Source organism: Nycticebus coucang, chromosome X, assembly GCF_027406575.1.
Source record: "Nycticebus coucang isolate mNycCou1 chromosome X, mNycCou1.pri, whole genome shotgun sequence".
In the NCBI taxonomy this organism is placed as follows: Eukaryota; Metazoa; Chordata; class Mammalia; order Primates; family Lorisidae; genus Nycticebus; species Nycticebus coucang.
In genome coordinates, this window is record NC_069804.1 from 173,810,455 (window position 1) to 173,882,543 (window position 72,089).

General features: G+C 36.9%; 1 protein-coding gene across 2 annotated transcripts; it reads right to left on the reverse strand.

Moving 5' to 3' along the window:
* Positions 1–37,240: 37,240 nt before the first annotated feature.
* SLITRK4 (SLIT and NTRK like family member 4) lies at positions 37,241–45,096 on the reverse strand. Of its 2 annotated transcripts, none has more exons than XM_053581134.1 (2): positions 44,727–45,096; positions 37,241–40,279 (listed from the first exon to the last, which is right to left on the reverse strand). In XM_053581134.1, exon 2 carries the CDS (start codon positions 40,227–40,229, stop codon positions 37,716–37,718), a length of 2,514 nt encoding a protein of 837 aa, XP_053437109.1. In that variant the 5' UTR covers positions 40,230–40,279; positions 44,727–45,096; the 3' UTR covers positions 37,241–37,715. The 2 variants fall into 2 exon arrangements, with proteins under 2 accessions (XP_053437109.1, XP_053437110.1); XM_053581135.1 differs by lacking the exon at positions 44,727–45,096 and adding an exon at positions 43,904–43,992.
* Between the last annotated feature and the right edge of the window lie 26,993 nt (positions 45,097–72,089).

Here is a 72,089-nt window from a genome sequence, read left to right on the forward strand (position 1 = left end):
TTAACTGCATAACTACATTCTTGAGCACACACATACTCTGATGACCCTTAATTAGATTGAAAAGCACTCTGATTTCTCTATTTGATTAAGAGATAATCTGTTTCTTCGTGGTAGAGATGTAGGCTGTAGCCTTTTCTTGATAGTACCAAATTTACATGACAATCATCATGGTAGATTATTCTGAAGACATCTGATCTTGTTCAATAGATATTTGCTCAGTTTTAGACCGATGGTTGTTCTAGGGAGAAGTGTTTGTTTGTAGGCATTCCGTGTTCTATGCACTGACAACCATCTTCAATGGTGCCAACAATAATGTGTTATATAATTTTGTGGTGTCTGTTAATTTTTTATTGTAAAGCTTATTTGAATAAAATCCTTTCATTTCTTTCAGAAGTGTCTTTGCCATTGAAAGAGTTACATCAATAGTAGCTAATATAAGAAGTCACACTTTTAGGGGGCAAGGCACGATTATAAGGGGGACTTTACCTAACAAATGCAATCAGTATAACTTGGTTTCTTGTACCCTCAATGAATCCCAAACAATAAAATAAATAAATAAATAAATAAATAAATAAAATAAAGAAGTTATCCTACCTTGGCTCTAATGAAGACACTTCTAAGACCTTATCTCCATCAGTGATTACATGAAAGTGATGATATTGATGGCCAAATGTCAATCTAGAAATTATTGTATGTCTGCATTATGACATAAAAATGAAAAATAATATTTTGAGATAGCATTAAACTTTGCAAAACTGCAGGAAGATACATACCCAAAATTATAAATAAATCTAAGAATGTATTATTCTCCAGGAAAGAATTAGCTGAATTGCAAATGCTGTTTTTCCTCAGGAAAGTCATTAGGAATAAAAGGTCAGTGTATCTTACTGCCAAATTTCATGGCTGCTAAAGATGTAATAATAGTCAAGAGTTGAATGTAGCCCCTTCTACCTCCCTGAAATGAAATAATGAAAGCAGAAACTCAATTTTCTTAAAAAAAAAAAAAAACAATGATCAACTGAGATGGTCTGGGAAAAGCCCATATAAAGTTGATATAGCTTAGGTTTAGAAAAGAGGAAAAGGATGAGTACACACACACACACACACACACACACCAATTTTGCACTTGAGTTCTATCAGGAAATCATAGAATATCAAAGTCAGAAGATACTATTCATTTATAGGATTTATCAGTACCATCTGCAATAACTCCAGCAGATTTTTCTCACATATTTCCATGAATGAACAAAGATACCCTTCCATTGCTATAGAGTTTACTTTGGTCAGCCAGGACACCTTGTGTTATAATGAAAAGAGCACAGATTTGGGGAGCAGAAGGGGCTACATTCAACTCTTGACTCTTGTATCTTTAGCAGCCAGAATAGGATGACTTATCATATAGTAACAAATAACTCTAAAATCCCTATAAGAAATAGGAATTTACACAAAACAACACTTAACACCTTAGATAAAGAACACAGAAAATGGTATATATATAAACAACAGGCTTTTCTTGGGTCTTCATGGCCAGTGAAAAAGGCTTCTCACATATGCTCTATATCCAATCCATATTGTCAGGGGATCTCTGATTCATCTTGGCATATGTTTTCATTTTCATCACTGCAGGGAGAAGGGGCTATGGAGAATCATGTAATGGCTTTCAAAAATTCTACATGCCAACTGTTAGATTCAAAGAAGATAGGAAGTATAATCTTACCATGTTTAGAGGAGAAATGGAGTATTTGTGAACAGGCTTTATGACAATCTTACTATCTATATAACTTTGAAATAATTTACCCTTTCTGGGCCTATGTTCTTATTTGTAAAATTGGCCAACAGTATTGTTTTGCAAAATTGTTATGAGTACTAGATAAAATAACATGCATAAAATATGTAGAATTTCCACTGGCCTAGGAGATATTCAAGCTTTGTATTTTTCCCATTTGTCTATTAGATGATTCTTCAATACTCTCATCATCTTGGTCCCTTCCTTCTGGCCTTGTTTCAGTTTTTATCTGATAATCATGTCTTAGTGCAGGATCCCAGTTCTAGTCTCAGGAGTCTAGGTTACAGTTGGGAGTATAAACAGCCTCATCCTGAACATAATATTTCTTTTCACATAGTAAGGAGATTTTGAGAAGTCATGTCACACTCATGAAATCAAATAATATATGGCTTGAAGGGATTAGATGTCATATAAGACAGAGGTTCCTAAATATAAATCTTTGACACAGTGATATCAGATTCATGTACAGAGTTTTTTTTCTGGCATCCACAGGCTGTACTTACATAGTTTATAGGGTGGTGGGTAGAACTCCAAGAACTGGTGAATGGTTTTAGACGACCTCTAGCACCACTGTGGGCTTTTTTTTTTTTTTTTTTTTTTTTTTGTAGAGACAGAGTCTCACTTTATGGTCCTCGGTAGAGTGCCGTGGCCTCACACAGCTCACGGCAACCTCCAACTCCTGGGCTTAAGCGATTCTCTTGCCTCAGCCTCCCGAGTAGCTGGGACTACAGGCGCCCGCCACAACGCCCAGCTATTTTTCGGTTGCAGTTTGGCCGGGGCCGGGTTTGAACCCGCCACCCTCCGTATATGGGGCCGACGCCTTACCGACTGAGCCACAGGTGCCGCCCCCACTACTGTGGGCTTTCTTGACTTTGTGTCTTAATCTCTTTCAAATATCCACATATAGACAATATTGACGAAATACATGCTTCATAACACCTAGAAAACTTCTTAAAAGTTTTTCTACAGCTTTTCCAAAAATATAAAATCAGAATTCCTGGGAGTTTTTCCCAGGAATCTGTATTTATAACACACACCCTGCTTGGATATGTTGTGCAGTTAGATTTGAGAATGTCTGGTCCAGGTCAACCTTGTGTATAATGTTTGGAGCTATCAACAATCTTGCCAAGAAGTTTTATAGCAAATATCATCTTGATCTCAATTAGAAACTTATGAAGAACACTTCCAGATTAGGTCAAGTGCATAAGGTAAGAATGTATATACATAGCAGTTTTTCTCTAGGTCTTTGTGGCCAGAAACAGAATAGTGGAATCGTAAAAACTAAGACTTAGACATTATTCTTAGTAGAGCATAACAAGAATGGAGAAGCATGAATCCTATGTACTCAATTTTGATATGAGGACAATTAATGACAATTAAGGTTATGGGGGGAAGCAGAAAGAGGGACGGAGGGAGGGGGGTGGGGCCTTGGTGTGTGTCACACTTTATGGGGGCAAGACATGATTGCAAGAGGGACTTTACCTAACAATTGCAATCAGTGTAACCTGGCTTATTGTACCCTCAATGAATCCCCAACAATAAAAACAAACAAACAAAAAAAAAAAAAACAAACTAAGAATTAGAAAGGACTTTAGATTCCAGTTAGTCAGCATTTCCCACAGTATAGCATACGACACACAGGACTTTATAAATGGAAATTACAGAGTTAAGTTATACTGGGAAGTGTGGAACACTCCATCGGGCGTCTTGGTTTGTTAACGTGCACATTGGAACAATAACCACACTCAGAAGTCCTGCAATAAATAAACCTCTTTAAATTTACTAAAATAAATATTTTCCAAAATGATTTAAGCATAGAAACTTTCAAAAATATCACCCATTAGCCTAAAGGATCATGTTTCCATGAAATAATTCTGAGAAACTGTGGTCTAGGGTATTATTTATGTAGTGCATGAATAACTTATCCTACGCTTTAGAAGTAACTCACTATAATTGGAGGATAATAACTCCATTTTTGCCATTTCTGTTCACACATGCATTACCATATTGTCTTATGTCTCTTGTATAACCTACGTTCAAACCAGATATATATGTTATATCCAGAGGAGAAAAGTTGTGAAATTTGCTGTTAGAAGCCTTGGTTTTGAATCTCAGAATCTCAGCTCTACCAAATACCAATTATTATGAGCTTGGGCATTACGTAGTCTTCCTGAAAACCATATTTTACACATGAAAGTGAGGATAATAATACTCATCTCACAACTTGTTTTGAGAATTAAATAAATCAATGCATTTAAAAAAGTTAACACAGTGCCTGGAACAGAGTAAGCATTAAAATAACCACAGTGTTATTTATTTATTTTTTATTTATTTTATTTTAGTTTTTTTTTTTTGTGTGTGTGTGTGTGCAGTTTTTGGTCGGGGCTAGGTTTGAACCCGCCACCTCCAGCATAAGGGGCTGGCGCCCTACTCCTTTGAGCCACAGGCGCCGTCCTATAGTGTTATTTAATTTGCAGATGAGAATTCAAAGTTTTTAGTTTCAGTACAAAATGAAGGACATCTTTTATTATTCTCAATCCTGTGCACTCCATCCCCATATACAAATCTCTTCCTTTCCTTGGTGCTCTCCCTCCAGATTTATGACTGGCTTATATATATCCATATGAGACTGAAATTAACATCTTGATAAGTTTAATTTTAATGAAAAAGAAAACACTGACCCTATTATTCTTCAATATGTTATTTTCAGAACATTAACTTATAAAGTTGAATGTAAATTTATGAATCTCCGAGAAGAAAAGAGAGGGAACAGTGATACAAAATATCTTTGTGGGACTCACCAAGACTCACCTCACAGGAGGTGTTGAAGATGTTTTAAGAACCTGTATACTGTATGAAAAGTCATTCCTTGTGAAATGGTGACTATTTTCCAAGAGAAAATATTTAGCTATGATTCTAGTGAGTAGAAACTGCTAGTGAGATTAGTTATTCACTAGCACTTTACACATTTATGCAAAAGCCAAGTTCCACATACTAAAGCATATGGTTGCTATACAGCAAAACAAAGAATGTGCTAGGGAGGTGATTATAGTTATATCTATATACTAGCAAAGCAAAGATAAAATGTGGTATTGTCTAAAACACAGTGCAGCTGTTCCCATAAAACAAATTAAGAAAAATAAAAGGAGATCTTAAAATACCAGTTCTATCACTACTTAGCTCTAAACCTTACATGAGTCATTTAAATTCTTTAAGACTTGGTTTTCTTTGTAAAGTGGCTAATATAAGGGAGATATTTGTTGTTTTATTTTGTTTTTTGTTTGTTTGTTTCTGGAGGCTTACAAATGGTTTGATTAATTTTAGATGATTTTCTAATGATCATTAATTTTTAAAGCCACATAATTGTCAAAGAACATGAATAAGCCATTAATATAAAAATGAGTATGAATAGTTTATACACATAAGAAAAGATGCTTAGCTTTAATCATAATTTAAAATATGCAAATTTAAGCAGTGATGAGATACTATTTTCCACACTTTGGAATGGTAAAAATATAAAACAAAATTAATAGTACACAGAGTTGGTGTATGGGTGTGGGGAAACGGCACTCCCGTATCATGTTGATGGGAGAATAAAATGCACTTATTGGAGATCAGTTTGACAATACATATCAACATTTTAAGTATTTACCTCTTTTCACACAGAAATTCTTCTTCTCTAAAATTATCCTACCAGTCTGATCACAAGTGTGTGCAAGTGTAGGATGAGCAAGGATTTTCTTTGCAGTATTATTTTTAATAGCAAAAGAGTGTAACTTAAGTACTTTTCAGTAGGGGCTGGTTACACAAATTTTGGTTCATTGTAACAAAGGCATTAAAAAGAATGGAGGTAGAGAAACTGCTCAAGGGGGCAAGATCCTCTATATACTTTACATGAAAGGAAATAAAGAAGGTGGAGACTAACTCACATTTAATGATCACTTACTGACTGAATGTGCCAGCACATTATTTATTAATTAACTGAATCTTTATATCAAACCCTATGAGGTAGAACCTATTATCATCCCCATATTGCAGAGGAGGAAATGGATATGAACAAAAGTTTAAGTGACACAACCGAGCTCAATGACAAAACTAATATATAAACCCAGGTATTCTGGCTTCTAAGATTGCACTGTATTAACTACTGTGTTTTGTTGCTTCTTCGTAAATACAGCTCTGTGAGTTCTTCCATTAGAGGAAAACACAAAAGAAAAAACATATGTATATATGTCTGGATGTGACTGTCTAAATCTAGAAAGATATCCAGGAAACAGCACTGGCTGCCAGTTGCCAGTAGTTAGAGGAGCTAAGTCTATGGATGAGAGAAAGATTTGCATATATATGTACATTTATATATATATATACACCTTCATTCTTGTTTCTTTTAATTGTTTATCTTTTGTAGGTACTACTTTTCATTTGGCAATTACAAATACAACTAGCTTTTTAGAGGAAAAATAAACTAATACCCACATTTAACAGATTGGGATGGTGAGGCCTAAAGAGGTGAAGGAACCCACTGAATTCAAGGAGCTAGTTAATAGCTGAATAAATACAACAACTCTTTCTTGTTGTTGAGTTTACTTGCAGCATTCTTATTCCTCTCAGCCCCTACCCTCAGGGACTCTGCAAGTCAGAAATAAGAGGGAGATTTTAGTTTCACTGTTAATACATTTTTTTAACTTTTTAAAGCAAATTATATATTTTTATTTAAAGAAATATTTGAACCTTCCATTACGATACCAGCAAGTCAAGTTCAAAACCACATTAAAAGATAATACACCATGACTAAAGGAGGATTTACATCTGGTATGCAAGAATGGTTCAACACATGCAAATCTACAAATGTGATATACCATTTTAACACAATGAAGGACAAACAACAGATGTAATTAAAACATCTGACAATTCAACATCTATTCAGGAGAAAAACTCTAAACAAATTAGATACAGAAGTAATGTATTTCAGTACAGTAAAGGTCACACATGAAAAAGCCACAGCTAACCCTATACTCAATGGTGAAAAGTTCAAAGGTTTTCTGCTAAGATCAGGAACAAGACAAGAATGTCCACTCTTGCCACTTCTATTCAACATAGTTGCTATGGTTTGAATGTGTTCTCCAAAGATCACGTGTTGGAAACTTAGTCCTAAATGAAACAATATTGAGAGGTGGGACCTTTAATGTTGATTAGGTCATGAGGGCTCTGTCCTCAAAATTATGTCAATAGCATTATCACAGGAGTGGGCTCCTAATAAAAGGGATAAATTCTGCCCCCATTTTCTCTTGCTGTCCCCTCTCTCCTTCTATTAACCTTCTGTCTGCTGCCATGGGATGATATGGAATGAAAGTCATCACCATAGGTTTTCCCAGACTTCCAAATGTTAGCCAAATAAACTTCTGTTCATTATAAATTACCCAGTCTTGTTATTCTGTTTTAGCAACACAAAATGGAATAAGACAACAGTACCAGACATTTGAGCCAGAGCAATTAGATAAGAGATAAAAATCAGAAACGAAGAAGTGATATTATCCCCATTTGCAGATGTCATGATCTTATATGTAGAAACTCTAAAGACTCCACCAAAAACCTGTCAAAATTAATTAAAAAATTCATTAAAGTTGTAGGATTAAAAAAATCAACATTCAAAAACCCGATTTTTTCTATACACTAATAACAAAATTTTTGAAAAGAAAATTAGGGTGACAATTCCATTTACTATAGCATCAAGCAGACAAAAATACTCAGAAATAAACTTAACTAAGAAGGTAAAAGAATTGCAAATGGAAAGCTATAAAATGTTGATAGATTAAATGGAAGAAGACATAGCAAATGGAAAAACATTCTGCTTTCATGATTTGGAAGACTTAATATTTTCAAAATTACCATCCCATCCAAGTGATCTTCAGAGTCAATAAAATCCCTACTGAAATCTTAATTGCAATTTTTACAGAAATAGGAAAAAGTGTGAAAATTTATGTGCAAGTACAAAGAATCCTGAGAAACCTGAATAGCTAAAATAGTTTTGCAAAAGAACAAAGCTGGAGTTAACACACTTCCTGATTTCAAAACATATTACAAAGCTACAGTAATCAAAATATTATGGTCCTGGCATAAAGACAGACAGAAGACCAACAGCAGAACAGAATAAAACCTGGGAATAAATCCATGCAATTAGAATCAAATGCTCTTTTGCAAAGGTGCAAAGAATAAACAATGATCTTGGAAAAAAAAAAAAACTGAATAGCCACAAGGAAATGAATAAAATCACACCCTTAGAGCATGCACAGAAACTAACTTAAAATGGAATAAAGACTTAAATGTAAGACTCAAAATTCTAAATCCCTTAGAAGAAGACATAGGGACAAAGCTTTATGACATTGTCTTGGAGATGATTTCATATACATGACACCGAAAGGATAGGCAACAAAAGAAAATATAGACAAGTGGAACTACATCAAATTAAGAAAGCTTTTGCAGAGTGCCATTTGTTGTGCGTGTTTGTGAATCTAATCTAACCCTGCAAGACAAAGGAAATAATCAAGCGTTAAAAAGCCAATCTATGGAATGGAAGAAAATATTTGCAAACTTTACAAGGTGGACATAAAGTTCCTGTGAAATTTAAATAATAAAATAATTTAAATTGCACAGGAACTTTATGTTCACCCTGTATATCTGATAAAAGGCTAATATGCCATCTGTATTAGGAACATTTACAACTCAATAGCCAAAAAAAAAAAACCCTAATAACCCAATCTTTTTAAGATTTCAGATTAATATACGGGTGCAAATTATTAGATTAGGAAAAGCAAGAATCTAATAACCCAATGTTTTAAATGGCCTAAACTCTTGAGGGAGTATTTCTCCAAAGACATACAAGCAGTCAACGAGCATACATAGTATAAAAGGATGCTTTGAGTCATTAATCTTCAGGAACATCTAAATCAAAACTATGAAAAGATACTACCTCACACCTGTTAGGATGACTATTATCAAAAACACACAAGACAACCAGTATTGGTGAGGATGTGAAGAAATCAGTATTCTTGTATACTATTGGTGGCAATGGAAAACAGTCTGGAGGTTATTCAAATATTAAAAATAAAACATATAATCTTGCACTCCCACTTCTATGTATTTCTTCAGAAGAATTAAAATCAGGATCTCAAAGAGATTTTTGCACTTCCATGCTCACTGCAGAATTTTTCACAGTAGACAAGATGTGGAAACAGGTGCTCATCAACAGGTCAATGGATAATGAAATTGTGATATTTGCATACACAGGAATATTTTTCAACTTTAAAAATATGGAAATCCTGCCATATGTATGTAACAACATAGAGGAAACGAGAGGACATTATGTTAAGTAAAATAAACCAGTCACAGATGGAAAAATACTGCATGATCACCCTTATATCAGGAATCCAAATAGTCAGACTTATAGAAGCAGAGAGAATGGTGATAGCCAGGGGATAAAGGTAGAGGGAAATGGGATATTGCTTACCAAGTGGTTTCAGTTATGCTAAATGATTAAGTTCCAGTGATCTGATGTACAGTGCTGTTCCTGTATATTAAAGTCTGCTTATAAAAAATTTTGAGTGGAAGGATTTATACAGATGAAAAACATGACAATCCAGGATGGTACAATGTTGTACACACACAAACAGACACACTCAACCTGAACATATTTCGTGTGTTTAGGAAGCAATGCTTTGTCATGTAAAAAATGACATTCAGTACGAGATCAAGTTGGGAAATTAGGAGAAAACAAGATCATAGATTTTCATTCTCTCTCTCTCTAAACATATGGCAAAATAATTCAAACAATGCAATAGAGTTAATAATGAAAAATAAATCTTCCTTTTATCCTTATTTAAAAAAAATCTGTATAGATTTCATGTTAAGTGTATTTACTATAATAAAATAAATTATTTCACCATAATAACTGAATTTTTTTTTCTGAAAGTAAATGGAAGTTGTGATCTCACAGTATACAAATATCACAGGCAGCCCACTCCTTACAACTGAGACCTGATCAGGAGTATTGTAACAAGTAGTCCCAGTGGCAATCATTGTCCGGTAGGAACACATGAGCTTTGATACTACTTTGTACATTTATTTACTTTTTTAGGTATGTAAAAAGTGAAGTGAAATTTCCCATATCATCATACTCACAATATGAGGATGCAAACTCTAAAAAAACTCGGTCTTAAAATTTTAGGTACAATGTCTAAATGTAGTGCCCACCTCCTATAAGCTTGTTATGAAAATTGAGCGAAATTATGCTAATGAATTTACCTCATCCAGGAATTGGCTGATAGTAGAACTCACTAAGTGCTAACTTGTACCATTATTGGGTAGTAACTATATAGTAGGCCAGGAAGAAGCCAGCCTAATCAATTAGTTATTTTGTCTGAAGAAAACTAAATACCCAAATTGGCTACTAAGTGTCACTGCATATATAGAAGCCTTAATGCCACAGTTATATACTTCTGCAAAGTACCCCAGTAGATGACACTGTTACAAAGTTGCTGACATTTTTTCTATCCCAAACTATCAGAACTACCAGATAAAATAGTTCATTTTGCCCAGACATGAGAATTTGCCAGAAAATTACTAGGTGCTTTGATATGCTGGAGTTTCCTTGAGTCAGACAATTTAGTGTATTTAATTGCTCTTGGTTTTTTTGTCAGCACTCTTATGGACAGACAGCAAAAAGGAAGAAAAAGATCCACCATCAGTTAGAGAAAGACATTAGCTACTGTTGAACTTTCAAAAGTTGTATTATTATCTTTTAGACCCACATAGGGTATGTCTTTGTTGGGAAGACAATAGAGCTCAAGGTGTAGCCAGACTGCATACAATGTGCCCCAAAGTTAAAGCTTGAAGAAAATCCAAATAAACAAGCTACAGTCTCTGAACATAATATATTACAGAAAAAAAAAAATCTGAAGTGTTTCCAGTGAATTTACATAAATGTTGAGGGCAGAGGTGAGGGGAGTTAAAGGAGAAAAAATCCAGCTTCATTTTTTAATAAAAAGATAATCAGAAATGTTCTTTTCAATTTTGTCTAGTATTTGATTCTTCCATAATGATGAGTCACTTGACTTTGTTTATTCAAGTAATTTATAGTCAGTTTCTTTCCAAATTAATTTTGTTCCTTTTTTCTGACCTTTCCCCTGTCAGGAAAATGTAAATTCATTGCTCTACGAAATTTCTTAATTTTTGCTGTATGGAGTGAGTAATGATGTTTAATGCTGGAAAATAATATTAACACTTACCTTTCTTTCTGCTCCCCAAATGTGGCTGCCCTATTTTGGGCCGCTACATAGACGATCATAGCTATAAAGTAATTTTAATTCTGCCACTAGTGACAGGCAAATTTGCGTATACGAGGAAGTAAGAAGGCAGAACAATCATTGCTGACCATAACAAGGCAAATGATGGAGTACTTCCAATTTTTTTCCACTAAAAATTCAGCAACTCTTTTAAATTTCACACAGAAAGAGCATGGAAAGTATTTCTGCCCTTCCATTCCAAAATAGAGAAAGAAAACAGGGAACTTCAAAGGAGTAAAACAGTAAGGATGGGTGACACTAAATAGCTTCAACAAATGTATTCAGAACCCTCTCCTCACTTGTCATTTTAGGCTCAGATCCTAAATCAGTCTGATCCTAAATCAGTCTGAAATCACTATTTCGCAGCGAAGGCTGGAATTTCTGCCTTTTTCTGTGGTCATCTCATGCAAGGGTGTCTAGAGCCTTTTGGTGTCTAGAGCCTTTTGTACCGCATTGGAAGAAGAGGTCCCCGGCCACACATTAAATACACAAATGATGAAAGCTGATGAGCAAAAGAAGGTCGGTACATAATTTCTGTGATGTCTGCCACCACAGATAGTACATAATCTTCATGTGGCTCATGGGCCACAGGTTGGAAACCCCTGGTTGTGCATCATTTATAGGGGCCTCTATTCCCCAATCCACTTTCCACAGATAGAGTTGACTTGACCTGGGTTAACAGAAGCCATAGGAGAAGAAGGATGGGGTAGATGGTGAGTCTTTCATAGTGAGGATGGCTTTTTTTTTTTTTTATTAAATCATAACTGTATACAATGATATGATTATGGGGCATCATACGCCGGAAAGGCTATGTTAACCACTGTGATAAAAATGTGTCAAATGGCTTATGAAGTGAGTGTATGATGCTTTTTTTTTTTTTTAACCAGTTTTATTTTGGACCCAGTGAAAATAGAAGCATAGTCTCAAGTTACACAGAATGGGCTCATTCTCTTCACTCTGCTGATATTTGACTTTTAAGGTTCCACTTTTTGAAACCTGACCACAACTGAGAAGATCCTCTAGCCTGCTGGTTTATTTCTAAGAGATACAATGCACTACAAATGTAAGCTCTGTTCACAGAAAAGTGGCAACTCAATGAGATCCTCCATCCCCAAACAGAGCAGACACCCACAGAAAAGAAAAGGAAAACCAACTATTCCTAACAGAGAAAGAGAAAAAAACAGGAATGAGAGGCAAAGAAAGATATGAAAAGATACTTCCTATCACCTGACACCTGGGACTAGGGTAAACTGGAAAAAATAAAGGCGCTATGTATAAATCACTAGGAGAGTCCAAGAACTTTGCATTGAATGGAATTGTTGAGAGATGTTAAAAAAAACGTGCAATACTCAAATCCTTCATCTGTGAGATGCCTGCAAAGAATTAGAACAACATAAATCCCTGCAACAGAAGTTTCACTTGAGTTTAGTGGAATACCAATACAAGTAGGAATAAGTACCACCAGCCCAGCTTTCAAGGTTTCAAAAACAATGACCCCAAACTCCTCAAGGGTCTTTCAGAGCTAGAAGGAAACAGAAACTCCTGTACCTGATTGAGAGGTGAGGGTAGGATTTTTAAAAATTATATAGGTGATTATCCCTTCTCTAAAATTTTTTTTCACCTTCCAAGGATTGTCATGCATCTTTATTGTCCAATTGAAAACCACTGCTCTGGACTCTGTCAATAACATTTATTGGAGATTAGATTATAGTTCAGCAAATACTCATCCCCTCCCCCTTTAACTTCCATGGAAGGAATGTTTTCCCTGCCCCACTAATATTGGGCTTGCTTATGCACCTGCTTTGGTAAGTGACAAGATGTAAGCGGAAACTTGGTATGTACAGGCATGATTGAGTTTGCTTTTTCATGCTTCTGACATTTCCAGAAGAGTTTCCCCGGGATGGCCAGCTGATCTTCAGAGAATGAAAAACACTTAAAGAAGACAGAACTAAACACAAAGTTCGGAGACAAGCCAGCCTAGATCAGCTGAGCCACATACCCTCAGTCCAAAGCAGGACCTCTATAATTGACCCACATATTCATAGCCTGAAGCACCTAACCTGTGATGTATGCTTCTGAGATTGAAGGCAGTATTTTAAGCAGCAAAATTTAATGACATTATCATTTTCTAATTATCTAAATAAGATTCCAACTGTCTTTGTGACTTCAATATTCTCTCCAATCTTGACAGAGTAACCTCATCCTCCCAAAATAAAAGGTTCAGAGCATGTCTCCCCCTACTCAAAAGTATTCAATGGCTCCCCATTGTCTATAGAAAACAAATCAAAACATTTTAGCATGGCGTCCAAAGTCTTTAATAACTTGACTCCAGATTATCTTTCGTAGACTTCATCAGCTGTCACACTCATTAATATATTTATTGATTCAATAAATATATGCTTATTATGTAACAGGTACCAGGGACTACGTTAGCCACTGAGGATATAAGATAAACAGAATATATAAACTGTGCTCCAGAAGCTCTTATTTTGGTTGGAGAGACAGATAAGAAAACATACAAGTTTGATTCAAGGTGCCAAAAGCTGAAACAGGTTAGTAAAGGGTACTGTGTGGATATATAGAGGGGCTTCTTTTTGGAGGTGGTCAGTAGGTTGAGATCTAAGACAAGAGTAAGATTAAAATTATTCTGTACTCACCCTTATTATGAAACTAATGTAGGACCTTCTCATGAAAGCTATAACCCAGTTATAACCTAAGAATAGGGAGAAAGGGGAAAGGGAGGGGAGGGAGGGGGAAGGAGGGGGATTAATGGGATTACACCTGCGGTGCATCTTACAAGGGTATATGTGAATCCTAGTAAATGTGGAATGTAAAGGTCTTAGCAAAATAACTAAGAAAATGCTACAAAAGCTATGTTAACTAATGTGATGAAAATGTGTCAAACGATCTATGAACCAAGTGTATGGTGCCCCATGATCATACTAATGTACACAGCTATGGTTTAATAAAAATAAATAAAAATAAAAATAAAAATAAAAAAAAATAAAATTATTCAACTTGGTGAAGGCAGAAACAAGGAGCATTTTAGGCAAAGAGATAAAGCTGCCTTGCCCAAAAACCTGAGGAGAAGAGAACATAAAACATGTGTGTAATTGCAACTATTTAGTTCATTGTGCTACACTGAATATTAAAAACTGGCCAGGTGTGATGGCTCATGCCTGTAATGCTAGCACTTTGGGAGACTGAGACAGGAGTATCACTTGAATTCAGGAGTTTGAGACCAGACTGAGCAAGAATGAGACCCGGACTCTACTAGACATACAAAATCTAGCAGGGCCTTTTAGTGGGTGTGCCCCTGTAGTCTGAGCTACTTGGGAAACTGAGGTGGGAGGATTGCTTGAGCCCAGGAGTTTGAGGTTGCTGTGAGATAGGCTGACTCAGTGGCACTCTAGCCTGGGCAAAAGAGTGATGGTGTCAAAAAAAAAAAAAAAAAAAAGGAGGGAGGGAAGGAAGGAAGGAAGGAAAGAAAGAAATTAAAAACAATCACAAACCAAGGGGGATTCGGGCTAGGGGCATGTGAAAACAAACTATCCCTGACCACTGTCCTCCCCCTCATTGATTAAGGGAGAGAGGGAAACAATGACACAAGTTAAAGCTGGAGAGAACTGCAAAGGCCCAGCCATGTGAGTTATTTAGACCATGTTAAAGAGTTTCTATTTTGAAGGAGCCATGTCACATAGTAGAAAAGTCTGAGATCTATAGCCAAAATGCCTGAGTTTCTTTAATCACTACTGAGTAACTGAGAAATTTTTCTAAATCTCCCTTTTCTTTCTTTCTTTTTTCTTTCTTTCTTTCTGTATCTCTCTTTCTTTCTCTCTTTCTCTCTCTCTTTCTCTCTTTCTTGAGACAGAGTTTCTATTTTGAAGGAGCCATGTCACATAGTAGAAAAGTCTGAGATCTATAGCTAAAATGCCTGAGTTTCTTTAATAACTACTGAGTAACTGTGAGAAATTTTTCTAAATCACCCTTTTCTTTCTTTCTTTCTTTCTTTCTTTCTTTCTTTCTTTCTTTCTTTCTTTCTTTCTTTCTTTCTTTCTTTCTTTCTTTCTTTCTTTCTCTCTCTGTCTCTCTCTCTCTCTTTCTTTCTTTCTCTGTTTCTCTCTCTCTTTCTCTTTTTTTTTATTTATTTTTATTAAACCATAGCTGTGTACATTAGTTGAGACAGAGTTTCACCATGTTGCCCTTGGTAGAGTACTGGGGTGTCACAGGTCACAACAACCTCAAACTCTTGGGCTTAAGCGATTCCCTTGCCTCAGCCTCACAGGTAGCTGGGACTACAGGCGCCCCCCCATGCCTGGCTATTTTTTGTTGCAGTTGTCAGTGTTGTTTAGCTGCCCCCCACGGTGGGGTTAGAACTCGCCAACCTTGTTGTATGTGGCTGGCACTGCAACCACTGTGCTACGGGCGCCGAGCCTGCACCCATTTCTTAATCCATAAATTAGGGATGATTGTAGTGCCTACAACATAAAATTGCCAGAAGTAAACATTGGGGAAAAGTTCTTTGATATTGACTTTGGCAACAATTGTTTGGATATTTACACTAAAAGTTCAGTCAACAAAAATGATAATAAACATGCAGGAGTACGCGAAACTAAAAGCTTCTAGATACCAAAGGAAACACTTCACTACATATCTGACAAGGGGTTGATACTCAAAATATATTAGAACTCATGTAATTCAATAGTGAAAATAACCAAAACATATTAAAAATGGAAGTATAACTTGGATAGACTTTCTTCCCCAAAGAAGACATAAAATTAGCCCATCACTTTTCCTTAAAAGTGATTCAACATCATTAATCATTAGTAAATATAAATCAGAACAACAGGAGGAGACGGAGGAAGATGGTGGCCGAGTAACAGCTTCCTTGCATCTGGGCACCGTGAGTCTGGGGAAATAGGACTCTAGGCATCTTTGGCTGGTGGGATCTGCCTATCATCACCCCTGCGAGGATACAGGGAGTCAGCGAGAGACTTCTGGACCCCAAGAGGAGGACTAAAACAGTGGAAAAACGGCAAGTGGTCGCATGTGTTCAATCCGTCTAAACCCGCCCACAACTGTAAGTTCAGTAGCAGCGAGACTGCAAACCAGAAAGGCCTTACCTGTGAACTGTTTTGGTGTCTTTGGACTTGACACTCAGTTGAACTGCCTAGGGGAGAGCCTGAGAGGGAGTGCGGAGAACTTTGGCCGTTGTCTAGGGCCCCAGTCTAAGCCGCTGAGCCAGACGGAGCTAATAGTGTTTGGCTGTGGGTCACAGGGAGCCATTGTGAGCGATCTGCCCCGGCAAGCTCCGCCCTCAGGGTCTCAGAGCTAGAATTGGGTGGGAGCTGGTAACCCAGTGACCAAGTAGCCTAAGGGTGGGGTCTGAGCCGCCTTGCAGCCCTAACCCTCGGGGGCAGAGGGAGACCAGTTTCGGCACACTGGGTAAGTGGATAGCCACTTCAGCAGTGATTCCAGCGACAAGCACTTTCCTGGGAAAGCTTCTGCTCAGCAAGTGAACAAGTTCAAAGTTCCTTTTAAGTGGGCTGAAGAGAGATTTAGGGTGTCTACCTGCTGGGGTTTGAGAAATCAGCAGCCTCCAGTCGTATCAGAACTGTGATTAACATCTCATACCCCAGAAGACCATGTGTTGCCCAGACAATATGCAATAACATATACATACTGCTTTGTTTTTGGTTGTTTTTTTTTTTTTTTGGTATGGTTGTTTTTTTTACTTATTTTGATGTTGTTGATGTTGTTTTGTTTTTTAAGTTCAACCTTTTCCATACAGATCTTTTTTCTTTCTCAATTTTTCTAGTTTAATTATAATGTCCCATTGCTGCCTTTTTCAATAATTAGAACTTCATTTTTGCTAGTGTTTCTACCACTATTATTTAGTTTTCCACCCAATTTTATCCCGTAAAGTTTTCTGTTTGCTTGTTTTGGTTTGATTTATAGCATTTTTGTCTTTCCTCTCTACTTGGTGGAGGTGGGGTACTGTGTCTGATCAGGTTAGCAAAGAGCTGCTGACCTCAAGGGAACCACCCAACTTGGCACCCCGAGAAGGTGGGGTTTTTTTAAGGTTGTGTCAAAGTACCCTACTGTACACCTATATTGCCCTGTCTCCCTCTTTCTTTGCCTCTCTTCTTTTTGTCAATATTCCTTTTACCGACCTCCTCTCCTTTCTCTATTTTTCTTTTTTTTTTCTTATCACTCGGTCCTCCTTTCTTTCATCCCTTTTTTGCTCTCAAACCTTCTCACCCTTCAGATCCTGTAACCCTTAGTCCACAGGCATAAGAACTCAAAGAGCAAGAGGAAGTGAAAGGAAAATTAGGGCAAGGAAACAGATAAAAGAAATCACTCATGAGGAAGAATCAGCAGAAAACTCCAGGCAACATGAAGAACCAGTCCAGAACAACCCTGCCAAGGGACCATGAGGTAGCTACTGCAGAGGATTCCACCTGTAAAGAAATGTTAGGAATGACAGAAAGGGAATTTAGAATACACATGTTGAAAACAATGAAAGAAATGATGGAAACAATGAAGGAAACTGCTAATAAAGTGGAAAATAACCAAAAGGAAATCCAAAAACAGAATCAAATAAGAGATGAACGATATGAAGAATATTAAAAGGATATAGCAGAGCTGAAGGAAATGAAACAGTCAATTAGGGAACTTAAAGATGCAATGGAAAGTATCAGCAACAGGTTAGACCATGCAGAAGAAAGAATTTCAGAGGTAGAAGACAAAGTTCTTGAAATAACTCAGATAGTAAAAGAGGCAGAAAAGAAGAGAGAGAAAGCAGAACGTTCACTGTCAGAATTATGAGATTTTATGAAGCGTTCCAACATACGAGTTATAGGAATTCCAGAAGGGGAAGAAGAATGCCCCAGAGGAATGGAAGCCATACTAGAGAATATTATAAAAGAAAATTTCCCAAATATCACCAAAGATTCTGACACACTGCTTTCAGAGAGATATTGGACCCCAGGTTGCCTCAACTCTAACCGAGCTCCTCCAAGACACATTGTTAAGAACCTGTCCAAAGTCAAGACAAAAGAAAAGATTCTGCAAGCTGCCAGGAGTAAGCGCCAGTTGACCTACAGGGGCAATCCATCAGAGTGACTGCAGACTTCTCTAATGAAACTTTCCAAGCAAGAAGACAATGGTCATCTACCTTTAATCTACTTAAACAGAACAATTTCCAGCCCAGAATTCTGTACCCTGCTAAGCTAAGCTTCAAAATTGACGGAGAAATCAAATCATTTACGGATATACAAACATTGAGGAAATTTGCCACAACAAGACCAGCTCTACAGGAAATACTTCAACCTGTTCTGCACACTGACCACCACAATGGATCAGCAGCAAAGTAAGAACTCAGAAATTAAAGGACAGAACCTGACCTCCACACTGATGCAAAAGATAAAAGTAAGCAATGGACTCTCACCAAATAAGATGAATAGAATACTACCACACTTATCAATTATCTCAATAAATGTTAATGGCTTGAATTCCCCACTGAAGAGACATAGATTGGTTGACTGGATTAAAAAACACAAGCCATCCATTTGCTGTCTGCAAGAAACACACCTGGCTTCAAAAGACAAATTAAAGCTCCAAGTCAAGGGTTGGAAGACAATTTTTCAGGCAAATGGAATTCAGAAGAAAAGAGGACTTGCAATCTTATTTTCAGATACATGTGGACTTAAAGCAACTAAAATCAAAAAAGACAAAGATGGTCACTTTATATTGGTCAAGGGAAAAATACAACAAGAAGACATTTCAATTCTAAATATTTATGCACCCAATTTAAATGCTTCCAGATTCTTGCAACAGACCTTACTCAGTCTGAGCAATATGATATCTGATAATACCATCATAACAGGGGACTTTAACGCTCCTCTTACAGAGCTGGACAGATCCTCTAAACAGAAATTAAACAAAGATATAAGAGATTTAAATGAGACCCTAGAACAACCGTGCTTGATAGATGCATATAGAACACTCTACCCCAAATATAAAGAATATACATTCTTCTCATCACCCCATGGAACATTCTCCAAAATTGATCATATCCTGGGACACAAAACAAATACCAACAGAATCAAAAGAATTGAAATTTTACCTTGTATCTTCTCAGACCATAAGGCACTAAAGGTGGAACTCAGCTCTAACAAAATTGCTCGACCCCATCCAAAGGCATGGAAATTAAACAATCTTCTGTTGAATAACAGATGAGTGCAGGAAGAAATAAAACAGGAAATCATTAACTTCCTTGAGCATAACAACAATGAAGACACAAGCTACCAAAACATGTGGGATACTGCAAAAGCAGTTTTGAGAGGAAAATTCATCGCTTTTGATGACTACATTCAAAAAACAGAAAGAGGGCAAATCAACAATCTCACAAGCCATTTTATGGAATTGGAAAAAGAAGAACAATCTAAGCCTAAACTCAGTAGAAGAAAAGAAATATCCAAAATCAAATCAGAGATCAATGAAATTGAAAACAAAGAATCATTCAGAAAATTAATGAAACAAGGAGTTGTTTTTTTGAAAAAACAAATAAAATAGATGAACCATTGGCCAGACTAACGAGGAAGAGAAAAGTAAAATCTCTAGTAACCTCAATCAGAAATGATAAAGGGGAAATAACAACTGATCCCACAGAGATACAAGAGATCATCTCTGAATACCACCAGAAACTCTATGCCCAGAAATTTGACAATGTGAAGGAAATGGATCAATATTTGGAATCACACCCTCTCCCTAGACTCAGCCAGGAAGAAATAGAGCTCCTGAACAGACCAATTTCAAGCACTGAGATCAAAGAAACAATAAAAAATCTTCCAACCAAAAAATGCCCTGGTCCAGATGGCTTCACTCCAGAATTCTATCAAACCTTCAAGGAAGAGCTTATTCCTGTACTGCAGAAATTATTCCAAAAAATTGAGGAAGAAGGAATCTTCCCCAACACATTCTATGAAGCAAACATCACCCTGATACCAAAACCAGGAAAAGACCCAAACAAAAAGGAGAATTTCAGACCAATCTCACTCATGAATATACATGCAAAAATTCTCAACAAAATCCTAGCCAATAGATTACAGCTTATCATCAAAAAAGTCATTCATCATGATCAAGTAGGCTTCATCCCAGGGATGCAAGGCTGGTTTAACATACACAAGTCCATAAACGTTATCCACCATATTAACAGAGGCAAAAATAAAGATCACATGATCCTCTCAATAGATGCAGAAAAAGCATTTGATAAAATCCAGCATCCTTTTCTAATTAGAACACTGAAGAGTATAGGCATAGGAGGCACATTTCTAAAACTGATTGAAGCTATCTATGACAAACCCACAGCCAATATTTTACTGAATGGAGTAAAACTGAAAGCTTTTCCTCTTAGAACTGGAACCAGACAAGGTTGTCCTCTGTCACCTTTACTATTCAACGTAGTGCTGGAAGTTCTAGCCAATACAATTAGGCAAGACAAGGAAATAAAGGAAATCCAAATGGGAGCAGAGGAGGTCAAACTCTCCCTTTTTGCTGACGACATGATCTTGTACTTAGAGAACCCCAAAGACTCAACCACAAGACTCCTAGAAGTCATCAAAAAATACAGTAATATTTCAGGATATAAAATCAATGTCCACAAGTCAGTAGCCTTTGTATACACCAATAACAGTCAAGATGAGAAGGTAATTAAGGACACAACTCCCTTCACCATAGTTTCAAAGAAAATGAAATACCTAGGAATATACCTAACGAAGGAGGTGAAGGACCTCTATAAAGAAAACTATGAAATCCTCAGAAGGGAAATAGCAGAGGATATTAACAAATGGAAGAACATACCATGCTCATGGACGGGAAGAATCAACATTGTTAAAATGTCTATACTTCCCAAAGCAATTTACCTATTCAATGCCATTCCTACCAAAATACCAACATCGTACTTTCAAGACTTGGAAAAAATGATTCTGCGTTTTGTATGGAACCGGAAAAAACCCCGTATAGCTAAGGGAGTTCTTTGTAACAAAAATAAAGCTGGGGGCATCAGCATACCAGATTTTAGTCTGTACTACAAAGCCATAGTGCTCAAGACAGCATGGTACTGGCACAAAAACAGAGACATAGACACTTGGAATCGAATTGAAAACCAAGAAATGAAACTAACATCTTACAACCACCTAATCTTTGATAAACCAAACAAGAACATACCTTGGGGGAAAGACTCCCTATTCAATAAATGGTGTTGAGAGAACTGGATGTCTACATGTAGAAGACCGAAACTGGACCCACACCTTTCCCCACTCACAAAAATTGATTCAAGATGGATAAAGGACTTAAATTTAAGGCATGAAACAATAAAAATCCTCCAAGAAAGCATAGGAAAAACACTGGATGATATTGGCCTGAGGAAAGACTTCATGAAGAAGACTGCCATGGCAATTGCAACAACAACAACAAAAATAAACAAATGGGACTTCATTAAACTGAAAAGCTTCTGTACAGCTAAGGAGACAATAACCAAAGCAAAGAGACAACCTGCACAATGGGAAAGGATAGTTGCATATTTTCAATCAGACAAAAGCTTGATAACTAGGATCTATAGAGAACTCAAATTTATCCACATGAAAAAAGCGAACAATCCCATATATCAATGGGCAAGAGACATGAATAGAACTTTCTCTAAAGATGACAGACGAATGGCTAACAAACACATGAAAAAATGTTCATCATCTCTATATATTAGAGAAATGCAAATCAAAACAACCCTGAGATATCATCTAACCCCAGTGAGAATAGCCCACATCACAAAATCTCAAAACTGCAGATGCTGGCGTGGATGTGGAGAGAAGGGAACACTTTTACACTGCTGGTGGGACTGCAAACTAGTACAAGCTTTCTGGAAGGAAGTATGGAGAAACCTCAAAGCACTCAAGCTAGACCTCCCATTTGATCCTGCAATCCCATTACTGGGCATCTACCCAGAAGGAAAAAAATCCTTTCATCATAAGGACACTTGTACTATACTGTTTATTGCAGCTCAATTTACAATCGCCAAAATGTGGAAACAGCCTAAATGCCCACCAACCCAGGAATGGATTAACAAGCTGTGATATATTTATACCATGGAATACTATTCAGCCATTAAAAAAATGGAGACTTTACATCCTTCGTATTAACCTGGATGGACGTGGAAGACATTATTCTTAGTAAAGCATCACAAGAATGGAGAAGCATGAATCCTATGTACTCAATTTTGATATGAGGACAATTAATGACAATTAAGGTTATGGGGGGGGAGTAGAAAGGGAGACGGAGGGAGGGGTGTGGGGCCTTGGTGTGTGTCGCACTTTATGGGGGCAAGACATGATTGCAAGAGGGACTTTACCTAACAATTGCAATCAGTGTAACCTGGCTTATTGTACCCTCAATGAATCCCCAACAATAAAAAAAAAAAAAGAAAAAATAAATAAATCAGAACAACAAGGTATCACTTTGCACATATTAAGACAGCTATTATCATAAAGGCAAGAAATAGCACATGTTGGTAAGGATGTGGAGATAAGGTAAACCTATACACTGTTAGTGTGAATGAAAATTATATTCAGATATCATGTAAATATGTGCATTTGCCATTTGTGCATGTATTATGGAAATAGTATGCAGTGTCTTCCAAAAATTAAAACTGAAACTACCATATGATCCAGCAATCCTTCTGCTGGGTAGACTCCAAAAGAAAATAAAATCAGCACATGTAGAGTTATCTGCATCCCTGTGTTCATTGAAACATTAATCACAACATCCAAGGCACAGAAACAATCCAAGTATTTGTGGATGTGTAAATGGATAAAAAAATTGTGGTATATATATACAATGAAATATCATTCAGCCTTAGCAAAGGGAATACTGCCAATCACAACACCATGAATGACCTGGAAAACATTATGCTAAATGAAATAAGCCAAACACAGAAAAAATATACATGATTTCACTTATAGGTGGAATCTAAGAATAGTCAAATACATAGAAATAGGAACTCTGGTTATCAGGAATGGGAACAGGGAAGAAATAGGGAGAAGTAAGTCAGAGGTTACAAACTTATAGTTATGTAAGATGAATTATTCTAGAGATCTAATGCATGAGAACTGTAGTTAATAATAGTGGATTGTACACTGAACATTTGCTAAGAGAGTACATTTCCAGTGCCCTTACCATGCACACACACATATACACAAGACAACTGTGGAAAGTGATGGATAGGTTGATTTTCTTGACTATGGTACTGCTTCATTATGAATTCACATATTAAAACATCACATTCTACACTTTTTTACATTTAAGGATATATAATAAAAATCAACAATATTAGGTTCAATTAACAGTGGGAAATAGCAATAAAATAATTTTCATAGCTCATGCTAAGAATAATGATTGGCAGAATAATGATTGGCAGGTAAGAAGCACTCAGAATCCCAGCCTTTGGTGATGTCGGCTGAAGGACAAGGAAGGAGCTCAGTATTCTGTATGTCCAGGTAGCTGAGGGGTTGGCCACAAGGATGGTAAAAACTGGAAGCATATTCTATTCAGGGAGAATGAGTTAGTCTGGAACATATTGAATTTGAGGTCCCTGTGAGTCATTCAGATGAACACAGCAGTGGGAGACAGCCCTCAGGAGGTACATGTTCCAGCCACATTAAACCACTTAAGTGTCCTGAGAGCACAATGCTCTCCCACCCCTCTCTGCTTTTACAAACTATCCTCTCAGCTGGAACTTCCCTCACCCATCAACATCTAATCCACCCTTCAAAAGTTAGGTCACGTTGTGCCTCCCCCATGAAGCGTTCCTTGCCCCCCAGAGCTGAACACCTGTTTGTGTAGCACATTGCTCTAATATTACAACCTTGAAGATGTGATGTTTCCAAGTTATTTAGTTCTTTTCAAAACTGCTTCCTCTAGTAGATGGTGAGCTCCATGGAGGCCTGGACATGCTTCAACCCCTCTGCCTCTTCCAGCTCCCAGGCCAGAGAAAACATACAGTAGGCATTCCGTTAGTGAATGTGCATTAACATGAATTTAAAGAACATGTTCTATTGAGGAAATACTGCTATAACATACGATGGGTTCGGATGGGATTGGGGGTTTCCTTGCAGAATTTTTTTTCCTTTTTTTGTGAGGAGTAGGAAATTTATTTTATTGTTCTCTGTCTGGGTTTTTTTCCTTTGTCCTCATGGTTCCTGCATGGGGGCAAGTACACCCCCCAAGTTAAAATCTTGTGGTCCATTTTGGATTGTTTGACAGGCTCAAAGTGCACTGAGAAAGCTTCACAGTTTTAGTATTTCTAGACTAGAAGCTCAACTGAGGCAAAGTGACAGAATGGCTCTCCTACCCTGCTCACAAAAAAACATTAAACCTTAAATCCCCAGCTGCTGCTGCTGCTGCTGCAGCTATATGAAAAAATAATTAAAACTCTTCTTTAAAAGTTGATTACACAGAAAGAACCAAAGTGGGTGTTATGAGGAGGGGAAGGGAGCTTTGGGAGAGGCTGGAAAGGGCTGAACAGCAGCCCCATCTCCCACTTTGGGTCTTTTTCATTTCCTTATCAAAGCCACTTTCCTGGCAGAATTTGCTCCAATGCAAAAACTAAAACAATAGCTGAAGCTCCCAGATTCCTCTGTTCTTCATCCCAACAGGGAGGACCCCTGGATATAAAGCCTCTCAAACCATGGTAAAGTTTGGTGAGCGCCCACCATCGCCCACCCCTGTGGACCTGTGCTAACTCTAGGTGCTCACTTTAACTTCCTACTCTGGGGTACAACCCTGTTGCTGGCTTAGCTGTTTCTATGCTTCCTCTCTGGAAGCCCAAAGTCTGTCTTGCATTGATCTTCTGGTTCTGCTTTGTTCGGTATTCTTGCTCTGATTCTTGTTTTTTATTTCTCAGACCATTCCTTTCCCTGTAGAGTTTCTATCTCCTTTCAGGGCACAAAGACTCACAATTGTTTTGACATCTGTCTTGCATATAATCCAAGTGAGGCCAGTAATAGAAAAGCCTGGAATGATTATAGCGCTGTCCCTCAGCAATGTGGCATGTGATTGGTCACTGTGTACTACTTGGAACGCTCTGTGCTCCTAGAGCCCTATAACATCTTGGTTTTCCCTCTTGCTATCTAATTGTCACTTTTTTTTCTGCAGGTGGCTTTTGCTTCCAAGTTCCCTCAACAGCAGGGATTCTCACAATTTAAGGTAAATAAGAATAACCTGGGAAGCTTGAAAATGCACATTCCTTGGGTCCTGCCAACGTAGATTATGATTCGGAAGGTCTGGGAGGGGGCCTGAGATTCTGAATTTTAACAAGTCCATGTGGGTATTCTGATGAAAAATGTGCACACATAGAGAACACTGAAAAGCAAAGCTCTAAAGTCCCCACACTGGTTGCTAGACCTTGTTTTCACATGATGTGACCTCCGCCCATAACCTTCTGTGTCAATGTTGATGATTCTCAATTCTGTCTTTGGCCTCAGCTGCTCCTCAGAGTTTCTGTTGGACTAAGTCAGTCATCAACCTGACAACTTGAAGACTCCCAGCCATTTCAAACTTTAACATATCCACAAATGGAACTTTTACTCTCATGCTACCTAGCTCCACAGCCACCTCTCTGCTAGAGTTCTTCATCTGAGTGAATGGTACCTTCAGCTGCCCAGGTGCTCACAGTACAGAACTTAGAGTCCTCCTTGACTCCACTGTCATGCTGGAGCCTTATATTCAGTTATTGCCAAGTCCTGAAGAGTCCACATTGAAAATACAGCTCATAACCATATACTTCTTTTATCGTAGCTTAGAATACCTTCACATTTTGTCAGTATTTTTGCCAGAGCTTACTAATTGGGCTCTCTACTTATACTCTGCTCCTCACCTCCTATAGTCCAGACTCCAAAAACAGATAAAAGTATGTCTGAAATAAACCTAACCATGTCACCTTAATGCTTTTTAAAACATTTATTAACTTCACAAAACACTTGAAATACAGACACCTATGAGGCCCTTCATAATCTAGACTAGGGATAAGCACCTGTGGCATGTTTTTGTCAACAAAGTTTTATTGGAACATAGCCATAGCCATTTATTTACTTATTGTCTGTGGCTGCTTTTATGCTACAGCAGCTGAGTTGACTAGTTGTAGCACAGATCACATGGCCTGTAGAACCTCATATTTGCTATCTAGCCCTTTGCAGAAATTGTTGCCAACTCCTGATCTAGCCCCTACTCACCTGACCAGTACCACTAATTGCCACAACAAAACCATGTTGTTCCCTCAACCTCATATCCCCTTTTTAACCCAACTGTTCAACAACTAATTTGAACTCAACATTCAAGACTTTAATTTAAATGTCATGTGCATAAGCGAGCCTCACCTGACTGGCCCCCTCTCCTACTACTCCAATATGAATAAGGTTGAATGAATGAAAACCACTAAGAGTACATAACATTGGACTTCATGGGAATAGGTTTAAGTTAGTTTCACTCCTCAGTTATGTGACCTGTATCAGCTTTACACATGGTAAGACTGAAAGATATTAGGGGAGGCCTCCCAATCCACTGCTTGTCCCAGGCCTGAAATATTTTTTTTTAAATTTTCCATTAAATGAGCATTTTTTTTTCTTTTTTTTTAAATCATAGCTGTGTACATTGATATGATCATGGGGCATCATTCACTAGCTTCACAGACCGTTTACCAAGTTTCACTTATACCCTTGTAAGATGCACCGCTGGTGTAATCCCACCAATTCCCTTCCCTCTACCCACCTCCCCCCTCCCTCCCCTCCCTTTCCCCCTTCCCCCTATTCTTAGGCTATAACTGGGTTATAGCTTTCATGTGAAATCCCTAAATTAGTCTCATAGTAGGGCTTGAAATATTATTTGTCCTCCTAATCTGGTCTCCTCCCCTACCCCTTGAAGTTCTCTCTTAAAAATGCAAATACCTTTGAGAGTACTGACATATTTGATATTCAAGTGAATTAGCTGCTTGCGAATCGTTATCTGAATGTGAATTAGGTAGAAATAAAGCCATTAACTAGAAACAGGGTTTTGTGGGAGCATATGATTGCTGCCACAAGAGATGTTTGAGTGAGGAGCTATGGCAGCAGGAAGGGTGAAGTGGTGGCATATATGAGCACATGAGATGAAGACAGAGGGAAGGCTGCAGCGTCAACTTGCCTTGCTCTGATAAACATCTTAACATGTCAGTGGCAAATAAAACTCAATATTTTTATTCCCTTCTATCTTTTCTATTTAGACATAAAATTAATTAGGCAGAGGTTATTTATACATTTAGCACTGTGACTGTTTAAAAGCAAGGTATGATTCCAAGTGTAAAACTGCTGATTTTGAGTAAGCTACTAGTACCTGAAGGGATACTCTGTGATTAAATGGGGCAGAGGAATGCATAATGACCACATTTGATTGAGTGCTAGTTAATGGTATTGAATAAAGAAAAGCTCAGAATTTCATTTCAGGCATTTGGGATGCATTCAGGATCTTTGAAAAACTAACAAACTTGAAATATTTTCATCAAACTGGTTAACATAGCCTTCATGGCATTTTCTTAGTTATTGTGTTAAGACATTTATATTCTACATTTAGTAAATATTTCAAATTGTATACAAAACCAGAACTTTGTACCCCACGACTGCATTAATGTACACAGCTATAGCTATGATTTAATAAAAAAAGTAAATAAAAACTAACAAACACCCCAAACAAACAAAACCCCCCAAAGTCTGAAGAGGTTTTTTATTATTATTATTAAATTTAATTTCTATTTAAAAAAAACAACTGTCTCTGTGAAATAAAATTCAATTAATATATCTGAGATTATCCTTTTTATAGTTCAATTGATAGTTGCAATTCTGATTACAGTCTCCTGAGCTGCAACCTAAACTATAATTCTTTGTAATAAAGTTAAATTTTATCTTATCAGGAGTAATTAAAAAAATCCAGCTCCAATTAGAGAAGAAGGAATTACAATAAACTAACCTTTGTGTCTATTTGCCATGCTTAAGAAATAACTTCAAAATTAAAATTTAGAATTAAAGTAACAAATACCATCAGGTCTTAGCATTTCCATTGTGAATTGTTACTAGAGTGCCATCTTCAGTGCAATGTATAAAGAAAGTTGTTTTGTCCTTTGTAAAAAATTAAACATTACAGACTATGCTTTTTGGAATGTTGACACATAAAATGAAAATATTAAATAAAGTAGGGAAGATTTTACTCTATGTCTTATCTAACATAATGCCTAATATCTAACAGGTGTCTGGGGGATTTGAATTTGTTATTCTAGAAATTAAGCCACGAAGATCAAGTATTTAAATGTTCAAGATGAAACATGTTTGGTAGTTTTGCCTTGCTTGGCAAGTGATTTTAGTGTATACACCACAGAATCCTTAGAATCTTAAAATCCTCCAAGATCATATAATCCAAGCTTGCATTTAAATAATTTTGGTTGAATAAAATCCATCCCCCTTGTTAGAACCATTCTCACCTCTAACATTTCCAGGGATAAAGAGCTCTTTATTTTGTATCTAGTTCATTCCAGTTATAGGCTGCTCTAAACCTTATGGAAAACATCCTTATGCTGCATTGGAATGTCTCCCTGAAGCCTCACCCACAGATCCTCATTCTCCTCTCTGGAACTTCCAAATAGAACAGTGTAACAGAAATAACATAGCCTGTGAGTCAGGAAAATCAGGTCCTAGAGCAGACTGGCTATAATACATTATGTGATCTTTGGTAAATCTCTTACTCTAGCCCTAGTTTTTCTTCCAAAAGTGAAGGAATTGAAACCATATGACTTAATTTGGAAATCCAGCGAGTACAGATACTCACTCCATTTTCCTGTGATGGTCCTCAAACATGGAAAATGACAATTCATCCGTAAATTCTTGGATTACATCTGTTCTGATCATCTTTAAGATGGAATAAAGGTCATTTACTACAGCCTCACTTGGCTGTAGTAAGAACATTATGTTTGAAACTGGCCATCTCCAATGTATTAATATTCAAATGAGCAGATGAAATCCCATGAGTGTTTGAGATTAAACAAGCAATTAGTAATCAGATTTTCTACTGCAGCACAGCCTGGGCAACCAAGAAGACTGAGTAGAGAGTGTAAATGTTGCCTGTGAACTGAGTTTTATTCCTCACATAACGTGAACACTGAAGTCTACAAAAAAATTCAAGTTCAAAGGGAGGTGGTTTGCTATTATGTAATTTTAACAAAATGCCTGCAGTTTGAGTCCCTCAAAAGCTCTCTTAAGTACACACTAGTTCTCATCTTAATCCTGGTGGTTTTATCCACTTTCCAATACACATTGCCGTATAACTGCTTACTTACATATAGAAAAAAAATGCTTTGTGAATTTTCGTAGTTAGAACTGATACAGCCGCATTTCAGCAGCTGTGCCAAATCTGAGCAAATGAATATTTTCTGAAGTGGAGAGTGCAAGAAGAAAACAGCAGCCATGTTTATGACAATGCATGGCAAACCTGCCCCCATGTCAGCAATAATGTATTTCTCTAGATATTGCAGGGACTCTATAGTGAAAACTCATTTCTTTGAGTTAAGCTCACAAACTAAGACCTTAAACTCTGATTCCAAATGCAAAGAAATCTAAAACATAAGAAACATCTTCCTAACATTGACTTTTTTTTTTTTTGCTGATAACTCACTCTGTGATCTTCTTATTATTTTTGTGTCAGAAAGACTTCCTTTTAAATCCATCATTAACTGTACTAAATTTTCTATATTTCTAGAAACTAGAGAATGAATCGGGCAGAAAGAAGTGTGATGATTTTTTCTATAAATAACTGTGTTTCCAGAATGGAGATTGGCTTCTACTTTTAGAGAAAGTAATAAATAAAACAACTAGCAGCTTGTGTGAGCTGAGTTATAACTGATGAACAAAAGTAAAGATTCAGTATAGAAAATATACACAACTTAAATACTCTCTGGTGTGGTAAGATTACAGTGGGGAGCATACACTTGGACTTAGAATCCTAGCTTTTTTGTGTGTATTGCCAATAACTACCAAACAACAGTGAAAAAAAGTCTCCCTAAGCTAACCCATGCCATAGATGGTGTTGGCTGTGTGTAACAGCAGAGGAGAACATTTCCAGCAGGGAGGACTTGGCAAATATGACACATCCTGCTAGGGAGCAAGGGGATCCATGGCAGATACACGGTTTCCTGGGGGTTTGTACAGGAAATGGCTTCTGAAATGGGCACTTGATAATTTTTATTGAAATGAGATTTCTGAAAACAAACAAAAAGGCCTAGCAGCATTTCACCAAGAGATTAGGAACCCAAATGTTGGTACTGAGGTATTTGACTCCCTATCATGATGCTGTTGTGTGTTGTGAACATTTCACCTCCTACTCTCATTAAACACAGATACTATTGATTGTTTTTTAACAGGTAAGTCTGTGTCGGATGGTCCTGCCAATCAGTCAGTCTTTAAGGTCAGTCAACAAAGGAAAAAATTCCATGAGGCTACAAAGGTAACTAGGTGTTTTAATTGACCAGTGAAATCTGTAACAATTAATAGTTGTTAGTGCTATGTTGACAAAGCTTACAGTTCAAACCCATGTAAAAGAAATAAAACAACAGAAATCAATGAGAAAGAAGTCTAAGATTTGACATATGTACCATAATTCTTGTTCAGTAAATGAGTTCTCTGTTCTATCTATGTAAAGTTTTCTTTTCTCTTTTTTTTTTTTTGTAGAGACAGAGTCTCACTTTATGGCACTGGGTAGAGTGCCGTGGCCTCACACAGCTCACAGCAACCTCCAACTCCTGGGCTTAAGTGATTCTCTTGCCTCAGCCTCCCGAGTAGCTGGGACTACAGGCACCCGCCACAACTCCCAGCTATTTTTTTTTTTTTCTCTTAATACTGCTTTGCCCTTATCCTCCTGGATATTAGGTACAGACAGTTTTAGTCATAATTTTCAACCAACTGTTCCTTCTTTATTAAAAAAATCTTGAATGTTACAATAATTTTTAATCAGATCCTTACCCTGGAATTTCTTCTTTTCCGTCTAGATACCTCTCAGCGGTTCTCAACCTGTGGGTCACGACCCCCTTTCACGGGGGTCGCCTAAGAACATCCTGCATATCAGATGTTTACATTATGATTCATAACAGTAGCAAAATTATAGTTATGAAGTAACAATGAAAATAATTTTGTGGCTGGGGGTCACCACAACATGAGGAACTGTATTAAAGGCTGGCGGCATTAGGAAGGTTGAGAACCCCTGCATGGTTCCCGAATAAGTTTTGTGAAAGGTAGTAGCAGCACTGGTTTGCACCATGGCTGCTTGCCCAGAAATTGTATACAACACCATACATTTGGTAAGCTTATAGCGTGAGGATGATAATAATAATAAAGTTAACAAATACAGAAAATAAAAATCCTCAAAGCGAAAGACATAACTAAAATCCAAGGGAGTCCTGGGAGATAAGCTAGGCCTAATTTCTGTTTCATTTTAAAGTAAAAGCAAAAAACGAAACAATTATCATTTGGGCCCAGTATCTAATTTCATTTGAAAAATCTAGGTAGTCAAAACAGGAGCATTTGTTTACTTCAAGTAGAGAATTCCCTTTCTGCATAATTCACCATGTGTACGCATTACTCTCTCTTTCCCATGTATATGTGTGTGCAGGGAAAACCTGACTTATCCTTATAAACTAATATAATGGTTGCATCAGCTAAAAAAATAGATTTATTTGCATTTCTTTTTGAACTTGAGCTTTACTAATTTTACGCTAATAAACACACCGAATAGCTACACATGTGGCCTATAAGAAAAGACTTTTATTTGTGAAAACAGCATTAAAGTTACTGCATACCAACTCCATAATTTTACCACAATGGTTCAGTTTACATGAAATGATGGAAATATACATTACAATTATTTGTAGGGAGAACAGAGCTTACTATGATTTTCACACGCTTCCATGAGCAATATCAACTGCACAACATGCCTTCCTTAGGCTGTTACCAAGAGGCATCTGACATGATCTACTATTTGTGAGGCATTAACTAAAAAAAAATATATATATATATATATATATATGTATATATATAGCATTCAGGAACTTGAAAAGAATTATTTCCTTCATATAGCTAACTTAAAAATGATATCAAATGTTATTCCTTATATACTCACATTATCTCTCAGAAGGCCTTATTCATGAGCTTTGTAAATTTAATAAGCAATTTTTCACTTTTTCTGTATTGGAATCCCCAGAATTTATATTTCTACTTAGGCAGTGTCTACTAAAGTAATGTGGAGGATTGAGTAATTCTCTCTTGGTTGTGTGCTATATAGTCTGTGGATCTGTTAAGTATGAATTAATGAGAAGTTTGAACCCTTTTGTTCTCACTAGCAACTATTTGAACAAAATTATTTAAGTGCCTCAGAGCCCTCACTGTATTTTACCTCTGTAGACAAAGAAACAATAGGTTAAAATAATTTAAAAATAATTTCTAAGTCATGCCATTTCATATAGATAACACGGATTCTCCTTCTTGATTTCCCCCCTTTTAAAATACGGTCTTATCAATCAGTGCAAACTAAAAAGACATGAAGTAAATAAATAAAACAAAACGAAATTCAAAATTATATCAAGGGCAGCTTTGTACAAAATAAGTTATTAAAATTCGTTTGACCCCCCCATTTGCTTTTAATTTAACAAAGAACAGATCTCCAGGACATCTGAAATTGAGGATTAACAATTATCAGGTGAACTTAATATATATCACCAGTTATTCCCGTAAGTGAAGCCACAAACAGGATATGATACTTCAGCCCATCTGACCACCATCCAATGAGTGACTAATTGGATGAGCACTGGAAATGAGGCCAAACCTTGATTTGATGCCACTAGTCTTGAAAACAGAGTGGCAGGGACCCAAAGCCTTGTGCTCAGTACTCATAAAGGACTAAAATAACAGAATTTCGTGATGTATTTCCTGGGATGCATAAGGCATTTAGTTCAAAAGTACTTGAATGTTCTATCTACATTTTTTACACCATCAGTACAGCTGCACATAGATATAAGGCAACAACAATCTTTATATTCTCTCTTTCTCTGCTTCTATCTTTACTTTTCTTCCCATACGTAAACATGACTTAAATTCACTTTATTAGTCAACACAGTCTGTTTATATTCTTTTCTATCTTCAAATTAACCATAATACAATTAGCTCATTTTCTTCAACCACAGTAACTATGGGAAAGTGATGGACTGATAATTTTGGTCATCTTTAAAAGAACCAAATAATAATCACATTCACCCCCCCAAATGAGTAACTAATCCAGCCAAGCTGGTCATAGTGTATAGAGGTTGTGAAGGTGTTCTAAAAGTATTTGAGCAGACAGTTAAGATCAAATATTAGTGTTTGTTTATTGGAAGTTATATCAGACTAAAACTGATTAATGGGAATGGCCCAAAATCAAAGCATGTTGATCTTGGCACTGACTTTTCTCTTTCTCCGAAGGGGCTGGCAGTGGGAAGGAACCCAGATTGCAACAATGTTCATAAAGAAAGCATCTTTTAACAGAGATTTAGTAATTAAGTTGAATACAAACAGTATTCTAAAGCTATATATCTTACCCTCAAATTTGGGTGAAATGGTCAGTTTGGCTACTGCTTTATTTCTTCTGGAAAATAATGGAAAGACAAACATATTTAACAAACTGTGGCTTCACAGATGCTATTGTAGCAAACAATTTTATTAATACTCTCATAAAAATGGCATTTAATAAAGCCTCTCTAATACCTTGATGTTATTAAAAGCAAACAAAATTCATTAGAACAGTTCTTTTCTGTGATTTAATTAGCTTTCCTATACCATTACTTGGTTTTTGTCTTATAAACTAACCTAAAATACTAGTAATCAAATCAGTTAAAAACAATACAATGCGTTTTCTTTACTTTATTTCAAAATAGTGATTATAAATACATTATTAATATATTTTTCCCAACTCTTTGGATGCGACAATAACAAAAAAAAATAACTCACTGTGCTCATTTCATACAATGTCAATGTACAAATCATGCAAAAGATATTATAGATTAATATTACCGCCATACTTTTCTAGATGTTTCGTTATTTTTGAAGTACTTGTTGACGTTACTCATGAGGCCATGCCCTGTCTTGCATCCTTATGGCTTAAGAAATTAAATGTTTTTTAAAAAGCAACGAAAGAAAGATGGTCTTAAATGACTTCCTAATTAATATATTTATTTTCTAGTATTCAGAATGAAAAACTAAATATAGAATATAAATTGCCTTAGAGACTTGAATCACTGTACTTTAATAGCTGCTTTCTCATAAAATTACACAAAGATTTACTTTTACAGAATTGAATCATCTTTATTGATTTCATAAAAAAATAATTTAAAACTTGATTTATATTACATGGACACAATATATTATCTCAACCCCTTCACTGATTTCATAAGATCTAAATTTCTTTACAGCCTTTCTAACATAATCCATACACATGAGTATAATTCCAAGAAGAACATGATGTGTCAGACCATGTTTAGAAATGGACACTCCTTGGATTTTCTAGATTTGAATCAAAGTTCTACTAAAAATGCTATACTGATGTACACATCATACCTCAAGGGGTGAAACTAACGTCAGGGTTATAGTTGAAGCCAACAAAATATAGATACAGTATTTTTACTGTCCTTGTACTCAACTCAGAACTTATGCCTAACTACATTACATTAAGTGTACATGTAAAACTAATGAGAGACAGGTGTAAAATAGTATACACTGTAGAATGTAGGCACAATGATTTAGTTAAGGAAAATATATTAGCCTTAACCACAGATTTGTTACTTTCATTTATAATTAGAACCTCCAAATAACCATGTACATTTAAATTACTTGTTTTAAAAAAGGTGAACATTTATAACTTTCAGCAGAATAGTATGAGATAGCCAATATGCTACAGCAAGCTTTGAGATGGTGACAGGTACTCTTGCCACTGACAATTCTGCAGAAACCTTAAAACATCTTCAAAGCATCCTCACGCTGAATACAGGGCATCATTTCAATGACCTATTATTCCAATATCATGGATGGGGCTTTCTGTTTCCTCCCTTAAGTGTCTATTTAAGAATCCTCAATCCATACTTTATTGACAGGATAAACTAAACCACTTTCTTTGAAGCCTTTGCATCTTTATCCTGTCAGTATGCATTAGGAGCCCTTTAATCCATGGATGCATGCATGGTAATGACATATTAAAAGTCCTTATGAAAGTGTAGATGAAAAAAGCTGTTGAGCACACATCTTGCTTTTTCTTTTAAGATCAGAAAGCAATTATTTGTTTGGATTTTTTTATATTCATATAAAGTTCTCACAGACGTTGTCATGAAAATTAAAATTACACATTAAAGTTTTAAGAGCACCAGCACATACATATGGAGACATTTTATTTTTCTATTAAAAAATATCTCCAAATTATCTATATGTATGAATATATACCCAAACACACATACACATACGCACACGCACACACACAGTTCTTCAAAAATGTCAAGTTTTTTTTTTTGTTTGTTTTGTTTTGTTTCATATTGGAACAAACACATAAAGCCCTGAAATTAGTGATTAATGAAGGGACTGCTGTTACAACTTTAGCCAGAATATAATTTTTGAGGCTGCACCAAAACATATGACATTTGAAATTCATGAAAAATATCTATGTTTACCTTCTTGGTTATCTTACTGAATAATAATTTAAGAGATGGAACACACACTCTCACACTTACACTATATATATGTGTCTGTGTATATAAATATACACACATATATCTGTGTGTGTATGTACATATATATATATATAGGCAGGCCAAAAAGGCAATGTGTTTCTGGATATCATTTTGCTAATCAGGAGCTCCTATAAATCTTTCAACATCACTCATTATTAAGTGCTTCATTCCTTTGACCAATTTTGACTTGGAACTTAACAGCCCAAGCAAATACAAGGGCATATCATTTGTAGTTGCAGACTGTGAACTCATCTGAGATCAATGCAAGCATTTTACAGTGTGGCTTTGATAGCCAAGATTACCATGATGCTTACAGTTCTACTAGATTATCTGATAGTAGTCAGAATGATGAAACAACAAGATACTGATGCATTTAAGATATTAACTATTAACCTTATTCATTATTTTTTAAAATACTTGTAGTAAAAGCTATTTGAATTAAGCTCATAGAATTCTGAAAAGCAAGACAACTGATGGCAAATAACAACTGTCTCAAACGAGGTACTATAAAACTAAGGAACCTATTGTAAAATGCACAACTGGTAAGAAATATGAAGATAATATGCTAAATTCACAAGAATAGCACAGAACTGTTTTTTTTTTTATATTTCCTTTTTCTGTTTTTTCTTTTTTTTTTTTTTACTTTTACAATTATACCTGATCAGAAAGTCCAGAATATTTCTATACACATCAGCCTTGGTTTCATTTCAGTATATATCTTTTCTACCTAAATTTATAACTACTGATATAATTGACTGTGATCAGGAAAAGTCAGGAATATTAAATACATATTAAGGAGCACATATTTTTGTCTTATTTAGTGTACAAAGTACTTCATAAATATTAATTATGTTACAAAAATAGCTTTGGGTGCGCTCACACGGTAAGCACTTTGCTAATTTTGGACAACCTTTAAGGATTGTTGATATTTCACATAACTGAGAACAAACTCTAGTGTTAGTTTAATTTGAGCCATGTTTAATTCTGATAAACAACATGTATTTCTTAAGATCACCACAAATGCTATGTAACTCATGTTAATATTTTTCTTTTAGATTTTTATGTATAGACAGGTAATTCTTATGGTGTGTTCGAATTTATTTTATAGTTATGTAATGCATGTTATATTTTAAACAAGTATTTGCACAATTTAACATTATAAATCCAGCGGTTTCAAGATGCAGGACATAAAGATTACCAATTTACAAATACTATTGAATGTTCTCTCTTTGCATGCTTTTTTAAAAAACTTTTCAGATAATCTTTACACAGAGGTGTTACAGTGCCACAAATCAAAAGGATTATTCCAGTTCCATCAGCTCAATCTACGTGCAAGATGAAGGACTCAGCTCAGGTACAAACACAAGTACCAGTTTTCTTGAGTTTGCTTTACAAAGTACAAAGAGACGAAGGTTTTGCATTGGGGTACAAAACAGATTTGCCTCTTGAGGTTAAATTCAGTGTATCATGTGTATAAAGCATCCCTTTGGCAATAGAGTTTGCAGTATCCCCACAGGACTCCACAGTATAGGTTTCATGTAGTAAAATCTATTAAGGGAATTCTCTTCTACTTGACACATATTTGCAGCTACAGTTAATGAGACACCCTTGGAAACACTTGCCTCTATGCCTATTGATAATATAGTATTTGGAAGTTTGAAGTCAACAAAAGGCACTTTCATCATTAAATAAATGTCCTCTGTATGAAGTAAGATTGCATGACCTAGATCTTGTTCAAAGCTGTTTGCTCCTCAAGGACCTGTAGGTAGTCGGGGGAACTCTGAAGTTTTGCTTTCAGTTCAAAATACTCACTCTTCCTTTGTTCCACTACAATTTTGCTGTGGTTGCCACCTATCAGTGACTTCTTGTTTTTTTTATCCTGTTGTTTCTCTGGATAGCGGATTTCAAAGCCACTGACACCTATGCTATTATACTCTTTTTTGCCTTCGAGAAAATTCTGAATAAACACGTTGGAATCCCTGCTAGGGAATAATTCATCCAGCTCGTCAATTGTGCTCAGTCTCTTCCTGGTATCCACGTGCAATAAATCTTTCTCCTTGTCGGCAACATTTCTCATAATGACTTTCTGTCCTGGGGGATCCGAAAACATGAATCCGGTTTCTGACTCTTTCAAGCCACATGTGTGGCTCTTGCTCATCTGTTCTATAGTTTGTGGAATGAAAGCTTCTGTGCTCAGTCCGTCTTTTTTATTTGTTTTGTGGTCATGCTTCCTTAGCTGCAGCTGCATGGAGCCACACTCGGGATTCCCCAAGCCTTCATGCTTCACCATGGGTTTCTTGTTGCGTCGCAGGACAAAAACAAGAAGGCAAAAAGCAACAAACACAGTTAAAATAAGGACCACTAAGATACTTAAAATTAAAATCGACAGAGGCACTGGACCACCAGGAGGACTTCGAATGGGACCCAATGGGGTAGTGAACGTAATGGCAGGCGCAGGGCTGGTGAATAGTGCAGATGGCTTATTTAAAAGTTTAGGACATAAGATTTCATTTTTGAGGGACTTCAGTTCAATGTTGGCAAACTGAACAGGTGTCTCACATTTTAGTTCTTTCACAACAATCCCATCATTCAACTTCTCCAACCACAGCTTTAAAGCCACCAAGTCACAAGTACAGTCCCATGGGTTGCCCTCTAAGTCAATCTGTGTAAGCGACTGCAGCTGATCGAGAACCCCACTGACAGGAAGGTACATGAATTTATTGTTCCTCAGGTTCAGTCTAGCAAGGGGTGCTCCAGAAAAAATGTAAACAGGCAGGCTCTTTAAAAGATTGTTGTTTAAATACAGTAACTGCAAATTTGGCATGGAGTCAAAGGTGCCTGCAAGGATTTCCTTAATCAAATTATATTCCAAATACAAATACTGCAGGTTATGAAGGCCTGAAAATATTTCAGGATAGAGTCTCTCAATCTGATTGCCATTGAGATACAGCCTGCGTAAATTAGTAAGATTGTGAAATACGTCTCCCTTAATCACTGTAATTTGATTGCTGCCTAAATGGAGCAAATCCAGTCCCTCAAACTCAGTGAAGTCTGATATGTCCACATCTTTGATGCTATTGCCATTGACATGTAGCTTCTTGGCATTTAAAGGTTTCGGTATCAATTCAGACATGGATCGTATATTTTTCTCTTGGCAGTTCACACTCAGTCCCAAATCTGAAGGATGTGTTTTGCAAAAGCAAGGTGCTGGGCAAGGTGTAAGAGGAGGCACCCTTGTTTGGTAGGACACAATCTGACTCAGATTGCGGTTGGAGAGGGCTTTGCCTGCCACAATTCCAGAGATCTTGGAAGGATTTGTTGTTTTTGGTGGTTTTGTCACTAATCTGTGTAAAGATGTTTGGGTTGTGTGACCATTAGGAGTGGTATAGCCATTTTCCAGCTGAGATGGAGGCAGAATGCGTACATCGAAATCACTGCCTGTGCCCATGGGGCATAATTCTTGCTTGTTGGTTTCTTTTAAAAGCCTCCCATATAAGTCACTGGGAGTTTCGCAGATAGCTTCTCCTATGTAAATGTTATATGGCATGTTCTCCAGCCAAGCTTTTAAAGGCAACAAATCACAGCTACAGTTCCAAGGGTTGTCTTCCAGTTGCAATTCAACAACACGACCAATGTGTTCCAGAACTCCAATATAGGGGAGCTTCTGGATTCTGTTCCCTCGTATATCCAGATGGGTCAAAGATGCGAATCGGAAAATATTATCAGGAAGGAATGAAATAAGATTGTCATTAAGAATGAGAACTTTCAGTTTGTGGAGCTTATTGAAGGCTCCTCGTTCAATATACTTGATTAAATTGTAGTCAGCCTGGAGATACTCCAAGTTCTCTATGCCAAGGAAAGTGTCAGCTCGGAGAATCTTTAATTCATTGTTGTTCAAGTGCAACTGCTTTAATGCACTGAGCCCAAGAAAGGCTCCTCCCTCAATGTTCTGCAGTTTATTATTTCCCAGATGCAAGGATACTGCGTGCGAAAAATTCAAGAATGTATTTGGATAGAGGATATTTAAAAAATTGTTTTGGAAATTGAGGTGATAAAAATTAGACCAAGGTGGTTTCAGCTGATTTGGTCTGTAGACTGAAACCTTCTCACAGTTGACATAGAGCACATTCTCAACTGACACACAGGAGCAAACATTGCAAATTTCCACTGATAAGTCAGAATCTGCATTTGTCGAAGAAAGCAGGGCAGACAAAATCAGAAAGAGCCAAAGAAACATCTTCTTGCAATCAGCAAACAACTTTATGCTTCTGAATAAAGAGAAATAATCTAAAAAATAAAAAGAAAACATGTTTTCAATGGTCATTTCTTAAAAAAATGTGTTTAAATCATACCATAGCAAACACATGGCTAAAATTATTAGCATAATATTTTTAAGGCACTCCAAACTCCAAATAGTCTCACTCAGTCAAACAATAATAACCAATAAAACTGTCATACCTTTTATTTCTATATTCATAGTTTATATACAATTTACATGTGCAGAACATACAACAAACCATAGGAAGAAAGATTATTAGTGCTGCTTAAATCTTAACAATCAGAAAAAAAAAAAAATATATATATATATATATATTGGTGTGGACCAGCAAACTCTGCCCTTAAACACAGGCCTTAAGCTTTGAATTTGTAAATCAAATAACTGACCCCAGGCCATCTAATATGCCATGTAGTTTGTACCACAAAGGTATTCAATTAGTGGATGCCTATTCTTTGGGCATCAGCTAGATACAGAAGCTGAGTAGAGAAGATATTAGAGTCAACAGTTCAATGGATGATTGGGTTGCTGTAGAGGGGAGGATTCAAACACCAAGGGAAGGTGACCTGGCAAGGGATTTGCCTAAGCTTCAGGCCCAAAGGTAAGCTCACTGCTATGAATCAATTCACTCCTGTACACTGCTGTCTTCAAAAGCACAGTTGACTCTGTGGAGTTCCAGAAAAATAACTGACTAAGGTTTAGCCACATTTTATATTCTGGCAAATAAATAGTGTATAGTTTCCTGTCAACTGTCTCCGAAAGAAGAGGGGAAAAGCCTTTTGTCTTGGGTCTCGAAGGCAGAAGAGGAACCGGCTTACTCCTGCATTGCTCACCTCATCTCCAGGTGGCCTTTCTATTCCCAGAACTGGTTCTTTTGCCTGACTGTCCTCTCATTCCTTTATTTGCCATTTTGAACCCAGTTCCAACTGACACTAATCTCCTTCACTTTAACAACAGACTGCAACTGCCGAGGAAAAGGAGTTCACCCCCTACAATCTTTGAGTACCTTTATCTGCAGGACCAAAAATGTTCAGTACAGCACATTTTTGTCCTAAAATTATCAGTTTTCAAACACCACATGTCCTTGTAATCAATAAATAAAGAATCACTTGTTGGTAGCATTTAATACTTAGCAAATTATCCGGTTGTAGCTAACTCCTTAAATACTGCATACATATACAAATACATACAACTCTTCACGGAACAGATTAAACAGAACACAGTGTATTTTACTGATGCAATAGCAATGTGAATCTTTTCCATCACAAATGGGAATCTGGCTGCAATTTCAATATGGTTACCACCAAATATTAATTAAATAAATAAAATACCCAGAAATGCACAATGAGAGAATGATGCAAAGAAAGAAGTGTCACACAGAAACTCCTTTGTTTATTCTGTCTGTGAGGAATCTGCTAGTGGTAAAACCAAACATGTCTCAAGGTAGACAATCCATTAGCCATGACCCAAGAGGATTTGCATTTTAAGTAGTTTGGATCAGGGTACAGCGGGCAATGCTGAGATGTTATTTGGCTGACATATAGATGCGTGTTTCCCCTATTCACCATGACAGCATGATTGACATTTGGAAAAAGAAGTCATAATTCTTAACTATGACATCACCTAAACCAACTTTCATTGTTAAAAGCAAAATTTCTTGATCTTTTTTGCTTTGCTATAGATGCAGCTTTCAATGGCTATTTTGGTTTAGTTGAGTCATTTGTTACTAACCACCACCTCCACCCCAAAACAAAGAAACCCAAAAGCAATCAAACTAAAAAACAAAACAAACCTCCCCAAATCAGAACAATCCAAATTCAGTAAAAAACAAGAACCAGGAGCATCAACAAATCTGAAAATGTGTAAGGAGGTACCTTTACCCCCATAATTTCTACTTTAAGTAGCACGGGAGAAAAAAGGCACAAGGACAAGCCATGAAGTTCACAGATGCAGCTCTTGTGAAACAGAAGAAGCCACAAGCAGCTGGGGGAGCAGACAAGAGAGATAAATAGCCAAGGAGAGAGAGGGAAAGAGGCACTGAAAGGGCAAGAGACCATGGAGAAGTCGAAAAAGAAAGAAAAAGAGCTCACAGAAGGGAGCTAGACAGAGGGTTAGAAGCAGTACCGAACGTATGGCAAAGAAACCTCACATTCACATACTACCAATAAAACATGCACATTTAAAAATCAAGGGGGAAAAAAAGCAAAAAAAGAAAAGAAAAAAACCACAAAGTACGAGTTGGGTACCAAGAGCCTTCTCTCAGTCTGCCAAGAGCCGTCCGTCTGCCTATCTCCTTTTCTCTCTGCCCAGCAAGATGCTGGGCTCCCATGGCCGGCCAAGACTGCACAAATCGGGGCATCCACCAGAATGCTGCGCCTGGCTCTCGGCAGAAGGAGGGGAGAGTCAGCCTGCGAGGGGCAGACCACTGGTGAGAAGGGGGTAGGGGCGATGCGCAGAGGGGGTTCCTTTGGAGCTCACTTTGGAAATCCCAGCTGGCTCGCCTCGGACTGGGGTAGGGGTGGAGGGGGTGCTCTTTAAGACCTGGTCACTGCTACCCTGGGTGCGCTACCTCGGGCTGGCAGCGAGGCTGTGAGAGGGGCCGCTAAGCGCATGCTGCAATGCTTTGCCGCATCCTGGTGCTGGGAGCCGGCGCGCAGCCCCCTCCTGGGTCCCGGGCCTGAGCAGCAGCTTCGCGGGCTGGGTGGAGGGGGCGGGGTACCGCGCGGGATGTCGCGGGGGCCTTCAGCCCCGCTGCGCACACATTTCTCCACGCGCTCCTATCCCACAAGGGACAGCTGCCGGAGTTTCAGTCGGCCTTTTCAGACCCAGGCATGCGATGGGTGAGGAAGAAGAGATGATCGTCTCAGGCAGCGAGGACGGTGGCACTAGGGCTTCACTAACCCACTTGCCACAGGCAGAGTGACCCCATAGCTCTGCTGCCGCAAGCGGCGGCCCATGCTCCCCGCTGTCATCCCCCGCTCTTCTGGCCAGCTACATAATACTGCTTTACCAAGCCAGAAATCAGCTCAACATTTAGACACATTGCAAAGTGGTGCAGCCAGAGCTCGCCCGCTTTTGCAGAGCTTTTAGAGTTACCCACCGGCTCCTCCTCTCATATTCCCAGTTTTGCCGGATGCTCCCAATCTCCAACTAGAATGCGGGCTGCTGTCCGGAGCCCCAGATCCATGTCCGTGTAGAGTGCCTACGAGTGGGTCGCAGAAAACAAAGCGCAGCCCAGCGCAGTGGCCCCGACAGCCTGAGCCACCCGTGACCAGGATACTTTCCCCGCTGCCCCCAGCCGCCTGGGGGGCAAGGATGCCAAGGACACCCAGATTCTTTCCAGTCCTCAGGGACATACGACCGCGTCGTGGACAGGCAAGTGGGAGGTGGCGGGGGCGGGTTAGCCACCACGGCCACTTTAGTCACTCAACCGTCCCCAAACCAACTAGATTCAAACTAAAAATAATAAGCTACCTGTCCTCTCTGAGCGCGCGCGCGCTTACACACACACACACACACACACACACACACACACACACAAGCAAGCGCGCGCACACGCACTCATGAGTCGAGCGGGGAAGAGGCAACGCGCGTATTGGTGCAGCTCGCACAGTCCCCGCTGGAAATTCACTCACCTCCAGAGCCTGGCGTCTTTTGCTTGGCCCGCCACGCCGCGACCAGAGCTGCAGTTTCCGAGATGGGCTCTAACTGATACGGGATGAGCTCCTCCGCACTGGCTCGTGGGTCAAACCCACAGAGCAGCCCCCGCAGGCAAGCGGGCGGGCAGCGGCGTGCGCGCGCGCACCCGGCGAGACACCGCGCGCACACCCAGCTCCTGGCACACGGGCGGCACCTTTACATACACGCGCCGAATCCCCGCCCTCGCCCCCGCCCCTCAGCACTCAGTCAGCCCTCACTCTAGACACCCAACCATTTCGACCCCCGCACATTCCTGAGACCCCCTGTTCCCCACTCAGACATCCCCACTTGATTCTTCTTTTACACACACATCAAGAAAGACGTCGCGCTTTTCTCTTGGCATCCGCCCCCTCTTTCTGCCTAAAACACCACCAGGGAGGAGAGACCCCTTTGCTCACGCACAGAGACCCCAGTCCTCTAACGCGGGCGCGCTGGTCTCCAGCCTCACTACCACATACATGCACACTCCAGTCTTTTCTTCTCCCCGTCTCCTAAGAACCAATGAACACATACACACACACGCGCGCACACACACGCGCACACACACACACACCCGGGGCGTTCCTTTGAGAGAGCAACCAAGAACCCAGGAAAAACCAAAGAAATATTGGAGAGCCTAGGGGAGAGGGTCGAGGGAGGAAGATAAGGTCGTCGAGTCTACGCTGAATTGAATAATTCCAGGATGGAGGGGGGTGAGTCAACAACAATGACATTCAAATGCAACAATCGCACTTGGATTTTGTATCACGGGTACAGTACCTTTGGCTAATTGTCACCCTGCAGAACAGAGGGCTCCGGGAATACTTCTTGGTAGCCAGCGAACCTGGATGGAGCTTTCTTGGCTTCGGCTTCCTGGGATCCAGTAGTATTCGCACTCTTTCTACCTGTCTGCTCTTAAGGGGCCGGGGGCTTTAAGGCAAAAGTGTGAGGCTTTCGCCTAAAGTGAGACTATTTAGCGGGGTTAGGAGGAGACCGGTTAATTCTCCTCACTATAGAACTCCGCGGCCTTTGGCGCAGAGCGGGTTAAACAGGACGATTTTGGAGCTGGAGGTGGGGATAGGGAATAGGTGATGGGGTGGAGGAAATAGAGGTGTGGGACTGGGAGAGATGCCGCACTCGAGACCAAAAGAAAAAAAAAATCTGCTTTGGCTACTGAGCATGCCCAGTTCCCAGCTCAAGCCCTATAAGGGAGGTATTGTGTGTGTTCCACTTCTCCGGGCTTTGGTGGTGACCGGGAGGGGACTTTGGTTGGGGAAAGGGGTGGTGAATGGGAGGCGTTAGGGGAAAGGAGGGGGGTGGGGTGGGGACAGGGTTTGAAGCTTTGGGGCTGTGCTGGAAGCACCACGAAGAAGGAAAGGGAAGGGATCCACGGGATACGTCGTGGAGACAGAGGAGAGAAAATGGACTAAGAAAAGTCACTTCAATAGCCCCTCGCCTCAGTGGCTATACCAAAGAGTCTTTAGCAGCTGAGTCTCAAATCCAGAAACTCTCAATCCAACATGTGGATTAAGGTCCCTTTTTTTCTACCCATTTGTTAGTGCTTCCACAAGCGGGTAGGAATGGTCAGGGAAAGGTGTAATGTTCAAACTAGCTTCGTGCAGATCGATAAGTTAGTTAATAAGCTTGTAGAGAAAGCAAATGAACCTGGGGAGAGCCAGGCGAGCTGAATTTGGCTGTCGTGTGTATATTTAAAATATCTGGTTTTCCTAAACCAGGAAAGGCCGAAATGTTCATTTTGCTCTCCTCCTCCCAACCTTGCTGTTTCTGTAGGTGCTTGGCTAAGAAAAACAGCACTCTTTACTCTGTGTTTGTGGGAATAAATTGGCTTTAGGTAAATAGAGCTAAGTTATAAATGGGAAGTACTGCCTTAGGACTTCACCCATTTTTTGCCACATTTCCAGTAAAACTGCCAGGCCCGTTTCTTCAAGACTCATATTCTGCCCAATTCACTGATACAAATTCCAGTGACTCTAGCCACAATAGTGTATATCCAGTATCCAGAAATGCTTTTGCTTAAAAATGAAAAATTCTTTAAGCTGAAACTAGCAATAGCATTCAAACCAGAATTTGGCAGTCTGCCTGAACTCCTACAGTTAAACATTTACCATAATTGGTTGATGCTTAAAGACCCCAAATCTAGGCAAAAATATGATGGGCAAAGGATTTATTACATTATTTGTGAATACTGACCTAACTTCTATATTGTCTGTAGTATCTATTCATATATATATATAATATATATTTATTCATTTTCATTTTTGTCACTTTATGAGGCTGCCTTCAGGTTATATTCATGTAAATGTTTGCTGGATACAGCATTTATACAGAGATGCACATGCAATATTTAAATGAATATTTAAGCAGATATGTGTGTATAAGCATATTTCTTTATGACCTTGGAAATATTGCATCTTTAATAAAGTATTCTTTCCTCACCCTTACTCCCCATGGCCTTGAAAAATTTCATCTTCTCCTTTAAAAACAATCTAGAGGGAGAAATTGAGTGGGCAGCAATGGCAAAATTTGCAATATTCAATGTGAAATCCATTATGAACCATCATTGCTTAAGGAAACACGAAAGTACCTATCTGTAACAACATATGTACATGTGCAGCCTCCTCTTAGTAAGGTGGAATGTATTTTCTCCATAAGTAACAGCTTCAGTACATTGAAAAATCCCTTTACTGTTGTACTTTTAAACAAAACAGATCCTGCTAATTAAGAACTCACATTTGCATTATATTGCATAATACAATTTGAAAGCAGTAATGGATACCAAAACAAGTTGGCATTTATTCTAAATGCAAAGGATTCAGGAAGCTACAGTATATTTCATCAGGATAGGTGAATTGTTTATCCTTTACTATAAATGTTAACAAGAGTCAATAGAATGAGCAAAAAAAAAATCTATCTGAAAATATAATGCACATTCCAAGTACTGTAATAGCTGAAAAGGCCAGATTTGGACAGTAAATATCAGATGATTTAAAGACCTATCTTTATTCAACTTTAGAAACTGCTCTGAAACTTGACTATATTTAACTGCAATAGCTATGAAATGTTCTTTTTCATATGGATATGGAGACAGAAATATGAAAGCAAGTATACCTAGAACATCAATAAATTATAATTTATATGATTGCTAAGAACTTTTCGGTGATTAATATTCAACTATTCAAAATGAATGCTTTAAAACAAAATATTTTGCTGTTTAAAAAAGATAAAGCGAACACTCATGAGATGACATAGAAGTAATAACTTCCATGCTTTATGCTTCTTTTGCTTTCAAAGAAATAAAAAAAAAAACAGTTATTTAGCCCTGCTGTCTCTTTTGTACCTCCTAGAACTACAGGTGACATCAATATAGAAAAATAAAGGAAATAGGTGGCTTAAAAAAGGAAGTAAATATATAAATATCTAAAAGTGTTAAAACTCCAGCACTATTTATGGAAGTGAAAGAAAAACAAAGTTGGTGCTCTTCCTAAAATATAGGAATGAAAATATTGTGAGGTTTGCAATAACCTCAGAGTTTTTCTTCAAACGTCTTACTGTATTTAATCATGGCTTTTCAGCAGTACAACTGGAAACATAGGGCTAAACTGAGTCTGTGACTCCCTCCTCCAGGGCAAGTAAACAACTACACCAGGAGTTTGAACAAAATGCTGAATATTGTTAATTCAAAAGACACATAAAAATTCTAATTTCAAGTCTTAACCTTAGTGTTTTTTCACTTTCATTGTATTCCTCATTTATCCAACTGTGTCTGGCTGTTGTTTAAAATCAAATTAGCCTTAATTTTTGGATCCAGGTATCACAGATCTTTCAGTTTATTTTACTACTAAAGATAAAATTATACTGTGGCATTTTAACAACTACAAACTTGGCATTTCTCTAAGTGGAGCACAAGAAAGTTCTTAGTATGCTAATATATCTTCTGGGAAGACAGTTTCTATGATCAAATAAGTTTAAAAGACCCCTGATTACATAACACTAAGCATTTTTTTTTTAGATTTGGGATTTCTCAAATCACTTATTTATGTTAAAATGAATTTTAATTTATCAAGGGAAAAAGGATGAAACATGTAGTATTGTACAAACTTTTGACAATGGAAGCTTTTTAAATAACATAACAATTTCAAAAAGTTGCTAATTGCTTATCTTTGCAAATTTTGTGGAATTTTTAAGCTGAATGGGAGTTTTCAGATCACAATCCAATAGTAGCTACTATCTATTGAGAGCCTTTTCTTAGCCACATTGTCTATAAATGTTATTTCATTTAGTTTTGTTAATAAGCAGGGAGGGATTATTATACTTAAATGAGTTTCAGAGAGGCTACAACGTGCCTCAGGTTATACAGTCAGTAAGTGACAGACAAGATTTGACCCTAGGTATTTGAGATCTTTCTGCTATTCCACATTTCTGTTTCCACAGGGGAATCAGGGCACTTTGAAAGCAGAGTAGATTTTCAAAAGATAAATACTTAAGACATAAACATTTGCAAGTATTAAAATATCAATACTAGCACAAGAAAAAGCCAATAGAAGATGGGAAAAACAGCTCACATTAACTAAGCATGACAGGGTCTCTTGAATCTGATTTTATCCATGGCTAGTAGTGGGCTTCTTCCAGCCAGTCTGCTCCTTCAACTTTCATACCTGAGTTGATTCTGAACCTGTGATGATTTCTCAATTCTCCCTTGTTAGAGACATTTGCTTTCAATACTGGTAAATGGAGCCATATAAAGCAGTAGTGTTCAACTCTAGACTTATTCCAGAGGTAAGACAAAAGAACTGTCATCCAATAGGACACTGAATGGATTGGAAAATATGACAGTAAGTGATTATTTGATTAGATTATATCAACTAACGTACCTTCCAATTTCCCCAGAGTTTTTTTATAGTACAGCTAGTCATTTGTCCTTTTCAGAAATTAAGATGTCAGCAGTAAATGTATTAAAGTCTGTGTACTAAAGGCATTGGTTAATTTGTCATATAATATTTCATTTACAAAGTATTCTTTCTAAAGAATGATATAGAGGAGAATGGTGTTCTCAAGAATCTTTGTAATTTTGGCTCCTAATGAGTACTTGTTCATGTATATCACCAGTACCACCAATGTTGTCTAGAATCTTACTTTGCTAAGCCACGGATGCTCAGATAACAGTGCCTCTGTTCTGTTTACCCATTTTATTCCTGTATATTCTCTAACTTAGAGAAATCTCCTCTCTGTCTCTCACTGTCAAGATTAGGGCTTAGAAATAAGCTAAGACAACTGAAAGATAATAAAGATGATGAAATAAAAAATAGGAAGTTAATAACTAAACAATCTAATGTGAGAATTACTCCCATGGGCTGTACAAGTTCCATAACACCAACTCAAGCTTTGTCAGAGAGACAGAAAGTTGATGAGAATCCTTCTGTTTTTGCCATGGTCAACTCTATCCTGGGAACCAGAACATTGTCCCTAGTCAGCAGAACATTATTTTATTTACAAAAATATTGAGAGTCTTTTTTCCATTGCTTTTATAATAATATTATTTTCCCTTTGAAATGTAAATGTAAACCTTTCTTTAAAAATTGATGTTCCTGGCCCCTCCTTTTTTTTAAAGAGACTCCTGAATAATTCAAAATTGGGTCAAAATGAGGGGCATAAAACAAGTCAGAAGAGGCATAATCTGAAGACATGAGTTGTGGTCTGACTTCTGACTGTATCCTAATTACTACATAAAAAATAAAATTTATCCCTTTCCCAGCCTGGAGGAGTGAGTCAGAGGAAAGCAGAACATCTGTGTAGGCTAGTGTCATGGATCTGGATTGACTACCTTCTTTTTCAGTTCAAAATTGGAGCTTCTAATTCCTCGCTCTGACTCAAATTGAGTAATGTCTATTCACATAAGGTCATCATGGGAATACTGTCCTCAGGTTCCATGCAAAGGAATCACGGTATATGAAAAATTGTCAATGTGGAAAATTTCTGCTCTTTTATGCACACGGTAGGGTTGTTAATTAGAAGTTTAGGATTTACAGGAACCTTAAAGTTCTTCTAGTTTAACCACTCACAGTCAAAGCTGAAATTTTCAGTAGGTAAATGCTTGATGCTTGAATATACCCGGTGATGGGGAGCTCACTGAATGTAGAACGCTCAAGTAAATCTGGTTAAAAGTTAATTACATAATTTTTGGAACCTTTGCTGTTTCATAAATTTGAAGGAAACATAAAATTATACCTATGGAGATTTAAGGTGTGAAAAAAATGGAATTAGATGGACTTGACTGAAATTCTTCTTCACTGTTTAATAGCTCTGTGATGTAGGACAGTTAACTTCTCTGAGCTTTACTTGCCTAATCTGTAAAGTGGGCAGGACAAACTCAAGCTCAGTTGAGTTTTATAAGGATTTAATAATATGTTTTCCAAATACCTAACACTGTGACTTACTCAAATAATATTTTCTTCTATTCACCAGCAGAATACACTTCCACATATACAAAAGGTAAAGAATTTGGACTATGTGCTGGTTTCCTACTATGTCTGTTTGAGGATGGTGAGTAGAAGATAATGGGATTTTGGTTTTGCTTGTTTAAAACTTATTTCAAAACCAATAACTATTACTTTAAAGTGAATCCATAGGTTATTACCCCTCCTGTTATCCTTTATTTTTCTATTCTAATCTCATCTATTATTAGTTTCTAGAAATTAATTTTAACAACAATCTCTTTTGAGCATTGCAGACTCTACTTGTTTTAAAGCCTTCTTTACCAGACTCTAGTCTAGAATCTCATCCTCTACACTTCAGTCTCCAAAGAAGTGGGCTTTATACTTATTTCAACAAAATTCTTCAAAATAGTTCTGGAGAAAATACTATTTTTTTTTTCTGAAATGTGTCACTGAATTTTTTCTTGGGGGAAACAAATATAAAATGAGAAAGAAAATGGAAAAAGAGGAATCAAGCTACATATTTTATTTTTGTATCAAGTATGCAAAAGACGTTCAAAAGACTTTGGCAAAGTAATTTTACAATTTTTTTTTCATAGAAGATGTATATTTTTAGAAACTTAATGACTTAAAGAAATGGTATTTTTCTAGATCAGATTATTTTGTAGTAAGTGTTGGGTATGGTGTTTTTAGAGAAAAGAAAGTCATATCTGAGAAGATGTGATGCAATTACACCTAAGATCACATTAGTGTTATCAATTATGTAAGAATAAGTTCAATCTCAGTCATCCAATAACTATTCAGACAGATAGGGTGTTACTGTATCTATTTGCCCGTTGACTTTTCTTTGGATGTTAATTGTTAGAAATGTTGAAATTTAACTTACATTACAGGGATTCTAGTTGTGTCTTCCTATAGCAAAGGTATTCTACGATATAAAGTGTTCAAGGGACAACCTCTAGCCAATGTTTTCTCTTTTGTTTTCCACAGAGTTAATATTGTTGAGAATTTTTACTTCCATTTATAGCTCAGAGTATTCTATAAAATTTCACTTTTAGGGCGGTGCCTGTGGCTCAAAGGAGTGGGGTGCCGGCCCCATATGCTGGAGGTGGCGGGTTCAAACACAGCCCCAGCCAAAATCTGCAAAAAAAATTTTTTTTTCACTTTTATTGTCTCTATGGATGATGAAAGTCAATATATAGGATACAACCATTCACAGCAATGAGAAAAAATTACGAATTGACCATATAATGATAAATCTCTTTATGTTTCTACCTGTGTTTACAGAAATGTTGGTTTCATGAGCCTTGAAGGGAGAATTGTTCCATTAATAGTTATTCTGAATTTCCCCTTGAAAATCCTTCCTGTATGATATATGAGCAGGGTATCCCTGCAGGGAGGCCATGGTCCTGTGTGTCTGAGTTTCCACTCCTACCACTCCTTGTACACTTAAGGAGAGATTCTTAAGACATTAGAGGAGGTGCTGTTTTTCAGTTTAAAATTTGGTGAGTGGCCAGATTTGTGCTGGTTTGTTGGACAGTTACATCTTGCAAATTGAAAGATCTATATCATAGGTTGAATGTCTTTGAGTTAATACCGCCCTTTAAACTTGAATATATTGACAAGAGATTATTTTTGATTAAAAAGTGTTTGTAAATGGTTGTCAGATTCGGTAAAAGAGAAATTTTGAAGGGAGGATATCTTGATGTACAAGCATTTTAACTTGGTGAAAATAGTGGCAACTCTGTACGGAGATAATTTCATATAGTATTTCCATAATAACAAAGGACTGGCAGGAACTTGTGGTTGCATGGATTTTAGCTCAAAAAGCAAATGTGTTTGGGTCCTTTTTTCAGCTCATTATTATATATTATTATGTAAGGTATCTCCAATTCATTGGAGATTCTACCTTTATCATTTATTGAGACTAGTGGCAAGAACAGATAAGCCTAGAGGGGAAGAATGGATAAAATAGAAACAAATGACATTTTAGCATACTCGTGCACATAATATTTTAATTGCACATAACTCTCAAGTAGGATTTTGTCCTCTGTCAAGTCATTACCCATTTCAAGTAATTACCTTTTATTTAACCATGCATTTTCTTCTCCTTAGCACTGACTACAAACTCTCAATTAAAAACATTTGCACTCACAGTTTTTCTGGAGAGAAAGTAAGTTTAATCCTCAGAGCTCCTAGGGAGCCACAATGCAGATGTACCACATAGAAACTCTCTAAAATTAACAAGCCAGTGCCACTAGCACTTCCAATCCCCATCCCAATGGTTGAGTGGTAGTTGCATATTCAAAGAGTCAAAATGTACACTGAAAACAAATGACCATGTTTTTCTCTGTAATAGGGATAGAAATTGCCTTTTCCTTTGTACTCCAAGAATGTTACGAATTTCAAAACGTATTTTAGTTAAGGTAGTCTGATTGCAAATAATCTGTTCAACCGTAAAGTTCAGTTCATTAAATCTTTACTGAATGTCTACTACACATCAGGTTTTGGATACAAAGGAGGAAGAAACTATCTCTGTCCTCTGAGATCTCTTAGTTTAATAATAAAGCAGATAAGACCATATAAAAATGATTAGCATTCTGTAATGAATTGAATGGAAATGCCCTTCACCCACTTTGCCACTTTGCCACATTTCTCATTTTATTCATTGTGATGAAGTATTAAAGTCCAAGGCAATAATGGTAGGCTTCCATGGCACATATTCAAGGAAATTAAGAAAATCAGAACATTTCCTTCTAAAATGGCAACGTCAACAACTTGTATGTCCTTCTGGAGATGACACAGTCCAAAACTTTGATATTCCTCCAGAATACAGAGTCAAAATTTACCATGTGCCAGGCATATTTGGAAAGAACATTAACAGGAAATGTTCTATAAAATAAGAAATTCAATCATTTGGAAGGACCAGAAATTGAAATAGTCCACATAAGCAAAAGAAACAAAAATGAAAGAAGACACCAAAACTATAATGATTTTCCCGAATTTAACATCCACATCATGAAAACTTCAAGAGGGGTGATGTGAAAAAAAGAAGAGAAGCTCATGCTGTTTTTGTGTGTAAACATTATAGTCATCCTTTGGGGTCTGTGGGGAATGCTCAAGTCCCTGATATAAAATGGCATAGTATTTGCATATAACCTATGCACATTCTTTCATATACTTTAAATTATCTCTAGATCACTTACTATTCCAAATACCATGTAAATGCTATAAAAATAGTTGATATAGTCTATTGTTTTTTTTATTTTCATTGTGCTATGGTTGTATTGTCGTATTTCATTGACATTTTTAAAATTTATTTTTACTTTTATTTCAATAGATCTAAGGGATATAAGTATATTTTGTTACATGCATGAATTGTATAATGGTGCAATCAGGACCTTTAGCGTATCCATCACCAGAATAGTGTCCAACTGTACATTGTACCCAAGGGGTAAATATATCTCCCATTCTCCTCCCTTCTTAGTTTTTAATATCTGTTATACCACTTTATGACCTTATATACCTCTTTTCTGGTTCCTTTTTGTAAGTGAAAACATGTGCTCATTTTTTTTTCTGTTCCTGCGGATAGTTGATTTAGAATAATGGTTTTCAGTTTCATGCAAGTTGCTGCAAAAAACATGAGTTAATTACTTTATATGTCTGAGCAGTTCTTTGTATATAGATATATGATATATATAAATACATACACACACATATATATATGTATAGTGGTATGTGTATACACACACACACTCTGCACTTTATTTATCCACTCATCAATTAATGGTCACTTAGGTTGATTCCATATCTTTGAGGTTCTGAGGTTTTGGGGGAGATATTTTCCATCTTCAGTTGGTTGAACCCACAGGTAGGAAGGGTTGACCATATACGTATAGGTGTTAGGGAATTGGCTTCCCAAATGGAAATGAGAGACTAATACAATAACAAATATCTCCTCTACTTATGGTATGTATATGAGGGTATCTAGTGATCAAAGAACACTGAGATAATACAACCTATTCTTAGGAAATAAGAGCAGCTGGCAATAGTATCCTCAATATAAGCAGGATTTTACATCATTGTCTTTTTTTAAAAGCAATATACACAAATATGCCATGATACTTAAATAGGTCATTTGAAAAATATTTCAAGAAAGAAAGAAACCTTACTAAAATTATTTTACCAAGGCTAAAAAGTGAATATTTTTATACTTTTACAGTTTTAGTGGGTCAAAAGAAACTGTAGATGTACTTATTACAGCCATTTAGCCTTAAGACTTCTACCTCAGCCTGACAGTGATGTCTTCTAATTATTGCTTATGGACGTCAAAAGACTTTGCACTTTTTAAAATAATTTCCTTTGATTTTTTTAAACATAGTATTTAATTTGTGCTTTTTTCAGTCCACCAATAATAAGCAATTTTTGTGAGAATGTTGCACTTGAATTTGAGCAAATATTCCATTAGAATGTCAGTAGTCAGTATTTGTTTCATTGCTTTACGGTATAAATAACCTCCTGTCCCACTCTGCCTTTTACCCCTTCCCACGAAGGAATAAAGATAAAAGAAAAGCCAGAAAGGCAGCCATTCCAAAACATTTGGTTTTCAGCATTTTACATCGAAATCCCCCATTGCTGTTCAATCTACTTGAAGTTTAATTTTTTCTTTAAAGAAATTATTTGGGAAGAAAAAGACATATTTTCCCTGCTGTTACTGCTGTACTATTATTTGACTGATTTGCTGTTTATTAGTCATTCATCTGGATTGGTGCCTGTATATTTTTCAAAAGGCTTAATATGGAAGAAAGATTATTTCGTTGGACATATTGAATCTTAGCTCAGAATTTTACCCTTTTCTGTATCTGAGAAGCTTCATAGATATTTTCTTATTAATGCTCACAACATTCTTTTAGAATACAAAGAGACATCATAATAACACTATTTATAATATAAGAAACAGGCCAAGGCTAACTTAATTAAGGTTGCATTAGCTGATAAGTTAGGAGTGAGGAAAGGATGGAAATAAACAACAATGAAGAAAAAAAATGTAGTTCTCAATATGATGCACCAAAGTTTTCTTCAATGACTCTGTAAGGCAGTTGACTGTTTTATAGTCATCATGGATAAACAAAATAATTGGTTTCAGGAAAGAAATTCGAGATTGTAACCAACTACTATTGCCAGAGTAAAGGGTGGTCAGAACATTGCTGACAAGATCAGCAAATAATCAGAAAGGATCAGTTGTTTGCTTTTTCTCTTGATCCTGAAAGTACTAAGAGGCTGCACGGAAGTACTTATAAGGCCCTTCCAAACTTAATCCTTTCTATGGATACTGTGTAGCAGCAACCAAAATTATGTTTTTGATAATAAGAATTACTGGTTAATCTGAGGTGGCAGAACCCTCGCAAACTCCTTCTAGTGCCCTCATTGGCAAAACCAAACAGGGATCCTGCTAGCAAAGGGGAAATGTAGTGTTCAGAGTTGCAGGGCTGGGATCACAAAACCGCGTGTGGAAATGTTTTTGGATATGAGAAACAACAGCTTTCTGAACAGTACAGTTTACTCTCTGACTACTTAGTAGCCATGGCCATGCTACCACATAAATTTAACATCTATACAGCAAATCTCTACTCTATCTATCCTTCCCCCAGTGAAGATTCTTTCCTTTTTTCCACAACACAAAGCCCCACAATCATGATGTCCATTTCCAGCTGATACTAAATACTCCTTTAATTTCATATAAACCTTACATAACCCAAAGCTTCAATCATAAAGTTACCTGCCAGCAACAAACCTTATTAAAAAACAAGGAATGAAAAGAAGAGAGAGGAAAAAAGAAATTGTGTATGTGTACACTTGCACACCCCACACTCTCGTCTGCATATGTAATAGTCACTAGTTAATATACTTGTGTGTGTGTACACACGACAACCGAGGAAGGAAATAGACATAGCAGCTACAGTCCTTTTTCTTTCATAAAGCTATAAATAATTGTAATTACTTCCGTCTGCTACCCCTTCCATGTTTTCTTTGCTCTAAACCAGGACTCAGCTGATAGGTATTTAGTTCCTTCATTTGGTGACACTTTCAAAGGATGCGAATCCTTAGCCATTCCCTTAGCTTTATTTGAGTTAATTTTCTATTAGTTTTTTCTCTTTATCCTGAAAGTACTAAGAGGCAGCACGGAAGTACTTATAAGGCCATTCCAAACTTAATCCTTTCTACTTATACTGTGTAGCAGGAACCAAAATTATATTTTTGTTAATCAGGATTACTGGTTAATCTGAGGTGGCAGGACCCTTATTGGCAGGTGACTTTTGTAGGTTTATTGTTCGATAATAGTGTAGTTTATTAAAGCATATCTTTTACTGATGCCAACCTTCTAGATCTCTTGGCCGTAAGATATAACTTGGGCACACCTGCAAGGCAATAGCACACCTTATGCTGGAAAATGTAGAGAATTCAACAGATTTATTTTGGTTAGATTTTTTAAAAAATTAAATTTTAAAGTAATTATAGTGATATCCAAGATTGTGTTCTCCTTTCATTTATAATTGAAAGAAATTAAGGCCGTGTCTAGTTGATTACATACAGTTCAGCAGGTAAATTGGAAAATTGAATAATGTATAAATTTAGGGGAACTGCACTGGCCTTCCACAAGTTAAATGCTTTTGCTCCAGACAATTTCTATGAACCTTCCCTTTTTTTTTTTTGTAGAGACAGAGTCTCACTTTATGGCCCTCGGTAGAGTGCCGTGGCATCACACAGCTCACAGCACCCTCCAATTCCTGGGCTTAGGCGATTCTCCTGCCTCAGCCTCCCAAGTAGATGGGACTACAGGCGCCCGCCACAACGCCTGGCTATTTTTTTGTTGCAGTTTGGCCGGGGCTGGGTTTGAACCCGCCACCCTCGGCATATGGGGCCGGCACCCTGCTCACTGAGCCACAGGCGCCGCATTACCCTTTGTTTCTCTTTATCTTTATCATCTCTGCCATATATTGTAGCCCCGGGGGTTCCTTTCCACTATAAAACAGATTTAAAATAGGATTTAGCAGGGTTTTGTGTTTGTTTGATTTTGTTTTCTTTCCAAATATTCTTCTTAATTAAAATGTTTTCCTTTTAATCACTATGAGGTTAATATTGAAGTAAATAGAAATGCTATTGCTTAATTCACTCAACACATCATCTTTGAATGCTTTTACCTCATGGCAGGAACTGTGCTAATCACCAGGGTTTCGGGGGTGGAACTAAACAGTCCTTGTTCTCATGGAGATTACGGTCTAGAAAATTATATGGTTGGTGTGGTTACATAGATCTCAAGCATCTTCCAAAGTCATGACATTCATTGCTTCTTGTCTATAATGTCTGACTGTCTTTCTTGAATTAGATAGTATCTATGTTATTTTAAATGAAAACGCACCCTCAGTCTAATGCTAAGAGAGACAATTTGACATAAGAACTATTTCAGAAAAGCTGCGACTTACGGTCCTATAATATTATGTGGTATGTTTAAGTGCTTAGACTCTGGCTTTCACCCTCATACTTGGGAAAGGAGATTCAGGCTTACACCATCATACTTGGGAAGTTCAGTTATAATTTTGAATTCTTAGAAATTTTGACCTCATGCATGATCACTTTCATAATCTCTCTGAGTACATCTCTCTCTCCCACCTAACGTTTACTTTTACAATCTCCTTGCTTAAAGGAAGTAGCTTCCTATGTGCCTTCATTTATTTAATCTGTGCTGGGAAGTCTCAGATCCAAGAAATCTGTCTTCCCTGTTTCTGGCCTCTGTTCTGAATGGCCTTCCTGAAAAGCATCATGCTTATGCATCATATTTCACCTGTTTCTGTTTCCAAGTAAAGCGTGATTCTTTTTTTTTTTTTGCAGTTTTGGGCCGGGGCGGGTTTAAACCCGCCACCTCTGTATATGGGGCTGGCGCCTTACTCCTTTGAGCCACAGGCGCTGTCCCAAGCTTGATTCTTTTACCTACTGTTCTAAGAACTTTCATTCATGGATATAATCTCTATTTCTCATTCTTTAAGAATTCTTGAATTTACCTTGTGTCAGGAATTATTTGTGATGATTTTATGTATAATTCTACCTAATCTTCACAGGAACCTTATGAAAAAAGCATTTTTATTATCTCACTTTGTAGGGGAGAAAATTGAGATACAGAGAGAGTGAGTTGCTTGAGGCCTCAGGAAGGTTATGTGATCCTACTGGCTGGCTTAATTTTCTCAAGTTCTTGTCCTTAACATCTTGTAATGGTTCCTAGTAATAATATCTGAATACAAGAGCAATGTAAGTCAGTAGTAGGTGGCAGTGCCACAAATTAAAATAGGCTTCACTAGTGAAAATCCTGTGTTTGTCATAAAGAAATGATCATTTGTTTTTTTTCTTCTGTTGGATATTAGCATATCTGGAGCAGCGTTTTCATTCATAGGTACCATATTTCAAAAGGGATATTAAAACTAGAAAGTATTCAGAAGGAAACTTTTATGTTCTGGAATCATGTTAGATGAGAAACCACTGAAGGGACTCATGGTATTTCACCTGTCAAAGTAGAAGCTTAACTATCTTCCAACATTTAGCGTAGAGATTAAACTTCGGTATAAATACAGAAAGCAAAACTATGCATTGTACATACATGATAGAGGGAAGAGTATTAAGTTACATTAAGGTAGAATTTTATTAGAATTGTCCAGAGGTGGAATGCACTACTGCAGTATTGTGAACATTGCTTGTTTCTTGCAAGATCCGATTCGGTGAGAAATTAGTTTTGGAGACTACTAAAGAGATGCAGTACTGAATTAGACACTTCCAATGAAATGCACTGATGTATGAAAACTAGCGAGTATGTAGGCATTTAATAAAGGTCACTGTTCATGACCACTATTTTTCAAAAGCAAATTCTATACTTATCATATTCTGAATGTTTCCTTACTGAGCCAAACCTGACTTCCTATAGCCTCTTTTTGTTACATCTCTAGGTATATGCATCACTTGCTCCCTTTGCCTGGAGGACTTATCTAGTCCCATCTGTGCCTATGGAAGTCCTGGGATTAATACTTCAACTGGCACCAACATGTTATCTTCTGAACAGTGGTCTAAACTGTGCTTCCTTCATACAGTGTAAGTACTTCACCATCTTCTAGAGAAACCATAGCCACCACTCTTCTCTGTCAATTTGTAGACTTGTCATGGGACTGTTGTTTTATCCACTGTTGTATTACATTTTACCTCCTTCTACCGTCACTCAGTAGCACATAGTTTACATATTCAAGTACAACACAATCTATGTGCTTAATACATGTCAGTTAAATTGAATGGAATAAAATCGTAGGGAGGTGCATTAATATTTTTGAAGATAAGATAATATATGGCTTTGATCCATTGTAACTGATTAGAAGGCCTTAGAGTCAGTGCCCCCTCTGAGGTGAGTAGGTGTAGATAATTGGGGCCTTTTCCTTGGAAAAATTATCTCAAGGCACGTACATAAAAACCTAGTAAAAGGGCTCGGCACCTGTTGTTCACTGGCTAGGACACCAGCCTCATGCACCGGGGCTGGCGGGTTCAAACACAGCCTGAGCCTGACAAACAACAATGACAACTGCAACAAAAAAATAGCCGGGCGTTGTGGTAGGTGCCTGTAGTCCCAGCTACTTGGGAGGCTAAGGCAAGAGAATCATTTAATCCCAAGAGTTTGAGGTTGCTGTGAACTGTCATGCCACAGCAATCTACCAAGGGCAACATAATCAGACTCTGTTTAAAAAAAAAAAAAGAAGAAGAAAAAGAAAAAGAAAAAAGAAAAGAAAAGAAAGAAAGAAAAGAAAAAACCTAGTAAAAGAAACGTAAATAAGAGGACATAGGTTGGAACGGTTTAGTCTCCACTTAAACTCTTCACATATATAAGCAAGGGCTTATTTCTCTTCACTTTTATTTGTTTGCCGTAGTAACTTTACAGGAGTGTGTCTCTTGTTTCTTCTTTCAATCAGTGAATAATTATACCTTCCCAGGACCCATCCGAAATGATGGTACCCCACAAAGCATTGTTTCCTAGATAACTTCTAAGATCAATGCACAATAATGGTGAATAATGGTGATAATGGTAACCACATCAAAATTTTAAATGACTGATGATGCCCCTCAAAGTCCTACTGCAATTCTATGCAAATTACTTAGAAGTTATTTGGTGGTGATAATCTTTTCTTTAAATAATTTTTAATCAGCCAACATTATCTTATATGCACTTAAAAACGTAGATAGCTGGGCGGCGCCTGTGGCTCAGTGAGCAGGGCACCGGCCCCATATACCGAGGGTGGCGGGTTCAAACCCAGCCCCGGCCGAACTGCAACAAAAAAATAGCCGGGCATTGTGGCGGGCTCCTGTAGTCCCAGCTACTCGGGAGGCTGAGGCAAGAGAATCACTTAAAGCCCAGGAGTTGGAGGTTGCTGTGAGCTGTGTGATGCCATGGCACTCTACCAAGGGCCATAAAGTGAAACACTGTCTCTACCAAAAAAAAAAAAAAAAAAAATGTAGATAGCTATTTAAGAAATGTTTGTTTCAACGTTTCATTTAATATACTTTAGGTTTATATGTATTTTTTGTTTTGTCTTAGTACCTTCATTGTATCATCTGTTTCAAGATTTTTATGGTCATCAGGGCAAAGCCTGTTGAGATTACCTAATGTTATAGGTACGATAGCAAAGATAAGAGTATGACTTAGTATAGTATATTCATTTGTATTTTTCTTTTTATGTAGCCATTTTAAAATTACAACTGAATTCAGCAAAGAATTTTTATAAAAATCACTTCCATCATGAAGCATAAAATATTCTTTTCTAATAACTCCAGTGGATACTGATTTGCTTGTACTCACTGTTTCTGTTTTTCCCTTTTCTAGCTTCTTGTACACTAAATGCTTTTGACTATGCCAGTCCACCCCTGAAGTCCCACAATTTCTGCAGTTTTCTCAAACTGCTTAAAAAAAAAAAGCCAACCTTTTACCTCTTACAGATCCTTTGGTTATAGAACTTCTTCCCCCATTTGCAATCTACCTAATTATCATGTATAGCACTTTGTTAAAAGGCTGTTAGATGGTATTTTCTATGTATTCCATTCACTCTGTACATATCTTGATTTTATGCCTCATTCTCTTTATTGTGTTTTCAATTTTTATTTTTTACTTTCTTATATATGTTGTTAGGTTCTGAGAAGTAATCTATGTGATTCATTTTGTGGAAGGTCATACAAAATTGGACTCTCAATAATTTTAAATAATGAATATACCCTTTTAAAAGGAAAACAGTAACTACATTTTTATCAATTTAATATCTATTGGTGGATAAAAGAGGTTTGCTTCATGGGTTTGACAGAATTAGTATTTGTCTTGATGACATGACTTGTTAGTATGTATTTTCCTTCCCTTTTTGTAATGGAATGTTTTTTAGAGAGGTTTTAGGATCACAGGAAAGCTAAACAGAAGGTACAGAGATTTACTATATCCTCCTTGCCCCTCTACATGTGTAACTTAATTCATTCTCTACATCCTCCACTAGAGTGGTACAATTCTTACAAATTATTGACACAGTGTTATCATGCAGATTCCACAGTTTACCTTAGGAATCACTCTTGGTATTGTGCATTCTGTCGGTTTGGACAAATGTATATTGCACGTCTCCACCATTAATCATATGGAATAGTTTCATTGCCCTAATAATCCTGTATGCTTTGCCACTGTGTGTGTTGCAAAAAAAAAAAAAAAAGGAAGAAGAAAGGAAGGAAGGAAGGAAGGAAGGAAGGAAGGAAGGAAGGAAGGAAGGAAGGAAGGAAGGAAGGAAGGAAGGAAGGAAGGAAGGAAGGAAGGAAGGAAGAAAGAAAGAAAGAAAGAAAGAAAGAAAGAAAGAAAGAAAGAAAGAAAGAAAGAAAGAAAGAAAGAAAGAAAGAAAGAAAAGAAAAGAAAAGAAAAAAAAGTAAAACCAGATTCTGGCCCAAATAATTATATAATGACATATATATGAGTGCTGTCCTGAAAGTACCCAGCTATGTATGCCTCTATTTTTCTTATATATATGTGTGTGTATGTATATATATATATACATATATATTATTAAAGCTTGTTAGGTTTGAAGTTTAAATAACTCTGTCCTACTTACAGATGTCAGGCAAAACCATGTTTAAGGTATACTTCAATATGTACACTAATATTATGACCATTTATGCTGATAGATCTGGTGCAGTTGCACAGGTATTTTCAGTGAGTATTATCAGACAGCTGTGCACTTAGAGAAGAGTACACTACATAACTTTTAAATATCTATAGATGGTTAAAATAAACCTTACACCTCAATTTCGGTGTGTTGTAATAACCCATGCAAGAAGGAAAACAAAGTTTATAAAAAGTTCCCTTTCATGTGTTCTGTTTGAAATCTGCTGGCACCTTCAATTTTGACTAACTATTTAAATACAGCTTCCTCCATCACAGCTGGTTGCCTGTGAATGAGAAATATTTAAATATACTGCTAAATTTTCTAAATGGAATTTTTAGAAATTCCATATTATACATCTGCATATGCAATTTCAGCGAAGTCATAATACAGCATAGTAGTAATATATTTCTTACTTTGCTAATTACTTTATTAGCTAATTAGTATTAAAAAAGATTTCCAGAATATCTAATATGATTTCTTAACTGCTTAGTGTTAAAGAGTAAAACTACTACCACTGGTGGTTCACTGAGAGATTTAAAAATGTTCTTGTCATAGCAGGTTTAATTATAAATGAGTTGAATTTAGATATCTATACTCCTACATCATGGTGGGGGCACGGGGCCCCCATAAGCTTTATTGAATGAATGACTATAATATTTAATCTATCTGGCAAGTTACCTGTGATAAATTTGAGGAGTCTAAGACAGGTAGTGGATTTTCAGGCAAATCAGTGGGTCAGATTCTGTAAATTTAGGAGGCATATTTTGTATGTTTTTTTCTTTTACCTTTTGTCTTTGTACGTCTCCAAATTCACCTAGCATAGTTCATTGCACCTAACAGGTAGTTTCAACTGAGGTCTGCTGAGAGAGCAAATGAGCCTGTAAATTGCAAGATTTGTCCAGATCTGCAGTAGGATACCTAGACAGTAAGTGATAACATTTTTCACTATCTCCTTATGAATCAAGAGACTTTGGCGGTTTCCATGCATTTTTATACAAGCCAGAAACCAAGGCATCTGTGTATGAACCATGGATATTTTTCTTAAAAATCTACACTCAGATAGACTTACAAATAGAATATTTAAAAATATATATAAAATCACTTAAATAACAGACTCCTACATATATATTCATGCTGCTGTGAGTTGCATGTATACATATATTTATAATTAAAATACTTACGTTGGAAATATATAGTGTATGGCTTAAAGAAACAAATATTCAACATGTTTAATATCAGCTTTATTTTTGAACTTTACATATTAAATCTCTCAGTCTTTTTTCAGGTATGTGTGTATCCCAGTGTCTTTTTCCCTTCAAAGCTATCATACAACCCTTAGTATGGTGCAAAAAAAAAAAAAAAAAAAAAAACAACAACTAATTTTGTGGTTATATAGACCTGGGTTTTAATTTTGGCTGTTTTTTCTATTAGCTCTGTAACCTTAGATACATAGTACACAACCTCTTTGAAGTTCAATATCTTTGTGTATTAAATGTAATAATAATACCATCTATACCATAGGCTTATAGTGATATTTAAGTAAAATCAAATGTTCAGGGCACTTACTACATTATAGCTTTTCAGTGGGTGCTATTTTTATGTCTACATGTATGTCAGGAAGAGTTTCATAGTCAAGCCAATGACTCTTTATCTTAGTAGCATTTTTAGTTTTTCAAAATCATTTGAAAACCTATTATTATTCTTTAACACCTAATGCAGCTCTGCTGTTTGAAATCTATTGTTAATTAGTACACTATTTGTAAATTAGTGATCTTACATATAACAGTAGGCATTATCACAATTAGTTTACATTTGTAAAGACATTATCACATTCAAATTGTGGATCTATTTTATTAAACTACTAGACATAACAAAACAGAAAAAAGCGAACAATCAACGGGGATAAGTTTTTTAGATAGTATGGACTAAGGTATTGTTTCCACTACTTGTGGGTTGGTTTCATAAACATGATAAATTAAACTTTCTAAATCCCTTGATCACACTTGGAAGTCATCAGATTGTTGCCTGTGATGAATGCATATTCTTAGTTAATCTCAGGTCACTTGCTATTGAAGACAACAGCAGAATAAGACTGAGTCAGTTGTTGGATCCTACTGCAGGCAAATGTGGCACTCTCAGGGAGAGAAAGTGTCTGGTGGGGCTAGGCCTAAATCCCAAAAAGGAAGTTTTAGCAGGTCAGTGGTTGATTAGTTGGTAAATGATTAGTGATTGGCTAAGAGGAGAGAAGAATAATGCACAAGCCAAGTCCAAGAAGAAAGAAACAACTGGCTAATGAGAATAAAAGGCACAAATAGAAAATAAAATAGGACAATGAATCTAGGGTACAAGCCAGTACAGGGGAATTAAATGACAAAAAATGAATGGTTTAGTAAGTTACTATAACAGACTAAAGATAGTATGAATGATGAGTTGTGGAGAACCTTTTAAAATGAAAGATGGTGCCTGTGGCTCAAGGAGTAGGGCACCGGCCTCATATACCGGAGGTGGCAGTTTTAAACCTGGCCCAGGCCAAAAACTGCAACAACAACAACAAAAATAAATAAATAAATAAGATGTAGGTGGCACCTGTCTCAGTGAGTAGGGCGCCAGCCCCATATACCGAGGGTGGCGGGTTCAAACCCGGCCCCAGCCAAACTGCAACAAAAAATAGCCAGGCGTTGTGGTGGGCACCTGTAGTCCCAGCTACTCAGGAGGCTGAGGCAAGAGAATTGCCTAAGCCCAGGAGGTGGAGGTTGCTGTGAGCTGTGATGCCACAGCACTCTACCAAGGGTGATAAAGTGAGACTCTGTCTCTAAAAAAATGACAATAATAAAAAATAAAATGAAAGATGGATCGGAACTGATCAGCATGGAAAGAGGTGAAGAATATATGCACTCATGTGAGTAAGGGAAGTTGAATTATTGCAGAATATTACGAGTTTTCTTTGTTAGAATGAACCATGACGGCAAGAAAACACTGATTGATATACATCAAAACCTAGATTTTAATGTTAAATTATTCTGAGCTCCTTACAGAAACAGAAAAAAAGTCCCAAAATTTGTACCAAATCTCAAAGGACCTGAAATTGCCAAAGTAATCTTGAAAAGGAAGAATGAAGTTGGAGACCTCACACTTTCTGATTTAAAAGCAATTTTCAAATTTGCTGTAATCAAAGCAGCATGATACTGGCACAAAAATAGGGATACATACCAATAGAACAGAATAGTGTCCCCAAATAAATCCTCATGTATGTAGTCGATTAATCTTTATCCAAGATGCCAAGACCACACAATGAGAAAAGGGCAGCCATTTTGAAAAATGGTGCTGAGAAATCTGGATAGTCACATGCAAAAAAAAAAAAAAAAAAAAATGAAGTTAGACTCAGAACTTTATTCCTTATATGAAATTAATTTGAAAAGAATTAGAGATCTAAATATAAGACCTAAAATTGCAACACTCCTAGAAGAACACATAGGAACAGAGCTTCATGACATTGTATTTGGCAATAATTTCCTGGGTATGACAACAAAAGCACAGGCAAACAAAACAAAAATACACTAATGGGAACAACAAACTAAAAACTTTTGCACATTAAAGGAAACTGTCAACTGAGTGAAGGCACAGTCTACTGAATAAGACAAAATAATTGCAAATCAAACATCTATTTAATAAGGAGTTAATATGTAGATTACATAAATAACTCCTACAGTTCAACAACAAAGAAGGTAACCTGATTAACAAACAGGTATAGGACTTGAATAGACATTTCTCCAAAAAGGGTACAGAAAAGGCCAATAAGCATATTAAAGGATGCTTAACATTAGTAATCGTTACAGAAATGCAAATCAAAATGACAATTATATATCAAGCCACACTCATTAGAAAGACAGCTATAAAATGAACTGACAAACAAAAGCATAAAATGATGAGTGTTGATGAACATATGGAGAAAGTGGAATTCTTGTGCATTGCTGGTGAGAATGTAAAATGGTGCAGCCACTGCAGAAGGCAGTGTGAAAATTCCTCAAAAAAATAAAAATAGGATTACCGTATGATTCAGCAATTTCACTTCTGGATATATACAAAAATCATTGAAAGAAGGATCTTAAAGATGTATTTGTACATCTATGTTCGTGCAGCATTATCTATAATAGTGAGAGGTGGAAGCAACCCAAATGTCCTTTGACAGATAAATAAAGAAAATGTGGCATATGCATACAATAGAATATTATTTCATTTTTAGAAAGAAGGAAGTCCTTTCACATGCTAATACATGGATAAAGTTTAAGGGCTTTGTGCTAAGTGAAGTAAGCCATTCACAGAAATACAAATACTGTATGAATCACCTCCTAAAAGATATCTAGAATAGTAAAAATTATGGAAACAGAACGTAGATGGTGGTAATCAGAGGATGGTAAAGAAAGAAATAAGGAGTTGCTGCTCAATAGTTAAAGAGTTTCAGTTTTGTAAAATGAAAAATATTTCAGGCATCTATTTGAGAATATAGTATACACTACTGAACTGTACACTTAAAATGATTACAAGTGTACATTATGTATATATGTATATATATATTTGCTATAACTAAAAATGAAAAACAAAGAAACTTCAAAAACATTGTTCTCAGTTCCTGTAGCCGGCCATACATGTGGCCACAGAAAGCAAATCAGTCCTCTGAAATTCTTAAAAGGTAGGCCTTGCACATGTGACATATCTGTGCATCAGGTGGCTTAACACTGGCTAAAGGGTGCACAACAAATTGGCTGTGAGCTGGAAGTGAAATCTTCTGAATTTTTAATCCAAAGCCTCTGCTAGCATGGCATCCCACAGATAGGGACTACTCCAGTAAAAATCCCGAAAGAAATAAATACCTTCTACTTTGCCTAATCATTCCCCTTCTTTGTTAATTGAAGAAAAATAAAAATATTTTATTTAGTTTTCTACATACATACAAGAAAAATCAATTCTGCATATAAACAGTTTGATTTTTGCTCAGTAAAATGTGTATGATATAATAGCAGTAAAATATTTCAATATACAAAAAATTTTTGAAAGAGGAAAAGATAACCAAAATGGAATATTGCCATTTAATGTTTCCATTTGATACAGCCTCCATTCAGGGTCTACTACTGTATATGTAAGATTTCCCAGTATGACGTATCTTGCCCCCCAATACACAGTTCCTACTGATTTAGAAATAGATTCAAAGTGTTATTTTGGAATCTTTAGTTTCCCACAAAGTATTTTTGACAGCTATTATACTATATATTTTTTTCAGCCACCAGGTGGCATGTGCTTTGCTGCTAAAATATATAATGAAAATGCATAATAAATATGTATCCTAAAGAGATAAATTATATCTAATTTTATATATCTAACAAAAAAGATAATGATAGTGGATTTTGCTTTGAATTCAATCAGTGAAAAGCCACATAATCATAGATTTTTTTTAGTTATGAATATGTCACTTAAAATTAGGAGCCTTAGGGTACAAGTTTATCTTAAAAAAATCTCATAAATAAAACTTATAATTGGTTTAAAATAGTTTACCATAATTATTTAAATGTACACTTTCTTAACTCAAGCCTTAATTTCATTAATGAACTATTTTTAAATGGAAGTAAAAAATCTACATGCTCAATTTGATTATAATTTATAACCCAATTTATTAACAATATATCCACACACAATTACCTAATTATCAGAACAAGTGAAGGCAAAAATAGACATAACTTTAAGAATTAGAAGATAATTATTAATTTTACAAAAAAATTACTGTACCAAAGTATCCACTGCAGTATTGTTTAAAAAACCAAATTTTCTTTGAGTGTTTAACTTTTCATCTGGTTTACCACAAAAAAAAAGAGAAGAAAGACCAACTAGGTTCTTATGAAGTTATGCTAGCCCACTGGGGCTGAAGAAGCCTTTGAAAATGTGGCAAGATAGTTTTAACTTCTCTCAATAATTTACTTTTCTATTGATCACCAACCTCAAATCCAAGTAGGCAAACACTTCTATGCTTACTATGATAGTCATACGTCAGGGCAGAAAGCAGAGAATATGGAGAGTATTTAGTTTGAATTTTCAAAAATTATACCTTTAGGAAATGGATAGGACTATTTTTGAAGTACTTTGCTATCAATCAAACTTTGAATTATATGCTGTCTTTTAAATTTTTTTAATTGAAAAATAAGAATTGTATGTGGTTATTGCATGCACAATGTTAATACATTATAGAATGGCTAGATCAAGCATTCAACATATGCATAACCTACGTACTTATCATTTTTTAGTGGTGAGAACATGTGAAATCTGTCTTAGCAATTTTCAAGTATACAATATGTTATTATTATAGCCTTCATGTTGTAGAATAGACCTTTTGAAATTATTCCATCTGCATATGAAATTTTGTGTCCTTTGGCTAACATCACCCCAGTCCTCACCACAAGCATTCATAACCACCATTTTACTCTCTGTTTTGTTTTTTTTTTAATTCTAAATATATATGTGAGTTCCTGCAGTATTTGTTTTTCTTTGAGAGGCCTAAAACACTTAGCATACCTGGAGGGCATTAAAATAACAGGATTTACATTTTTTAAAGGCTGAAAAGTATTGCATCTGTAATGGGCAGACTGATTCCAAGTCTTGACTATTGAGATACTGCTTCAGTGAACACTGCAGTGCAGATATCTCTTCAACATATTGAGTCTAATGATTCCTTTTTCTTTGTATATATACCTAGTAGTGGAATTGCTGGATCATATGGTAGTTCTATTTTTAATTTCCAAGGAACTTCCATACTGTTTTTCATAATGTCTGGACTAAATTACATTCTCACAAACAGTGTGTAAGGATTTCTTTTTCTCCACATCCTCGCCATCTCTTATCTTTTATCTTTTTCATAATAGTCATTCTGATAGGCACCAGTTGCTATTTCATTGTGCTTTTAACTTGCATTTCCCTGATAGTTATGTTGAGAATTTTTTCGCATGTCTGTTGTCCATTTGTATGTCTTCTTTTGAAAAATATCCATTCAGGTACTTTATTTTTTTCAGGGGTTTCATAGATTTCTATCTTCATTCAATTCTCACAGCAACCTTGTGAGGTAGAAAAGCATTGTACCCATTTTATTTATTTTTCATTAATATCAGAAAAAAAGGAAATTATGCCATTTATTTTCTCAGTCCACAATGGAATAAAATTAGAAGTTAATTTCAATAGAAACATTCAGACACATAAAGTCTGAATGAACTAAACAAACCTATTTCTGGATGATATTTGAGTCAAGGAAGAGATAAAGATGGAAATTAAAATATTTTTTGAACTAAATGATAGGGGAGACACAACTTATCAAAATCTGTGGGATAGAGAAAAAGCAGTCCTTAGAGGAAAACTCATAGCTTTAATTGCCTACATCCAAAAGACAGAAAGATCACAAATAAACAATTAATGAATTGTTTCAAGGAACTAGAAAGGGAAGAGCAAACAAATCCTAAACCCAGCAGAAGTAAAGAAATAACCAAGATCTGAGCAGAACTGAATGAAATTGAGAAGAAAATAACTATGCAAAAGATTAATGAAGCAAAAAGTTGGTTGTTTGAAAAGATAAATAGAATTAACAAACCTCTTGCTGGATTAACCAGAAACAGAAAAGAAAGGTCTCTAATAAACTAAATAAGAAATGGAAGAGGAGAAATCACAACTTATACTATGGAAATACAAAACATTATCATTAAATACAATAAAAGTCTTTATGCTCATAAAGTTGAAAATGGACAAATTCTTGGTAACACATAACCTCCCTAGATTTACTTAGGAAGAAATTGAACTCCTAAAATGACCAATATCAAGTACTGAAATAAAAGCAGCAATAAAAAATCTTCCTCCCAGGATGGACCCCAGAAGAGCTGCACCGTGACTCATGATCTGTGCCCGCCCTGACCTCCGGAAGAGCTGCACTGCAACCTGCAACCCATGCACACCGAGCCTCCGCACACCCGGACCCCAGTAAGAGCTGCACCGTGACCCATGACCTGTGCCCGCTGGGCCTCCACACGCCCTGACCAAGAACTCTGGGAGCCATGCAACCCCACGTTCTCCCTCCTGTACCCTCCCTACCTCCACACAGGCCCGCTCTTCTTGCCAGGGACTCTGGCAGCCATGTGACTTCTGGAGCCCTCCCTGCCTCTGCGAAGAGTGCTTCTCCTGGCCAGAGACTGCTGGTGATTGGCGCCTCGGCATCAAAGTCACTGGGCACCAAGACTCCCAAAACCGTGTGCACCACCCCCTGCCCTGTTGCTGGATCCGGGTGTGTCGCACTCCAGAGCTGCTCCCACAACCAGAATTCCCTGGCTGGGGAAGCCCAAGAGGAGCTACACAGGGTCACTCCCTACAAAGATTCAGCAACAATAGAATGATCCCACTGGAGTCTAATCTTGGAGAGACACCTCCCCAACTCTGAGGATAGCCAGAGGCAACAGTGAAAAACAATCATGAGGCAAAATCAACAAAAATACTCTGGCAATATCAATAATCAGAGTAGATCAACTCCCCCAAGGAACAATGGGGCAGACACAGCACAAGATCCCAGGGACAAGCAAATAGCTGAGATGTCAGAAATCGAATTCAGAATCTGGATAGCAAATAAGATCAAATTAGAATTCCAAGCAGTAACCCAGAAGATGTCTCAAGGATTCAATGAATTCAAAGACAAAATGACCAAAGATTTTGACACATTGAGACAAGAAGTTGCAGCCCTCAAAGATCTGAGAAACACAGTAGAATCCCTCAGTAATAGAATGGAGCAAGCAGAAGAAAGGATATCTGACATTGAAGACAAAGCTTTTGAATGCTCTCAAACACTCAAAGAGGAAGAAAAATGGAAGGCAAAAACAGATCATTCTCTCAGAGAGCTCTGGGATAATTTGAAGAAAACCGATATTCGTCTTATAGGGATCCCCAAAAGCGATGAAGTGGCTTCACAAGGCACAGAGTCTCTTCTCCATGAGATTATGAAGGAGAACTTTCCAGACATGCCAAGAGATTCTGAAATTCAGATAGCAGTTTCAGAACTCCAGCACAACTCAACCCAAATAAGACATTCCCCAGACACATCATAATCAATTTCACTAAAGTTAATATGAAGGAGAAAATTGTGAAAACAGCCAGATGAAAGAAAACCATAACTTACAAGGGGAAGAATATTAGAATAACTGCAGATCTCTCTGCTAAAACCTTTCAAGCTAGGAGAGGATGGTCATCGACTTTTAATCTCCTAAAACAAAATAACTTTCAACCCAGGATACTGTACCCAGCTAAACTGAGTTTCATTTATGATGGAGAAATTAATACTTTAATGAAATTCACATGTTGAAGAAATTTGCCATAACTAAACCAGCTCTCCAGGATACTCTTAGACCTATCCTCCATAAAGACCAGTGTAATCCTCCACCACAAAAGTAAAGCCACCCAGAAATTTT

What these genes read in the sequence shown, in the direction of transcription:
- SLITRK4 (XM_053581134.1), bottom strand. Translation starts at nt 40,229, where the DNA reads ATGTTTCTTTGGCTCTTTCTGATTTTGTCTGCCCTGCTTTCTTCGACA.